At 37.8% G+C, this 72,089-nt stretch overlaps 1 protein-coding gene across 1 annotated transcript; it reads left to right on the forward strand.

Annotated features, from left to right (window-relative positions):
* Positions 1-10,083: 10,083 nt before the first annotated feature.
* Positions 10,084-51,904, forward strand: LOC133649168 (trafficking protein particle complex subunit 11-like). The gene is made up of 30 exons (XM_062046001.1): positions 10,084-10,216; positions 12,229-12,453; positions 14,705-14,874; positions 16,121-16,191; positions 16,702-16,816; positions 17,821-17,920; positions 18,022-18,095; positions 18,907-19,003; positions 19,363-19,496; positions 19,690-19,831; positions 20,912-21,005; positions 22,081-22,160; positions 23,267-23,345; positions 24,390-24,444; positions 24,595-24,740; positions 26,939-27,000; positions 27,601-27,733; positions 28,531-28,661; positions 31,832-31,957; positions 32,784-32,959; positions 33,051-33,199; positions 34,822-34,943; positions 35,585-35,704; positions 36,148-36,213; positions 40,541-40,688; positions 44,047-44,158; positions 44,271-44,362; positions 46,269-46,402; positions 48,004-48,168; positions 49,982-51,904. Exons 2-30 carry the CDS (start codon positions 12,247-12,249, stop codon positions 50,024-50,026), a joined length of 3,345 nt encoding a protein of 1,114 aa, XP_061901985.1. The 5' UTR covers positions 10,084-10,216; positions 12,229-12,246; the 3' UTR covers positions 50,027-51,904.
* Positions 51,905-72,089: the final 20,185 nt, after the last annotated feature.

Genomic DNA, 72,089 nt, shown 5'->3' on the forward strand with positions numbered 1-72,089 from the left:
TAGTTTTAATATTTTTCCCGTGGGTAAGAAGTTATAACTAATTTTAATTTGAAAATAACGATTTTACACATCGATAGTAGTTTAGTAGATCAAATTTAGAATATGGAGGAGGTGAGGGTAAACCATGTATAGTCTTTGATTTCACTGATATGATCAATACGGTACAAGAGAAGGGTACGTACTGACTTGTGTTGACAATCACAGTGGTTGGCCGGAATCAACAACAACCTCAAAAGAGGATGCGATATCAGTAATTAAATGACTTGTGAATGACCTAGTACCCCGACATGGTTTCCCCAAAAAGATTAGGTCAGACAACGGCAACCATTTAAAAAAAAAAAATACTCACTTAGCCTTGGTCGAGAAGGCTTTCGGACTAGAACACAGGTTTAGGGTACCATCCTCAGTCCCAAGGCAAGGTTGAAAGGATGGACCAGAACATCAAAAACTAATTGGCTAAAATTTGTGCACAGACCAAATTTAATTGGATTGACATGTTGCAATTAGCGTTAATGATCATTCGAAGGTCCGTGAATAAAACTGTTTTACCGCCCTTTGAGTTTTTCACCCTATGAGCTGCATACAGGTCAGCCATTCACAGGACCAGCAGCCCCCCATGGAAGGATGACTCAGCGTAAAACCAAAATGGTATTTTACACAAAAAATTGCAGAATTTGTGTGCCAGTTCTTCTGTACAGATTCCCTTCCGCCCGCTGAGAGGGTCAAGATCAAGGTCATCAAACGCAAGTGGACGGAGCTCAGGTGGACTGGTCCCTTCAAGGTCGTAGAACGGACGTCCCACGCCCTTCGACTGGCTGGTAAAGGGGACACCTGGTACCACCTCTCCCTCTGCACTACTGCTGAAGAACCTGACAGATTACCAGCGGATGTCATTGCTGACATCGCCACAACATCTGCCCCTCTTGACTCCCTCGCCACAACGTCTGCCCCTCAGCCCAGGAGACGAGAGAGATTTTCTACCTACATTACTCTTTTCAACTTCTATATTGTATATCCTTGTGTGAGACCAATCCAGTATGCTAAATGTTTCTTAGTTTTTCTTGCTTGTTTTCAGCATAACTATATGTGTCGTTACATTAAGTGAAAAGTTTGATGTTTATCCCCGTTTTGTTACCTAAATTACTCTGATATTGATAGACGAAAGGCAGAATGTTACACCCGACTAGTATTCCCTGACGGACTGGTGCTTGGGCGTGTTCTACTGTCTTTGTGTCTCAGTTCATCCTTCCTGACGACAGTGACTGACAAGTGTCTAAGAACATACAGCGGACTTTAAATAGACTGGGTCAAAGGGGATAGCAAGACTTATTTTTTGACCTGTGCAGTGTGATTAAGTACGGGGGACACAATTGCTATTACCGTGGTAATAACCTCTATATTTGTTACGACCCAACCCTGAACCATTGGTGTCGGATGCAGACAACATACTATGGTAAGTGGTGCCCATCGTCCCTTTTATGTTGTTTTGGGGGTTGACCTGACTGATACAGACTCTAAAGGAATTATTAAAATTAATGTCCTTGAGAGGGCGTTAACTACCTCTACACCCTCTGTAGCACCTAAAGTACCACCCCACCTCGGTGGTGTTTCAAAGGCTCTCACATCTGTGCGTGCTATTGACATCACCACCGAAGGCCTGGTAACTTTGACCTTAGGAGCGGGTGCAGACAACCTGTGGCTCAGGTGGATGCCAAAACCTGGGTGACTGTTGCGTCTTCCGCTGGACGTCCCTTTTCCCACACTTACCCCGCCCCTTTTAAGTTGACTGACATGTGTACCCTTCTGTTGACAATGCCACCCGACTTCTTCCCTTTGTGGCCCAAAAGCTGAATTACACGCGTTTTCAAATTACAGGACCCTCTTCGTCCCCCAACAAATTGGGTGACATTAACCGTTACTGGTGCACCACACTGATAGATGGCTCAAGGATAGGCCCTTGGGCACGAGCTGACATATTCTGGTGTTGTGGGGAGCACAGATTGTACATTAGAATCCCGACGTCAGCCGTTGGGCTTTGTGCTATGGTTAGACTGATGACCCCAGTCACCAAATTAACACCCCTTGGAACTCCTGTTTCAGCGGCCTCTCTAACTCCCCGCCGCCATTGAGACTAACCAACCTGACTCGTGACACAGTTGAGAGACTTGCTGAACAACCTCCCTCAAGACCATCCAGAACCGCACAGCCCCTTGTGCTAAGTGTCACTAAAGGGGGTCTAGCAAAGTGGTAACTTTAAGACTTTAATGTGGGGCGTGCTTTATAAGTTTTGTACAAGTAATAAAGATCTTATTAGAAGATCTTAAAGGGGGACTTGTGGGAAGCAGATCAGAATCATATCCATATTTAAGTGTTACTTCTTTCTAAACTCCTATAGTCATATAAAGAATAGCTAGTATTCTTCCTTCTTTTGAGTCTCATAGTAAGGTGTCGGCCTTCTAGATTGGAATGTGTCAGAGTAGAGATAACTCGGAGTAGTCTAAACAAAGGGAGTGGGGGCGAGGGACAGAGGGAAGATCACGGGACTTCCGGGGGTTTGAGGGGAGACCGAGCTAGAGCGGGCGAGGGAACGCTGGTGTGCTAGATTGGTCTTACGTTTGTCCTCTAAGCTTGGAGAATAAACCACAAAATACCAACTTCTGCCTGGTGATTGAATATAAACATCAGCTTATGTGCCATAAGAGAATCTGGGAGAGACTAGCAATTTAAATTCCCCATTGGAGGAATGCTGGTCGACGCAACAATACATATATATATATATACATATATGTGTATATGTATGTATATGTGTATATATACATTAATATATATATATATATATATTTATATATATATATATATATATATATACATATTAATAAGTACAGACCTAACTGCTTGGCATCTCTGCCTGTCGCACCTCCTCCAGTGCACTTCGAGGTCAGCTGCAGGGTCGTCAGCTGGTGCCACCGTTCACTGATGTTTCGCCCCCAAGCCAGGACACCTCGCGGTGGGGGGGCAGTGGCTAAGCGGGGACGTCTCCCCGCGCCACTCCCTGCAACTGACCTCAATGGGGTGTTGAGCCCCAAGTGTTGTCCCTCCTTCTTAGCCACATCCAGAAACTTGCCTTCTCTGCCTCCTCTGCCAACTCCTTAATGGCCCTCCTCAGGCTGTAACCGGTCATTCCCGCCGCACGCAGGAGCCGGGTCGCAGAACCTCCTACGAAGCCCCTGCATCCGATCTCCACGGGGTGAATGGACGCAGACCAGCCTCCCCCCTTACAGTCCTCTGCCAGGTCGCTGTACTTTGACCGTTTGAACTCATGTGCTACTGGTATTCCCTCCTCCCATGGCACGGTTAGTTCAATGATGAGGACTTTCTTAGCAGCTGAGGACCACATCACAACGTCTGGTCTTAGCGTTGTCTGTATTACCTCAGTTGGGAAGACTAGCAGCTTGTCCAGGTCAACGCGCATCTCCCAGCCCTTACCAGGGGTAAGCAGAAGTGATGATCTTCCCGCCTCTGTCTTCTGTCCTACCTCTCCTGGTTTGATGAAATTGATGTTTGGCCGATGGCGATCTGTGGCGTTGTTTGCCCCGACTCTGCATCTCTCCAACAGCTCTGCCAACTTCCTCAGCACCTGATTGTGTCGCCACCGGAAGCGTCCCTGCGTCAGCGCGACGTTGCAACCTGAAAGGATATGTTTGAGTCCTGCATTGTCTTTGCTGCACAGGGAGCACTTGCCCTCGCTTCCGAACCATTGGGCGAGGTTTCGAGGGCATGGCAGGGTGTCATACGCTGCCCTCACGAGGAAGCTAAGCCGAGATTGAGGAGTTCGCCAGATGTCGGCCCAGGTTATGACTCTTTTGATGGTATCCTCCCAGCGAGTCCATGCCCCCTGTTTTCCCTGGGATACGGCCTTGATCCAATACTGGTCTTGCGCCACTTGTGTGACCTCTTCCACCACCATGGCCTTCCTCTGCTGTCTCGTGGCTTTGGACCAGAACTGGACTGGTTGCCCCCATCCCAGTCCTGCCCGGCTGTCTTGGACTCTTCCCAGAATCTCCTTGTACTTCAGCCTTGAGACAGCTTGGTCCACTTCCACCTGAGCCTTCCACTTTCGTCCAGTGCGGACGGTCACCGCTGCACTCTTCACAGCTTCGTCTCTTGATTCCCTCAATTCCAGTACAAGGCGAGTCTTCTCCTGCTTGTAACCCAGATTGATTGACTTCAGAGGAAGTTGCAGAATGTTCTTGCCGAAAAGACCTGTGTCCGAGAAACAGCGGGGGAGGCCCAGCCACTTCCTGATATAACCGTTGGCGATGCTGTCCATCTTGCTGGCCTGAGAAGATGGAATTTCGGCTACTTTCAGCGGCCACATTACGCGGTGGAAAAGTGTGAAGTGGTAACACCAAACCTTCAGCTTCCCAGGAAGTTGGCTGCCGTCGATCCTTACGAGCCCCTCTTTTAGTTGTTTCTGGACCACCCTCCCCATCTGCCTGTCCGAAAGCTCTGCTGTATACTCCCTCCCGAGGCTTCGGATGGGCTGCTCTGCCAGGAGTGGAATCTTCTCACCTCCTGCTGTGAAGACTGTCCTGTCATCTCTCACACCCTTCCTGATGGACAGGCTCCTGGACTTAGCAGGCTTTATCTTCATCCTCGCCCAGACGGTCAGTTCGTCGAAACGCTTGAGGAGTCGTGCTGTGCATGGGGCGGTCTGTAGGATGCTTGTCACATCATCCATGAAACCTCTCAGAGCGGGAAGTGTTCCTCCTGACGGTGTTTTCAGGCCTCTGACCATTTGCCTTGCTCCAATGAGTAACACTTCAAATGCAGCCACAAAGAGGATTGGTGATATGGAGCAGCCCATGGCAATTCCCACTTCCAACCGCTGCCATCCTGTCATGTAGTCATCTACTGAGAAGCACATGTGTAGGTTGTTGAAATACTTGGCTATGATGTTACTGACACACACAGGAACGTGGAAGAAATTCAGGGCAAACTCAACCAGCTTGTGTGGTACTGAGCCATAGGCATTTGCCAGGTCGAGCCATACCACGTGGAGGTTGCTCCTCTCTCTTTTGGCACGCTGTATCTGATCCCAAATCACGGATGCATGCTCTATGCACCCCGGAAAGCCTGGCAGTCCGGCTTTTTGACAGCTTGTATCGATGTAGCAGTTGTTGCTGAGGAAGCTGGATATCCTTTTTGCCAGGACAGAGAAAAATACTTTTCCCTCCACGTTCAGTAAAGCGATTGACCTGAACTGGCTGATGTTGGTTGAATTTTGCTCCTTGGGGATGAATATTCCAACTGCCTCTTGCCACTCCGCTGGAATGGATTGCTTCTTCCACACAACACTCATGAGCTTCCACAAGATTGTGGTCACTTGCGGACAGTTTTTATACACCTTGTAAGGAAGCCCGTTTGGTCCTGGCTGATCTGGCTGATCTGGCTTTCTTAAGGACTTCTTTAATCTCGCTCAGCCTAGGTGGGGAAGTGTCGAATGGGGTCTCTGGGGGCTCTGGACGTGGCACATGGCCTGGTGAACCAAGTGGTGTATCTTTGGCTGCATCCGTATACTGGTCCTTGATGTGTTGTTCCAGATCCTCTTTCGCGATGGACAGCTTGCCACTTCGCTTTTCGTCCAGGAGCTGACGGGCAAACCGAAAAGGATCCTTGAAGAAGTCTTTTCTTTCCTTCTCCTTTCGTTTCCGGCGCCTTCTGAGTCTCTCTGCCCGACGCAGCTTGGCAAGACGCTGCTTGAGATCATCCCATAGCACTTTGAGCCCTTCTTTTTCCTCCGCGGCTGCTTTCCTCCACCTCTTACGCAACTGGCGCCTGTTGGTTATAAGCCCCTTGATTTCCCTCTCCCTCCGTCCTTTGTGCCTCTGGGCTGTGGCTCGCTTGGTCGCGCTCTCTCCGAACTTCTCTCTGCACTCCTCATAAATGATGTTACTCAGCGAGGTTAGTTTACGCTCAACCGTCCCTCGCAGGGAATGCTCCAGTACCCCTCTCAGGTGATCGTCAAGCTTGCGCCATTCTGCTTGGTTGCTTGCCTTCGGCCACTTGATCTTCTTGCGCCTTTCTGGATGTTTGCGTTGGCTCTCTGACTGTGCAACTCTCTGGGGGACTGCATGAGCTTCGCTCTCGGGTGCTGCATTCATCTCCCCTCCTGCTTCCACTGCCGTTTCCCCCTCAGCATTGCTGGGACCCTCTGCACTGTGGTTTGTCACCTGGCATTGGGTCTCTTCCGTCTGACCTGCCGAAGCAGCGCGGTTATGCTGGTCGGGAGTACTCCCACACTTCATTCTCCCTTGATGAATCCGCAGTCCTTTAAAAGAAGTCACCTTCTGCCACCCGCATTTACACTTCCGGAGAACCTTCTCATTGTCGTTTTCCGTTCCGTTTGTCACCGTTTGATCCGTCAGAATAGGCCCATCTTCCATCCCGCCTCTCGGAGGGCCTTCGGGTTGTTTTTTCTTATGCCTTTTCGTAGTCAGTTTGTAGGTGCTTCCTCATGAGGAAGCAAGTGGGTAAGGTGACTAACCGCCCACTCCTGGTACGGTCTCTCCCGTCGTCCACCGGTCTTTCCCGGTTGCCCACCAGACTTTCCTGGCTGCCAACTGCTCTTTCACAGTAGTCGCTGGTTCCCCAGAAGTGTCAATTAATAAGTACAGACCTAACTGCTTGGCATCTCTGCCTGTCGCACCTCCTCCAGTGCACTTCGAGGTCAGCTGCAGGGTCGTCAGCTGGTGCCACCGTTCACTGATGTTTCGCCCCCAAGCCAGGACACCTCGCGGTGGGGGGGCAGTGGCTAAGCGGGGACGTCTCCCCGCGCCACTCCCTGCAACTGACCTCAATGGGGTGTTGAGCCCCAAGTGTTGTCCCTCCTTCTTAGCCACATCCAGAAACTTGCCTTCTCTGCCTCCTCTGCCAACTCCTTAATGGCCCTCCTCAGGCTGTAACCGGTCATTCCCGCCGCACGCAGGAGCCGGGTCGCAGAACCTCCTACGAAGCCCCTGCATCCGATCTCCACGGGGTGAATGGACGCAGACCAGCCTCCCCCCTTACAGTCCTCTGCCAGGTCGCTGTACTTTGACCGTTTGAACTCATGTGCTACTGGTATTCCCTCCTCCCATGGCACGGTTAGTTCAATGATGAGGACTTTCTTAGCAGCTGAGGACCACATCACAACGTCTGGTCTTAGCGTTGTCTGTATTACCTCAGTTGGGAAGACTAGCAGCTTGTCCAGGTCAACGCGCATCTCCCAGCCCTTACCAGGGGTAAGCAGAAGTGATGATCTTCCCGCCTCTGTCTTCTGTCCTACCTCTCCTGGTTTGATGAAATTGATGTTTGGCCGATGGCGATCTGTGGCGTTGTTTGCCCCGACTCTGCATCTCTCCAACAGCTCTGCCAACTTCCTCAGCACCTGATTGTGTCGCCACCGTATATATGTATATATAAACATATATATATATACATATATATATATATATGTATATATATATACATATGTATATATATGTATATATAAATATATGTATATATATAATATGTATATATAAATATATTTATATGTATATATATATATATGTATATGTATATATATATATATGTATATATATATGTATATATAAATATATATATATGTATATATATATTTATATATATATATATATATATATATATAAAAAAAATATATATATATATATATATATGTATATATATATATATTTGTATATATATATATATATATATATGTATATATATATGTATATATCAGTGGCGTGCGGTGAGGTTCATGACTGGTGAGGCACACATATGAACCCTAAAGAGTATCTTATTCACCATTTGATTGGCAGCAGTTAACGGGTTATGTTTAAAAGCACATACCAGCATTCTTCCCTGCTTGGCACTCAGCATCAAGGGTTGGAATTGGGGGTAAATCACCAAAAATGATTCCCAGGCACGGCGCCGCTGCTGCCCACTGCTCCCCTCACCTCCCAGGGGGTGAACAAGGGGATGGGTCAAATGCAGAGGACAAATTTCACCACACCTAGTGTGTGTGTGACAATCATTGGTACTTTAACTTAACTTTAACTTTACACTTACAAACTGTAGCACACAAAAAAGCACATTTAATAAAAAAAATGTTATTATGGTCTTACCTTTACTTATAAGTGCGGGAACAGTGGTGTTCGTGTTGGAAGAGTTGTGAATGAATGAAATATGAAATCCGTGCTGCAGTCTGCAGGTGTACCTAATGTTGTGTCCCTGCGGTCGTTCGCGGCTCCTCCAGCGCGAGCATTGTTGTTTTTGCACTTTTTGGCTTCTTGTTAAGTGACTTTTTTTGGGTGGATTCGGTCTTGCACGTGGAGGGTTTGGGTGTGGGCTTTGGTTGGTGTGGCGCTCCCGTCGGGCGGTGCATTCTGCGGCGGAGATGCTTGGCACCAGGAGGCGGGGTTAGGAGACGAGCCTCTCACAGTGCGTCTTCGCAGCAGAGTTTTATGATCGCTCAGCACAAGAAATACGTTACACACATACAGTTGTTGACAAAATACACTGTACATTATATACCTCAGCTAACTAAACTATGGAAATGTAATATAATTCATATAGCAATACGGTCTTACTGCACAGCAGGCCAACAGTTAGCCGAGTCATTGCACACAATCCATGTTGAGGCACAACGCAGTGACGTGCCTCAACTGGCTGCTGATCACCGCACCGTCTCTTCTCAGTATTTGAACGGCAAATGTGAAGATACAAATAAAAATAATCTAAAACTGGTGAAGTTAAATGGAAAATAACTTTAGTATAATCACTGGATACATATAACAATTACATTTTTTTTTTTCTTTTTACTTTTTCTTTTCTTTCTATGATGGCAGGTGAGGCTGTGCCTCCCCTGCCATAGTGACTGCACGCCACTGGTATATATATATATATATATATATATATATATATATATATATATGTATATATATATATATATGTATATGTATATATGCAGCATCAAGGGTTGGAATTGGGGGTTAAATCACCAAAAATTATTCCCGGGCACGGCACCGCTGCTGCCCGCTGCTCCCCTCACTTCCCAGGGGGTGATCAAGGGGCTGGGACAAATTTCACCACACCTAGTGTGTGTGTGACAATCAGTGGTACTTTAACTTTAACTTTCCATCCATCCATCCATCCATTTTCTACCGCTTATTCCCTTCGGGGTCGCGGGGGGCGCTGGAGCCTATCTCAGCTGCAATCGGGCGGAAGGCGGGGTACACCCTGGACAAGTCGCCACCTCATCGCAGGGATATATATATATATATATATATATATATATATATATATATATATATATATATATATATATATATATATATATAATATAAAAAAATATATATATATATATACACACATATATATATATATATATATATATATATATATATATATATATATATATAATATAAAAATATATATATATATATATACACACATATATATATATATATATATATATATATATATATATATATATATATATATATATATATATATATATATATATATATATATATATATATATATATATATATATATATATACATATATATATATATATATATTTGCTCGTTTTCTACACATAACTATAGGTGCAGAATATAATTAAATACGTAAACAAAACGGAATTATTAGACTTCTGCTTAAGATTTAGTAAAATGACAGTGAGACTATTTATTATGTTGTGCATAACATTTACTCTTGGTCAAATGGTGACGTATTGACACCCATGAAGCTCAATAAATTCCATTGTAGTTTCCTCCAAAAATCAACACACAGGATAGCCAGCAGATGAGGCTCATTTTATACTCACACGCTTAGAAAGGAAACCAGCAAGATGCGATAGGAAATAGCCCAAATAAAAGCTCTAAGAAATAGAGACATGACACCAAAAGCAGAGTCGAAATAAGTTATGTACATACATGTTTAATACATTATCATTTGGACACAAATTAAATTCAAAAGTCAATCAAAAACGCTAAATGTTGACTTGGTGTGTTATCGTGTACGCATGCGTAGTATGGCTTGTTGGCAGATTTACTTCCGCATGCAGATTGGGTGGCAGCAGCAGACTCCCACAAGCTGCAGTTTTTGGTCTGATAGAACTCACTACCAATGCTACATGTGACCTTTCTACTTCATTTCTGAACTTAAGGTATGTTCTTGTTCACTAATAGAATATTTATGATTACGTTACACTCGTACAAATCTCAATTCAAGGTCCCGTGTGTTTCAATAATCGAGCTTGCATCTTTTTATTTTTAATGGCGGATTTGAGATATTACGTGGATGCCTAATTGTCCTTGATTGTTATCTCATGTCTGGTGTCAGTGCTACTTGGATTGCCTTAATCCATTTACTTGACGGCCGTGCGTTGCATGATGTTATTATGCGATGGCTGTTAGCATGTCGTTAGCTAGCGTCGCCCTACACTATTTGCGTGGTCGATTTGAACCAATAAGAAATTGTACAACACTTTAAATGTGTCATGTGACAGTCATGTGACTGTTGCAGCCGGATAAGACAGAGAGACAACAACAACATCAGCAAATACGATATGTACAAATATGATACGAAAAGTGATAGCAAAGAAGCAGTTAGTGAAGTAAACATTAATAACACAGAAATGACAATGAACGTTATTGCACTACAAATGAAGCAATACAAATACCAATAGAAATAGCAGTATTGATAATGAATAATAATAATTACCTCTATTATCAACAATTCAGTTGTTTCAAATGCAACAATACATATATCAATCATTCAATCAATGTTTATTTATATAGCCCTAAATCACAAGTGTCTCAAAGGGCTGTGCAAGCTACAACGACATCCTCGGTACAGAGCCCACATACGGGCAAGGAAAACTCACCCCAGTGGGACGTCAATGTGAATGACTATGAGAAACCTTGGAGAGGACCGCATATGTGGGTAACCCCCCCTATATGTAATGATAACTTGAATTACAAAAGAAAGCAGATAAATGGAGGGGAAGAAAGAGAAGCGAACTGTATTAACATTGTAGATTGTTATAGTAACAATAGGTTAAGCTTTGTCAGTGTGCCATGTTTTACCCAGTTTCCCCTAGGAGAACAGCGTTTCTATATGTTTGGTGTATGTATGCATATGTGCTTGTATATGTACAGCATATATATGTTTGTACAGTGAATGTGCATGTGGATGTATGTACTGTATTTGTGTATGTATGTGGTAGTGTATGTACCTGTGTATGTGAGTATGAATGTGTATTTGTATGTACAATATATTTGTCTCCCAGTGTGTGCGGGAGCCAAAGTACAGCCCCAGCCACCCAGAGAGCCCAACCCAAAACAGCAGGTGGGGTGCCCAGGTAACAAGGGACACTCGGCCCCACGCAGTCAGGCGGGCAAGCAATAGGATCACCAGAGCTGGGACCACCATGCCGCCCGGCAGGGCCAGCAGCAGGCCATAGACAGACGTGCCCAGCAGAGGACAAGGCACGGGAGAAGCAGGGCACAGCCAGCCCCCAAAGAAGCTGATTTAAAAAGCTGGCTACTTATGGGCTTGGGTTTCGGTTAGTAAAAGCTGCAAGTGTCATGTGTCAATGTGAGGTGCGATATGTGTTTTTTGAGGCAGATGTGGATAAACACTTTTTTCCTGGACATAGCGTGCATGTTGCATAAACATTCTTGACTTTAATTTCAATGAGCAAAAAGTAGTGCCGGTATTTTCAGTTTGAGAACACTGCCTTTGAATTTCCCTGGCTCCGACTCATCACAATTATCGGGCGCTTGTCGTGTGTCAGTGAAACAGCGTGAGTAGGTCATGATCCGCCCATCTAGCCAATCCTCATCAGCGCATTTACAATGGCGTCATCATCTCCCCAGCCCCTCTGCTTTTTCTCCAGGCAGCTGAAATGTGTCCGGAACCTGACACTTTGCGCGTCATTCAACCAAACTGTAGTAACGAGCCACTTCACATTCTCAATAACGGCAACAGCGTCGCAACGATGGGAACAGTAATTAATTAGATTACTCGTTACTGAAATAATAACGCTGTTAGTAAGACCATTATACTCTAACGCTGTTAACTACTACCAACACTTGTTAACCATAACAATGAAGAAGAGCAGTAACATTGTTCATCCAAATAAATTAACATAGGGTGTGTTTTCATGTCTTTCAGGTATTTGTAGAGAAGTAGATGATGGCAAGTTTGCAGTGTGAGCTTCCTCCAGAGCTGTGCTGTCGGCCGATGGCGTTTGTGGCTCTGACTGGTTTGGATGTGGTGTACAACGCTGTGCACCGCGCTATCTGGGATGTCTTTAGCACCAACAGACGGGCTGACAGAGTTCCAATCTCTTTCAAAATTCTCCCGGGTGACCATGAGTATCCCAAATGTCGTACTAAGGTGTGCCAATAGATAAAAGTTAAATTACTGAATGATAATAATACATGAGCATCCAATACATGAATGCTTTTAAGAAGAGTTGTAAATATTGCTGTCTCTGTGCTTGTACGGTATTTCAAAGTGAGTACACCCCCTAATGTTTCAGTGCAGTAGTCTATGTACAGCTTGAACTGTTCACTGATAATGAGTCAAAACACAGCATGATTGCCCAATTAGCTGGCAACACAAGTGAGTAACTAGATGGTTGTGTCCTGCTTACAGTCAATCATAGTTGTGGTAGTGTGCAGGAGTGCTGCTAGCAAAGGGGAGATGTGGTTCAGGGAACCATGAATGTACTATTATAGAGGCTACTATTCCCTCTCTTCGAAAGCTGGGCTGTATGTGACTTTTGCAACATGGAGCTAGGAAGACTGATAAGGCCATTAGGTACAGGCCCAAACTGATAATATATCAATTAATTGAATGACAAATGAAAATAAACTCAATAATTCTGCCGGCATCGAAAAATTGCCATATGCCGTTCGTGGTGCATGTTTCATGCAATGGCTGTCTAACAACTTTCTCATGTCATGAACTCTGGTGACCAATGAGCGTGTCAGCAGGATAAACGACATTCAAAAGGGTGAAACTAAAAAGACGATACAATCAATATATACATATGTGCAGCAAATATATACATGTAGACTGTACTGTAATGCTACTATAAACGACATAGAAACGATAAACAAATATGACTTTGTACTACTACGACTTGGATGACATTGCAAATCATGGCTGATTAGCATAATGAAGGGGCTCAATTTACGATCAAATTGTGAATTTAGCTGGCAATATCTCATACAAAAACAAAGATACAAACTTCTACCGTTTGGGGATATATGTATTTCATCATGAAGTATGTGCTGGCACCGTAACTTGCTCTGCTTGGCTTAGGTAACTTCTGTTCAATGAAGTGTGAGTCAAAATGCACACTCTTCAAAAATGCAGTAACTGCCGTGACCACCCGACAGCGACACATAGAACAGTATTAATTGTATGACAAACATTTCACACTTTACAACAATAGTTTGGTCAGAACAGAAAATGCCATGTATGTTTGTTTTCTTTGTCGCTTCCAAACAGGCTGCAAGTGGGTGCCATTTGTGCAACGCCCTCAGCATCTGAGCGTGTTTATTCAATAGCAGAACTGAATTAACGCAGTGAACCCCTTTGTCGGTCATCAACAATCTTTGTCTCAGCGTGCAGAGACGGGAGTGATACCTTACACACACGGTGCACGGACAGAGCCTCGATAGTGTCGCTGTTTGTTAGTAAGAATCATTGCAAAGTAACAAAACTTAGAAGGAAAATAAGATGATTGCAAAGCCAGACGTCCAGTGAGGGAATATTTCAGATTCAAACTGAGTGAGCAAGATGATCCCATCAAAACGGACCAACCAGCCATTATGCTAAATTTGTTGAAAAGTGATGGCCACAAATATTTATCAAAGATCTGTTTTTGCTAACAGAAAATGAGAGTTAGTTTTATGTTTGTTTAATCAAAGATTATTGTCCTTCCAATTACAATGCTAAAAAACCCACTAATGAGAATTAAAGTTTATAGCGTTTGAAAAGGTTACTTGCATTGTTATTATATATCATGATTACATTGGTGCTTAATTTGGTCTTAACATAATGCTGATAATAATATAATTTATCAACAATTTGTAGAACAATATCTCGTCCAGCAAAATTTGTTACCGGTCCAGGCCTAGTTAGATATAAGATTACTGCTTTGCATGTCCCAATATGATTAGGGCAGTGATATTCTCAACAAGGACATGTTCCTACTTGTGTTTCCAGATATTTACACAATAATGCTATGTATTGATGGTAAATGTATACTGCTGTACCAGTATCTTCAGTTCATATCAAAATAAAAACCCCAACACCAGGCATTGGAATGTTGTTATGCCATTTATTTCAAGAAGTTAATGCGACCTAGCAAAATTAACATGTACTGGATCTGGTGTGGACACCATGTTGGTTGATGCTAATATTATACTATTGTTGTGTCCTGACCTTTTGTTTAAATAGTTTCTGGCATATTTATTAGTGTTTGATAAATCTGAACTTGAATTTTTGGGACAATCCTTCTGTACACGGTCTTCTTTTAAGCTATATTTTGTCCTTTTAGGAAACACTGTATTCTACAATGGATGCCTAAATGATAGACATTGAATGTTTTCTGGATGTTTTTCTCTCTGTGTAGCGTACATCCTACGAGTGGTACATTCCTAAAGGAATCTTGAAAACATTGTGGATGAACAAGCACTTGAACCTAGTCCCAGCATTGGTTGTTGTCTTCTACGAACTGGACTGGGATGACCCACAGTGGAAAGAGAAGCAATCAGAATGTGCTACTAAGGTGGAGATTGTCAGGTATGTACAAATATTGATTTGATTGCAGTATTATTAAAAGTAAAATGAATGACACCATACCTCCGAGTTCAGTCCAAAACTTGGGAGACAAACATTTGTGCAGCAAATTCCTGAAACACAATAGTGTTCCTGTTGCATAGAATAACTTGGACCATTGTAAACACATTGGCAGATCCTTGCATTGACATTTTAACCTTGCAAGCAAACATAGAACCCTGGGAATCTCAAGGCACCCCTTTAAGAACTCTCTTTTATAGCAGTTACACATTTTTGTAGTGTGATTCATGTAACTAAGTTGCTGCTGTAGCTTGTTTATTTCAGATGCAGTTATAGTAATTTCTTCCACTTCTTTAGTTCTACTAGTAGTGTTCCTCAAGGTTCCATTTTAGGTTCTGTCCTTTTCACTATTTGGGCTATTCAACTAGTGGCCCGTGAGTTTAGTTAAAAAAAACTGTGAGAGACTAACATTTTTGCAACAGATCTTTAAAAACACCAGAGTGCTGCCATATAAATGATCTTTGACTAGCTTTTTTGCAGAAGGTCACTAAAAAAAGCAGAGCTGTCCTGTAATCCTGAAAATGTGGCCCCTAAAACAATTTGGTTGAATATCCCTGATGTACACCATTTATCAAATGTTTTAGTAGCCTTCATTAGTATACACATTGTTACATAACCACAATGGATTTGAAATAAATCTATAAACAAATCAGCCTGTGAATAAAGTGTTTTTTCAACTTCAATTAAGTTCGACAAAATTATGGCATTTACCATTTACATTGTGTAGATAACATCCAGTGATTCAACTGCAATAATTGTAATTATATTCATCTTCATATTCGTTTTTAATGATGTCCGTAGGCATAAAATGTCCATGGGCTTAAAATGTTGCTCATCAGTGTGTGTTTGGGTACACTTACTGTAGCTTTAATCCCTAAATTACTTTGTTTAGCACAACTCTAAAATTAAAGTTTGAAGTGTACATGCTGATTTATTTATTTCGAATCCATTGTGAATGGCGTTTAATGTAAAGACAAAAAGCATTAAAACAATTAACTCTCCAAATATTTGTAGCTCTCACAGTAGCTGAGTTACTAAACAAGATTGACAGGAAAGGATCTTCAGTAATAAAGTTGTTGTTATAATTTGAAGTACCAGTGAAATGTTTGGACAAACTTACTTATTGCTATATATGAGGCAATGTTAAACTTATGACTATGTATTTAGTTTGTAAATGATTTGTATTTAGGTCAAGCCTTCAAAGCAGGAATACCAAAGTGGCCGTGGTTTTAATTCAGAAGAAAACTCCTCTGCCTCCAGGTGAGGAGTAAATATGCTAGTAATAACGTCACATTTATTATATCTATAGCTGTCTTTTCAGCAGGATTGCATACCATTTAAGTATTTCATACAATGTATTGTAAGGACAAATAGTTGAAATGTTGATGCTAATATCACACAACTGGCATGCATGTATATATTTTTTAAAATAATTTTTTACAATCCTTTCTACATCCTTTGATTGTTTATGTGTATATATGATTTAACCTTCAGAGAAAACGTTTTGTATATATTATGTCTTATGTGATTGCAGGATGTACAGAAATGTTTTTTTTTTTGGATTAAGTGAAGTTGTGAAAAGTATTCACAAAGTTTTGGTTTAGGATAAACATTATATTTCAATATATTAATGCTTCTTCTTCCACATTCTTAACTTGACTTGTATCACTTTTTCATTTGTAACTTCTACTAAAAATGCAGTTATTTCTTCTTTATTTACGGTGTATATGCTGTATATTACATTAATTACTTTGTCTTGTGTTTGTGTAGGAGAAGACTTGGTGGCATCTGAACGAGCTGCAGCTCTTTGCCACGCCTGTGATTTGTCAGGAAAAAGTTTGTTTGTTCTTCCACACACTGACCACCTTGTTGGTTACATGATACGGTACTTTAATACTCCCTACAGCTGTATTAATATACTTAATTTACTGTGTTCACTTTTGTATGAACACTCCTCTAGCATTATTTTAACACAATGCACCCGAGCATGAAATAAAATAGCAATACGTTTGTATTATATGCTTTGAAATAAATATTCCATCCCAATACAATACAGAGATCACATGTTTATTATACTTGTAGTTGTAGTACTTGTAATATTGCACTTGTAGTTGTCGTGTATTATAGTTTCTTGTAATGGTTGTAGAGTGCATTGTAGTTGTACTTTAGTAGTTTCTTGTAGTTGTAATACTTGTATTAGTGTTCTTGTAGTTGTAGTACTTGTACTAGTATATTTGTAGTTTATTGTAGTTGTAGCACTTGTACTGGTGGACTTGCACTGGTGGACTTGCACTGATGTTTGTCGCAGTAGTAGTAGTAGTAGTAGTAGTACCTGTAGGTCATCTGACCACATCTCATTCTCTTGGGGGTCTTGTTGTGACTCATTCAGGTGTTTTTAAACTTGTAGTCCATTCCATTCTTGAGCAGGTCTACAATCTTTGACAGTTTGTTGGTCTTGTTCATGGTGGTGTAGAAGTTTGAATGACTGGTGTATTTTATACACATAATGAGATTATTTCAAGATTCACATTCTTTCTCTTCAAATAAAGCAAAAATAAAAATGTGTTCATATTTTTGTTCGAGTAAATGTACTAAATAAGTAGAGGATCAAATACTTGTTTTATGTACTAGTACTATGTTACATGTGCATGTGAATAGCTTACAGCAAATTAAAAAAAATCAGTATTAAATACTGTAAGTATTTTTCTTAATTTAATTCACAAAATCAAATAAGTTTCTGTCATATTTCAGTTTAATAAGCTGCACCTGTTTATGTAGTAAACGTATAAAAAGTATTATTTCAAGGTGAACCGTTAGGTTCCCTTCACAACTGTGATTAGTGCACTATAATGTATTGTGTGTAAAATAGTCTTATTTAAATCTTTGCAGGTTGGAGAATGCTTTTTACGAGCATGCTCAGACATACTATTACAATGAAATCCGCAGGGTTAAATCCCATAAGGAGTTTCTCAACAAGACCACACATCAGGTAACTATGGAAATAATATTTGCACGTTAATGTGAAGCATAAGCTTTTCTTGATGACATTTACATGATTAGTACAATATACTTTTATCTTTTTTCTTGTAGCTGCTGTTTGTTCGACACCAGTTTAAAATTGCTTTCTTCAGTGAGCTAAAGCAAGACACCCAGAACGCTTTAAAGTAAGTCATTAGTGAGTTAGTTTATCACTGCATGTTTTAAAAATCAAATACATCTGACCCATTAGAACACAGATCTGGTCTACCACATTGTTTATGTGGCCCATGAATGCCTAGAATTCTCATCATTCTTCCTAATTAATTTTTTATTTTGACCGAAAATGCATATACAGCAAACAATTACATATCTTTTATACTTGAATATTATTTAATTATGCAAAAAAAAACATTTTGTTAAAATATAAATATTGAAATATCTGTTTTTCACCCTGACTTGTGATTTCAAAGCAAGTGATCCATCAATTTGTACTTAAAACAAAAAAATGCATAGGCAATCATGTAAAAATATCATGAGTCACTTCTACATTACAATTATTGTATATTGACTGTTAAAAGCCCTCTGAGGGCAGCCATAACTGCAACATGCCCTCAATGAAAAATAGTTTGCATTATAACATTACACAGAAAAAAAATAATCTTGTATTTGAAAAATAGTCTTATTCTCTACTCTTTTGATTGTTATTAGGGATGTTCGGTAATATTGATTGACCAATATTGAGATTAAAAAAAAAGAGACGATCATATCTGTATCCTTTTTTTGGTGATATTGATTTCAGATAAGGTAATGCCTGGTTTTCTTTGCGTGAGTGATGACCTCGCCAGCAAGTGTGCCAAGTTTAACATTTACCCATATGGGATTGATTTTAGTGTAAAAGTGAAGAACATCAAAGTGAACCCTACATCTTATACAGTATCTTCAATTATGCTTGTGTAAAAAGATTGTACAAGCTGCTTGAAATGTTTTATTTTACAGGCACTACAGGACTGCTTATAGTCTTGTCCAAGAGCTCAGAGCCTACGAGTCAAACATGCTGGAGATCAAAACATTGGCAGGATTTATTAACTACAAGGTCTGTATCTGTTTGATACCCTATTCTGTAATAATCAACATCTAGCAATACCTGTATGTGTCAATACACTGGAACGGTACACATATTTGTCACACAGAGATGTAATGATTTGATTGTTAGTTGGGATGAAACGTTAAATAACAAGCAGTATCAGCTGAGCCATTAGTGAAATTAGAGCAGGAAAAGATTCACAGTTCTCGTTACTTGTAGACAGAAGGCAAGTTCAATGTTACTTACTAAAGCCACCAAAGAGAAAACATGGACATTGTAAAGAAATGTAAATGTTAAATATCCAGTGACAACACAATAGAGAAAAGAATTACAAGCTGCTGATTGTGTTTTTCTTCCTTTATTTTTAGGTGTGCCGTCTTTGTTTCCAGCACAATACTCCTCTTGATGCTATTTCTCAGTTCAGAAAGCACATTGACCTTTTTAAGAAAAAGATTGGTTGTGCTGAGCTGGCCTTTGAGCATGCAGCATGGATGTCAAAACAGTGAGTATAATATACATTAGACTGCTAAAATTTGTTGTGTGTATATTTATATTAGGGCTGTCGGTAATAACAAGTTAACTCACGTGACTAATCGCAAAATATTATCGCAATAATCATGCAATGTATTAACTGACCGTGGATGGTTTACTGAAAAGTGGGTGATGAACATTGTGTAAAAAATATTTCTTCTCAGGTTCCAGTCTTTTGGTGAGCTTTTTGATGAAGCTATCAAGTTAGGCCTGCCAGCTATCCAGACACAAAACCCTGGTTTCTACTACCAGCAGGCTGCCTGCTACAGCCAGGACAGGAAGCGACAAGCATTGCAGCTCAGTCAGGTGATTTTTTTTTCATTGCACGCTTCAATAAGCTCTTAAAATAGGAATCATCTTTTATTTTTAGTTTTAGACAAAATGTAATCATAACGTGGACAATTTGGAGTGAAACCCCAGGAATGTTTATTCCCAAAACCTTTTTGCCTGCATGGGTGAAATAATTATTGGTTGGTAGTTTGTGTGGTTTGCTTTTAATAGTGCCTTAAATCAGACTGATGTCACATGTGAGTGCTATCATTTCATACATTGATGCTATGGTCAGACTTTTTAACTAAAGTGAAAGTAAATATAAAATAGCTGCAAAACAAGATGAAATCTAAGCAGCATTGAATGGGTGCTCACCCACACAAATGTTGGTGGTGCAGAAGTTGATGCAAGTAGAAATACGGGTGTTGATTAAGCCAGCAGGGGGGGAAGGCTAAACTAAACGAATAGAAATTGAGGCGTTGACATATTAATCTCTTCACAGTGTCATCTTCATTGTACACACCAATCATGACCTCAAGAAGTGAAGTCATTCAACTTGTGTTTCCCTTTAATATGATGTTGATCAGAAAATGCCCTTAGAGGAGTACGGTAGGCTCTGTGCAAACAATTTCCTGTCGCCACTGGGCGGCGCTGTTGAGGAAGTGACCTATGTATGTCATGTTGTTCACTCCCACCAAATGACTATAAAGATCTGTGCAATACATGTCAGTGTTGAGATCATGATATCAACATGAACACATCTAGTAGCTTTAGCTTTAGCATCAGCCTGTTTTGCCAGTGACTTTAGCATTAGTTCAACTCTGCTTTGAGCAAACTAAAACAAAAGTCTTGTGACTGACTTTTGGTACAACATGTAACAAAGTACTGTAAATAATGAATATTTTATTTGATTTATATTCGTTCCTCTTGTTTATTGCCTCTATTATGGTACATATCCTCAAACAAGGAGCTTGTAAAGTTCAGTTCTGAGTTGGTCATATGGATTGTTGGTATGATGACCCACTGTGACTTTTTTCAATCTTGCTAAATTTCTTCAGCTTGATCAATTTATTTGGGGGGGTATTTACATTTGTTGTGATATGAATATTGTGTTAGGCTGGAGCGGTGTATCCTTCATCTGACCCATTGGACACCCAGAATGCAGGACTGGACTACTATGGTCAGAGACCATGGAGACAAGGACATCAGAGTAAGTCTTTAATGCATATTGACGTTTATGGCTATGTTCACACTAGCAGCACTCAATCAGATGTATTCATCTTATTCTTCTTGTGTCCACATTGATTTGATGAAAAAAAGTTTTGGCTGTTAGGATCCAAACCACTTCACATCTCTCAAAATTCATATCATCATCATATCAAATTCATGCACACGCACACGCACACGCACACACACAACCAACATTTTTGTATGTATTTGAAGTAACCGTATGCCTTTATCATGATTTTATGTCCCATCAGTTTCAACCAATATTGGATTCATTTTATCTACAGTTAAGAAACAAAGTGCAAAACATAAAACTGATTAACTTTTGTGTAAGCAGTTTTGATTATGAAAAGGAAACAAAAAACACTGTAAACAGCTGACAGGTCATTCTATGATAAATAAATATAATTCTCAAATAAGTAAAACAGTTCTCAAGTATTAGTTTTTTCGTAAAGTACAAGAATACAGACAAGTACAACAGGCATAGTTTTGAGTGTGAATGATTATTTGGTTTGTAGTTAAGTTTATTATTGGTAAAGTTAATTATTATTATTTGAAGTACAGTTTGTGGTTAAGTGTATTATTATTTGAAGGACAGTATTAATAGTTAGTTTGTAGTCATGTTCTCCATTTCTACTGAACAACTTCATCTTCAGCTTCATCTTATCCAATTGTCTTTGTTTAAGTATCGCACCTGGAAGTGTTCCCAAACAGGATACTTTTACAATGAAAGAGGCTCTTTGAGCTCTAGATTCTCCATGGCACCATCGGTAGCCATGACTACTGCTAGCCAAAAGCTGCACTAGATTTGATAGATTAGATTTGTTTACCAACTAGATGCCATAAAAACGTTCTGTTTAACAATACACGTTTGTTTTAATTGAATACAAAAAAGTCTGATTACAAATACATGTACTGTTTGCATATGTACTAAATTGTAATATTTGTGTACATAAAAAATGTCCTATATCAAAACTTATAAATGACTGTTTGAAGCCTTTGATGTGATCATAGCCTTAAATACTGGAATATTTAAAATGTTATAATTTTTCTTGTAGGTATTGATCCTCCTGACCAAGACAAAGAAAAGAGAGGAATCCTAGCGTTACAGATTAAAGAAAGAGATGTACCACATTCAGTAAGTGCATGCAATGGTACACAACACCCTTATCTTTTCAAGGGAGAAAACTGTAGGAAGTAAACTTGGATAGACTTTAGAGTAGTCAGTGTACTTCTGGTAGAGCAGTAAAGATTTACTATGCACTAAAAATGAACATTTTCGTGTAAATATCTGGAAACAAAACTGAATACATCGATAAGAGAATTGTGTCTACAGTCAAGCATGGTCGTGGTTATGTCATGCTCTTTGGCTACATGAGTGCTGCTGGCACTAGAGAACTATGGTTCATTGAGGTGAAAGATGAATTCCAACTGCAGATAGTCTCTATCCCTCTCCCTTTTTTCTTCTTGAGTTTAATTTCAGCATATTGTTGTCCTGATAAGGCCATCAATGAATTGTTTTCATGAGTAGAATGCATCTTATTATGCATTGGCGTCCTGATAAGGACATCAATGTATCTGCTTAAGTTATTTGCAGCATAGCATGTTTTGTTGTCCTAAGTCTTGTTTAGGACATTGTGTCTTTTTTCTTTAGTTGAATGCAGCATAAGCATATCAATGTATCTTTCTTTGGAAGTGACATTCAGCATACAATGCATTGTCGTCCCAATTAGGACATTAAAGTATCCTTTTTATTGAGTAGAATGCAGCATATGTTGCATTGTCATCCTATTAACGACATTAACATATTTCTCTTAAGTTATTGTCTTCCTGATAAAGACATCAAAGTATATGTCGTCTTAATTTGAATGCTGCATATTATGCATTGTCTTCCTGATCATTTGAAATCAGAGTATCCTTCCTTAATTGAGAGCAGCTAATCCCAAAGTGTCGTCCTTACATGTCATCCGACATCAAAGTTTCTTCCTTCTTTAGTAGAATGTACGATGCAGTATTGTTATATGTACCGGTAGTATAAAAAAAGGTATTGATAAAAAATATGAAATAAGTATTTAAATTTTAAGGATCTTATATAGTTATTATTGTGAAAACATGTGCAGTGTAGACTGAATGCATTAGCTCCTTCTTTCTCTGTACATACAGTACATTGAGTACTTTGACGTGTGCTGTGTGTTCAGCATTTTAGTATATACTGTATTAAAACAAAAGATTGTGTCTGCACAGGAGGTGATCATCACTCTTCTCAGTAATGCTGTTGCCCAGTTTAAGAAGTACAAGTGTCCACGAATGAAAAGTCACCTCAGTAAGTAACACTTTACTATCACAGCTCTTATTTAATTAATGTTCAGCTACACAACCACCATAAAACACACACTCTTATGACTACTAGCAACACCACAATACACGCACATTATTAAACAAACTTCACATTTGTGTTAGTGGATGTCTTCCCACACTGGAAAAAATGCCCCTCTTAAAAAGAGTAATAAAATAAAATAAAATAATACAAGTTAATTTTGCTTGACAGTAATGAGCAGACAAATCTCCCAATAGAACAAGTCAACATTGTCTTGGTGAGATTTCATGATATAGTACATTATATTTAAGCTTTAAAAACATAAATGAGCTTGAAATTAGCAATTCAAGTATTATTAGCTATACTTACTAGTATTGTGAAGTAGTTTGTCTTATAACAAACGTGTGATGCTCAAAAGTAGTATTTCTTTCCTCAGAAGATCTATAGCTTAAAAAAAAGTTTTTATGTGACATGTTTAGATATTTTGAGTAGCAATTAGAAATATACATTCTTGGTGAGATTGGGTGTTTCCATTGCATTCATCCCAATACAGCTATAATTCATCCCAATGTATCCAGCACAATGTAAATATATATACTTGCTAAGATAATTTTCACTGAGCAGGCTATAAGTCTTTTCTTTATACGGAGATGTTTTTCCCTCTCCGAAGTACATTGTTCTTCTGTACTAAGATAGTTTTTCCAAGCACTATAAGATGCATATAGAACGTGTGCTGCACTTATACTTAAATCAGGGCCCTTTGTTTTTTAACACAATTAATGTCCTTCCTAGGTGTGGTTGGTTTGTCCATCCATCCATTTTCTACCGCTTGTCCCTTTCGCTGCATTCGAGCGGTAGGCGGGGTACACCCTGTGCAAAACATAAACAGCAGAGTGTCAACTAAATTTTAATGGGGACTGAAATGAGTACAATCAATGAGAAATCTACATTTCTAAGCATTGTTAGTGTCGTTTTCGATTTGTAATTGGCTGATCAGTGCAAGTTTATTTTATAATGTATCCATGGTAACTGTTTTGCATTTTTTGCCAGTGGTGCAAATGGGAGAGGAGTACTATCATGCTCAAGATTATGCCAAAGCCCTCAAGTAAGTCATTAGTTTTTCTCGACTTTTCACTTTTACACGCTGATATTTATGTTCCTAGATGAACACATCACATTTAATTTGCTATTTTTACTTTTATGGTTTCAAAGATTGTCTTGTCAGTGAGTTGTTCTGTGCTTGTTTTGTTATCAGGCTGTTGGACTATGTGATGTGTGACTATCGCACAGAACATTGGTGTGGAATCCAGTCAGCCATTTTAACCACAGCGCTTCATTGTGCCTACCTGATGGCCAGTGTCAAGGACTACATCATATATTGTATGGAGCTTCTGGGCAGAGGTAAGTACGTAGTATTCAGACACTAAACCTCTAAGCCAGAGTGTTAATGCACAATTAAGTGTAATGTGTAGTGGTTCAGACTAGTGGTGTCTCCATGGGAGTAGGGCTGGGCGATATGGCCTTTTATTAATATCTCGATATTTTTAGGCCATGTCACGATACACGATATATATCTCGATATTTTGCCTTCTCTTTGAATTAACACTTGATGCATATAATCACACCAGTATGTTGATTCTATGTGTCTACATTAAAACATTCTTGTTCATACTGCATTAATATATGCTCATTTTAAACTTCCATGCAGAGGGGGAAATCACAACTAAGTCAATTTACCAAAACTGTATTTATTAAACAGTTATTAAGCAGTGGCACAAACGTTCATGTCATTTCCAAAACAAAAAGTGCAAATTGTCAAGAGACATTTTAAAACAAGCTATAAGTGCACTTTTATGAATGATGTCACTAAGATGACATATCAAAACAACACTAAATTAAAGTGCACTTTTTGTACAGTAAGTGCACTTTTGTGCATGATGTCACAAAAGATATTTCAATAACTGTCAAATAAAAATGAACTGCATAATAGGAAATCAAATAGTGTATGTCCTTCGCTATGTGGTAGGTTACTGCGAACGTTATCTCCTGTTGTTGACTATTTTTTCATACGGTGTTGATCTGGAAATGGTTGCTTGGGCATTTTGTTGGTGTGGTACCGGCCGAGATGTTGACATGCGGAGTTTCAAGCACTCTTCATTCTCTAGCGGGTGACTTTTCAAATCATGCTACATTGGCAGTGGTGCTACTTTTTGTAGCAACGCTTTTGCCGCATAAATGTTCAACATATTCCCGCTTGAAGCCAAACCACCGCCAGACGATGGACCCCGTGCTGTTTTTCTTGTGAATTAATTATTCCTCTATTTGTTACCAGACTCGCACCTTCTCTCTCTCGTATTACCACCCGCACCGCACCGTTAGCTTCACTGCTAATGTTACCATGTCGCTACCTCTCTGCTCCGCGGGAGCGTGTGACGTTGCACACGTGACGTATGTAAGAAGGTGCGCTTGTTTTACGTCTCTGTGAGAAGGAGAGACAAGAAAGAGTGAGAAACGCATGCAGTGTAATGCCCGCAACTATAAGCAACTGCGTGAGAACGTAAACTCGAATATCACGATATAGTCATTTTCTATATCGCACAGAGACAAACCCGCAATATATCGAGTATATCGATATATAGCCCAGCCCTACATGGGAGGTTGACCAGGTGAGTAACTGAGTTCTCTCATGTACAGCAGGTGGGTTGCAGGATGTTTTGAGATGATGTATGCAGGGCTCATCAACACAATGTTCAAAAGTCCTTATAAATGAAGTTGTTGTAATGCATCACCATCAACATTTGCTGTTAAACAAGCACTTTGGTGATTTTCTTTTATTTTTTTTTATAATTCCACACACCGTGTTCATATATTGTGAGGGATGTTACAATATGTATTCATGCATTTTAAAGGAGTATGTTACAGGATATATTATAGGGCTACAACGATTAATTTGCTTGATAAAATTGTTGCGTCGGTTAATTGTTTGAGTTTAACTTATAAAAATTGTTCACTTCGCACCGCGTGGAGTGCTCTGAATTTTAAATATGTGGACATAGTTTCCGCACGGCCACTGCAATACGGCACACATAAGAGCGGTGGTGTGTGGGTGCCGTGATCTGTGTGGCGGCACACAGCTGACTTTTTGTTTATCTTTATAAATGTACACATTATAAAAGTGCATCTCAATTTTGTTGATGTGCGTTTGGAAAAAAAAAAGGCAAGCAGAAAAAAGTTATTTATTTAGACTATTTTACTTAAAATACGCATTGAGGCTACAAAGTGTGTTTTAACGGATTACTTGATTAATCGAACACATTTACGGACGGATTACTCAATGACTAAAATAATAGCTACAGCACTAATATATTCATATATTGTGAGGGATGTTACAATATACAGTGTATGTTACAGTATATATTCATATTTTTGAAGAGTATGTTACATTATATATTTCTATATTCTGTAGAACAACATACAGTATATAGTCATATCCTTAAAGGAAACTATACCTGTATATATTCATATCTTTGAAGGGGTCTGTTAAAGTATACATTTGTATATTTTTTTGAAGATCCTGATATTTGGATGTTCTATTTCAGCTTCAACACTGACCAAGGAGCAAAAGTCCCGGATTGAGCAGAACCTCATAAAAGTTCTCAAGGTGCGTCCACAGCATGTCTATCTCTAATTTATTGTTACCCACATATAAAGAAAACCGAGTACTGTAAAAAGGTATATGTTTTGCAAATGGGAAGTAAAGACAGTAGAATTATAAGAAACATAAACCTGCAAATATCACTTATATAGTGATGTTTCTCGTATCATAATTTTAGGTGGTGAGCCCCCCTATGAAACTATCCTTCATTGCTCAAGATCCTTTATTTTTTATTGATTCATGAAATTAATTTTTACAGACAATCCACTGCTGTAATGTTTTTATGTTATTGCAGTGGAGGAAAATATGGATTCATAATTATTTGCTTCTGTTGTTGTATAAGTTGTAGATAATATAATAATAAACATGTCAATCCTTTGTATGGCTCGTATTCAAATATATGTGTTATGGCACTGAGACTGAAAGTATAAATCCATTAGACGAGCACTTAACATTTGAGGTTGTCAATCTTTTGTTTTAATTACAAAAAAAACATAAATCCATGCGCTAGAAAACTTTTATGGCATATTAATTGCAAATGATAGTGTAAATGACCGTATGCTGTATGTTCATAGTGATCATCTCTCCATGTGTTGTTTCTAACAGAATAAGATTCCTGATGCCGAGCCTCAGTGTGATCAATCTTCTGCTGCTGCTGCACGTGCAATGTGGAATGAAAGCATTACTTCATGTGGCTCAAACCAATGTATTATTGATGTGCAGGACTATATACCCTTCAGTGAGTAACACCCATTATACTGTACTCAACAGTGCATTTGACATGACATAGAATCATGGCCAATGGCTTTATTACACATGTCTAACAATGAGTCTCTATGCTTTCAAAAACCAATAGGTAGTAGGTAAGGTGCAACACTACCCATTGCTACTGGGTACATACAGTACCTTGGATAATGTTCAAATCCAACACAATAAACTGCAAACTACTGGCAGCTAATTCTCCAATTAAGATAATTGTGAAAAAATATACAAGATTATTATAGGTTGAGGTACTGTAATAATAGTTTTAGTTTGTGGTATTGTTCTCCATCTCGACTGAACAATAGCGACACATTGCTTTCTACTTATTTACTTGTCTTTGTTTACATATTTCACAGAGAAGGCTAAGCGTTGCTAAATAGTCAACTTTAACCATAGAATAAGTTTTTCAACTTCTGGCTCCTCCTTGGCACCATCACTAGCCATGACTCCTGCTAGCCAAACACTATATTTGTCTTCTGAGTAGTTGCCATAAACACTTCTTGTCTATCACTTTTATTGTGTCCCGTGTGGTAAATCCATACTCCTCTATACTAAACGTAATGTTCCGTAAATTAAGTACAGGTATTACTGAAAAAGTTTAAAACTTTGTTGTAGTTAGTACTTTAAATACACACATGTCTGTGAACAACCAGGTAATGATTTTAAGTTCAAAACAACTGTAGAATGTGTGGCAGAATACTTTATATCATTTCATAAGGCAGTTTGTGTGGTGTAATTTTTAGAGACATTTTTTACCTCCTTCTGTGCCCCTAGTTCAATGCAAAGCCAAGTTCCAGTCTCCCAGTTTTCATGTGGACCAAGCTATCCAACTGCAGGTGTTCCTGAGAGTTGACTGTCCTCATCCTATATCCTTCACCAAACTGGCTGTCAGCTTGAGTAATCAGGTACAAAATATTGAAATAACTGCATTACTATACTTCACTTACCGTATTTTTCGGAGTATAAGTCGTAAGGCCCTGTGAAGAGGTGGCGACTTGTCCAGGGTGTACCCCGCCTTCCGCCCGAATGCAGCTGAGATAGGCTCCAGCACCCCCCGCGACTCCAAAAGGGACAAGCGGTAGAAAATGGATGGAAAATGAATGGATGGAAGTCCATCCGGAGTATGAGTCGCACCGGCTGAAAATGCATAATAAAGAAGGAAAAAAACATAAGTCGCACTGGAGTATAAGTCGCATTTTTTGGGGAAATTTATTTCATAAAACCCAACACCAAGAATAGACATTTGAAAGGCAATTTAAAATAAATAAAGAATAGTGAACAACAGGCTGAATAAGTGTACGTTATATGACGCATAAATAACCAATTGAGAATGTGCCTGGTAAGTTAACGTAACATATTATGGTAAGAGTCATTCAAATAACTATAACATATAGAACATGCTATATGTTTACCAAACAATCTGTCATTCCTAATCGCTAAATCCGATGAAATCTTATACGTCTAGTCTCTTACGTGAATGAGCTAAATAATATTATTTGATATTTTACGGTAATGTGTTAATAATTTCACACATTAGTCGCTCCTGAGTATAAGTCGCACCCCCGGCTAAACTATGAAAAAAACTGCGACTTATAGTCCGAAAAATACGGTTCTCTTATTTATACTTCATCTGTTTACATTTCTCAAATTCTTTTTTTATGCATTCTAATTTTTTAAATACGGCAAGTACTAGGTGGCTAACAAAGAAGCTCATGGTAGTAATCTATTGCGTCAAATAAAAACCTCTAAAAAACATCCAAAAACCGCCAACAATACTACTTTTAGTGGCGCCGTGATCACAGAGCGGTAACTAGTTTATCACCTCTGACTTGGTAAAAGTTAATTTTAGATTATGAATCATGCATCACACTTGTATAGTAGAAAATTGTGGCCATAAACCAAGGAATTGGTCAACTTTGATAAATAACTTAGACCCGGAGATCGAGAGAAAAACATAAAAAGAAGCTTGTTTGCGCCCAACTTTTTTTTGTTGTTTTAAGGATTATGATTAATTCTTAATCCAAACCGGAATATATAAACATCTCATCAGTCGGCATACCAGTGAGAGCAGACATTGTACCGTAAGTTATTGTGTTTTTTTATGTTCATAGTTTGCATTTCTTGTTTAGCATTAAGTAATAGTGCTACTTGCTGGATCTGCCTATTACTCAGCTTCTAAAACTTGTAGCTCATCCTTCGTATATGCAGGCTCAAAAATATAAGATTCTGGATCATCGTCTGTATCAAAGTAGTTGTCGTTGACTCTCATGAAGTCTGCCATGATTAGTGGTAGCTATTTTTGTTGCAGGAATTAAAAACGTTGTGATGCGTCTGTGAAATGAATGCGCCGTCATATGCTTAAAATGCCCAAAATATGTAAATATTACATTTTATTATAAATGTGCTTGTTACTACATTACATATAAGTATAATTACAGTGTGTATTTAAAAAGTTGATGGAGGTTTTTGATATTTTTTAGAGCGAAAATAGAGCATTATTCGTTCTTATCTGTGCTGTAAAGTTCAAATTTGAATGACAATAAAAAGGAAGTCTAAGTCTTAAGTCTCTACTCCCAAATTTTCCAGACTCTTGCTAGCGTTCATTTTCGAGTTAGAATGCATTAAAAAAACAACAATATATGCGTGCTTGTCTCACATAAGGATTGTCTACGATGGGCACGGTTCCACAAAAAGAGCAGTTCCCCTTTAATCACGGGTCAAAAAGGATTTTCACATTTGTTTGTTTGTGTTTACCTTTTATGATACTACTTTAAAAACTGTTTGTCTTGTTTTGTTAGTAGTTTTAAGTACAATCTCAGATGTATTATTGCACATTTATTTTTTCATTTAGACATCATGTATTAACATGTAGTGTGGGTCTGAAAATCCCACTTAAACTTCAAATCTAAGTATGTAAAACATTGTAATTTTTTTTTATTTCTAACATGTAATAAACTTACAATGTATCGAATTGAAAAAACCTGTTTAGATATGTATCAAACAACAAGTTTCATGCAGTAAAATACACTTATTAACATTCAAACACTTTAACCATAAAACATACACAGAGGATCCTGTATCTGCAACTCGTAGACGACAGAGTATACATGAGGATACACGAAGTCTTTGGTGGTGTCTGTTACCGTACAGTAATTTAACAATGATGCCCTTTTACTGCCAAATGAATATTAAGTTTGTGTGGTATAAAACAAGTGAAACAACAATAAAACCTTGTGTGTAGGGTTTAAAGTTACAAACAACACTTGTGCACAACATTGATAACAACTTCCTGAAAACCCAAGTTGATTCGATGCAATTGAATAAAAAGCCTCAAAACATTGCAACGTTTGCTATAAGTTTTTGTAATAGCTGCCACAAATTCAGGTATTTTAGGCCAACAAAGAACAATCACCAAAAAAAAAGCAAAATCTTGGAGGGACTGTAATAGGATATTTCATTCTCCTATTTAACTGTGGTCATTTCAGTACTTCTCCACATCAGTTGTTCACATGGTAGCCGTGTTTACTCACCCTTCCGAGAGTATGGCCAACTCTATTTCAAAGTTGGTTGCAAACATGGCGCCCTGTAGTCCTGTGAGGAGCTTTTGACCAATCATTTACGAGATCATCTGGCCATATCACCGATTGGTCAAAAGTCGCTCATGTGACTATAGGGCGCCATGTTTGCTACCAACTTTGAAACAGAGTTTGCCATACTTTCAATGCACGGCTCTGGCCCTTCTCCGTCTTCCTCATCAACCAAATGGCCTGTAATGCTTTGATTGGTTAATGGCGAGCTTTTCCAGCAGGAGGAAAGTAGTGTCATATTTATTGTCTGCATTTACTTTTGGATGAAAAGCAGATCCTGCTCCTTTTATGCCGCACTACAGCACACCCAAATGCACAGCAAACATGACCACACAAATATGACATTTTGAAATATGAAACATTTTTGATTATTTTACTTGACTGATTGACACAATTTAAAGACTTATTTGCGATTTGAAGTCTACCAGCTAAGGGTTCCCTTTCTACTGTTAGATGTGTGAAATGATTGTTTTCTGCTTTCTTTCAAGGAGTACAATCAATGGTGTTTTGTGGAGGCAACAAGTCAGGAGTGCAAACTTCTAATGCCTGGAAAAACCAAATGTTACAACTTCAGCTTTGTGGCAAAAACCAAAGATATCGGGAAAAAAATTGAGGTGAGCTAAACTGGTGTGTTGACTCAGGGTCTTCACACTTTTGTGGACCCTAACCCTGACAAGTATGGTTGGAACGGGCTAATTTTCATTACCATTAAAGTGAATTAAATACCATTAAAGTTAATTTGAAATCCATGTAACAATTGTAGTTTTTATTACAGTGTCAAATATATCTCTTAAACTGTTTTTATTGTATTCTCTGAATTCATTGAAGAAAAGCTAGCAAAATATCACAAATTTTAGCATTAAAATTGTAAAATGAAAACTTTTTGTAACATGAGCAAAACTGCTAATGATAGTCAATAAATGTCAGTTTCATTGATTTTACTTCAATATAGGCTTCAGTATCCCCCGCGACCCCGAAAGGGATAAGCGGTAGAAAATGAATGGATGGATGGATGGATATGTTCTTCAAGTCAAAGTACATTTATACTACACCAAAAAGTCTGTTCAAGCCATGAAAATACATTTAGCATTAACAATGTAACTTATTTAAAAGTGTCCATCCATTTTCTATAGTGTTTGTCCTCCAGTTGGTTCACGGGTAAGGTAGAGCCCACGACACAAACTTGCAAACCATATTCATACCTGCTGTATGGACAGTATACATGTATGTATTTGAGGTGTGGTAGGAAGTGGAAAAATGGAAGTAAGCTTGGAAAGAACATGCAAACTCCACGCCGAGAATTCCAAACAGAGATTTAAACCCGCTGTCTCCTGACTGCAGCAAACATGTTAACCAACAGTCCACTGGGCAGTTCTTCAGTTGTTTAAAATGTATCCATTTAAATATTTTTTGGCAAGTCAATGTTTGTTTCTATGTCAGGTGACTGGTATCGAGGTCATGCTTGGCAGTGGTCACTGTGTGTTTTTGAGATGGAGAGGTGCCGGCGGAGATGCGGCCTTAACCCAAGAGGTCCTGCAGAGTAACCGGTCATCAGGCGGGAGTGACGCTGAAGAGGAGCTAGATTGGGACCGCTTAAACATCCTGCAAAGTACCATGTGAGGCGTGCTGATTACTGCTTATGTTATCCTGCACAATATTCCAAGTTTGGCTACAGTGTGCTTGCTCTCAACTGCTTGTCATGTTTAGGATCATATCAAGAGTACCAAAGGTCCATGTGGAGCTCCACCATCAACCTCCTGCTCTCAGCAATGAAATGTACTGCATTCACTTCACTGTTCAATCCCTAGAGGAAGCTCTATCCAAGGACCTGAAATTGACTGCAGGACTCAAACCTGGTACTTCTGCACAATCTTACATCTCTCTCTTTCTGAGCTTTTTTTGATTGTACATCCCACCTCAAATAATACTTTCACACATGTAATATGAAGCTTTTTACTTTAAAATTATTGAATTTGAATTCAATGAATTAATATTGATTCATTTGAATGTGAAATCTAATTTATTCACACTAAAACACTATGTAATAAACTGTCAGAGCGATCGTGATGATGATTTAGTTTATTATGGTTATGGTTTTAAGTTTATTTCGAATATTTATACAGTTACATATGATACATCACATATTTTACATATTTTAATTTCTCCTTACAACATGTCTAGAAAGGAGTAGTAAGAAGCAAATCTTATTTAATCCTATGCCTTTTCCAATTTATATTAATTATTAACACATATGGTCACTTCCTGTTATCATTCTGTAACAATTACAAACAATTTTAACAAAATTACATAAGTAACATCTCAAATATATATACATTACTGATGTAAAACAATACATTTTTAAAAATCAAAATAATCACACTTTGGATTTTTGATTAATTGCAGTTAATCATAAGTTGCTTGCATGGTTTTAATTAACTTTAAAACATGACCCCAATATTCACAAATGCATTTTTATTGTCAGAATGTCATTCAGAAACATTTTTAAACATTTTACCTGAATGCACATCATTTATTCACTCAAAACTTGCTAATTGTTTTATTTAAAGTACCGTTTGGGTATATTTTGAAAGGAAATTTGTCAATGAGCACAATTCTTCACTCATCTTTGCACTAACGTATGCATTGACTTGATCACTGACCATATAAAAACAGCCCCGCCTGTAAGGTAACCAACCATCCACAGTTACGGTAAAGTAGCATGTATGTGTCAAAGTAAATTGTGTGTAATTGATGAATTTGTGTTTATACATGATTAATGCCATAACTTTTTGTGATTAATCACATTAGTTAATGCATTACATTTGACGGCCCCAATATAAATATACACATAGTCAACAAATATACACATAGTCAAAAAGAAGCAGGAAGAATGAATCCGATCTTAATTAATTCTACCTGGTTCGTCAGGACAACAATGTGATTTATAAAACTAATATCTGGACTTTGGTGACTTTCAATCCAATGTCACCCATTAGACCCTTGACCCCTCATCCTGATACATCATGTGAAACTTTTATACAAGTTTCACAATGAATATAGTTGTTTGATTGGTTAGACTGCAGTGTAAGCCAGATTCAGTCCATCCATAATAGTTGAAGTCATTTATTAACATGTGTCTGGAAATATTGAAAAATGCTGCAAGAAGCAGGTCATTAGTTTTGAGGATCCAGAATAAGAACCAGTTGTTTACAAGTTACTGACATCCTGGTAACATTTGTGTCCCCGTCATAGATGTGAATGTGTTTTGGATGTTTCCTCACTTTTACAATGTGGAAAATAGGTATTTGACCCCCTATTGATTGACATTTAATTCCTACAGAGATACAATCACTTTTATGCTCGCTTTACTTGAACAAAATACACAATGTGAAGAAAATCTACCAACATAAATATAAGGTTATAAATGATGTTGTATTTAGCAGCAATAATTGTGTATTTATTTGGATTGTTGTTTTAGGCCAAGATGCTAATCTAAGCCAGACTACACGTGTGACTCTGGATAACTCCAAGGTTTGTGATGACACGGCACTTCCTCTGCTCCCTGACATACCTCTGGGAAATCTGGAAGCAGGTGAAAAGGTACAAACTCACTTTTATTTTGACACTTTTTCTAGATAACATTTCCAAGACACAAAAGTGTAAAAAAAAAAAAAGACTGAACACAGAAAAAGAACAAACTAGATGTAGCACGGAAGTTAGTAACAAGCATACAAGGAAGTATTGACACAGAATAGAGAACTCAGGTCAATGTGGGGAAACAATGAGGAATGATTTGATGTCTTCTTGGTGTGAACGCAGGAGTTATCAATCAGACTAATTGATGACTGCCTCATTACTCCACCACCAGACAAAGCTGTCTGCAAAACAAAACAAACAGAAAAGACACATTTTTCCATATACTTTGGGAGACTCCCATAAATTATTTTTGTCTACCAACATCCTAACTGAAGTTAAAAATGTCCTGGATTTTGATATGCTCTAGCTGTTCCCTGGAATATTAATGAATGACAAAGAGGTGGTGCATCGATAATCTACTTATTGAAACAAACACAACCACACCAAAAACAGCTTCTCAACATACAGAACTCTATCAAACTAGACAAACTGGTGCTAAATAAACTGATTCTAGATGACACAATTGAGTTGGTGACCTTCCTGTAGATTTATATAATTTTTTTGAAAGGAAAAACAATCGCATTTGACACAGCTTTTGTCTGCAGCTGGAGAGGTGTGTCTATGTGACGTGTTCTACAACTGGACCCAGGCTGTTCCTGTTTCACGTAGCTTACAGTGTTGACGTGATGGTGGATGGACGACAGATAGTGTGCAAATGTCAGAAGGTAACCACACAACTATTTCAATAATCACACACACCTTTTTTGTTTGTTTGTCTCTTAAAGGGTCTGCTTACAGCTTTTACTTGGATGTTTTGAAGGCGCTAACTTTACGTATTGTGAGCGATATGTCCAGCCTTCTTCTGACTACTACTTGTAACTTCACATCATGTATCACACATGTTAGCTTTGTGTGTTGTTTTATCATAACAACATGACTGCTTTTGTGAACGCCAGACTAATTCCTTGGATCGACGAGCAATTTTTCTTCAATATAATTAGTAATTGTAAAAAATATAGACATTTACAAATCTATATGTTCTGTTACACCACTAATGGTAACATTAACCAGCTGATGGTGTTCTTGTCATATATTTTCTGGTTTAAAATTAACTTTGAGGAAGTTGCAACCATCCAATTTAATTGTTTACTTTCACCCTGTTTTACAGGATGAAACGATTACCATAGAGACAGTTGTTCCATTTGAGGTTTCTGCCAACTTTATGTCCACAAAGGTACGTTCTTGTTTCTTTAGATCAACTTAAACTCAAGTAGGTCCAGATACAAATAATTTCCTCATTGCCTTTCTTTGTTTTCATTAAAATTATACTTTTTGTCAGCACTTTGTCTGCCCTTGCTTTAAAATTTACAAAAGTTTGGCTGTGGTTATTTTTGTGACAGTCTAATGAGCAGTTAGAGCTTAAATATATTTCCTAAATGAATTTGTCATCTTTACTGTTAGTTAGGAGTAGGGATGCAAGGATTATGGATTTTGACTGTACGACTATAGTCTGAGTAATCACAGACCATAGGTGAGGATAGGAACGTAGATCGACCGGTAAATTGGATAAATGGTAATAAACGTACAAAATGATAAATATAAACAAAGTATTATTAGTAATAAATATATTATTTAATAATTGTATTATTAATATAAGACTAAGATTAACTTTATTGATCCACCATAAGGAAATGTTAATCATGTAGGTATTAAACTCAACTGTTGTGATCCATGCCTATTTATTCATTTTTAATAATCTATTTTTTACACAGTTAGATCCCACGATATAGTGTTGTTGTTCTACAAGCTCCTGATGTTATGTTAATGTTTTACACTTGCTATAAGGTGGGGAAAAATTATCGATTCTCCAATGCATCACCATTAAAACATAGACGATTCATGAATAGATGGACAAATGTCCACACATCGATTATTTACGTATCCATCCATGCATCCATCCATTTTGTACCGCTTGTCCGTCTCGGGGTTGCGGGGCATGCTGCAGCCTATCCCAGCTATGTTAAACAATATTCCTTCTAATTTTTCATGTGTCTGAACAAACGCACAAACTCTCTGAGCATTCAGTTCAGTGGAGCACATGTGAGCAACATCAGACGTGCACACAGTGGCCATACCAGCATCACACCTGCCCCAAGTTAAATGTTTTAATATAAATCAAATGACAGCAGTCATGTTCATAAGATTATTTTCTAATATAGGTGATTTGGCCCACTTACAATGAAAATAACAAACAAAATCTTCTTTTTCATGAGTGTACAAGTACTGTATGTCTAGGTGGGGGTCCTACTTTAGAAATAACGTGTTACCCTTTCACATCACATTTACTTCACCTTAAAACATTCTCATGTTGCACTATGAGATGTAGTAAGCATGGGATAAAATGTACATTCTTGTAACTTTCTGTCTGTAAAATATATCTTTTTTATTAGCATTCCTGTAATGTAGTAACATCATTTCATTATTAATATCCATAAATTACATTCTTAATAAATGACAGTCAAACAAGCACACATCTGATTGAGGAGTCGTAGTGTAACAACCTGGCATTTCTACTTTGTGTGGTGTTGGAGTTGTCCGACTTTTTGTGTGGCAATAAACGCATCACAGGCTAAGTGCCTTGAGTGCGTGTGTTGGCGCAAGAGAGAGAGAGAGCGGCTGCTGTTGATATGACAGATGACAAAGAGTTGGTTTAAGCCTGCTTTGTACGGCAGAAATTAACCAGTCGTTCGGCATATTAATTTTTTACTAATGTGTTTGATGTGGTTATGGCCGATTATAAACAGGTTAGCTCAATAAAGTGATCACTGGAATTCCTGTCCTCCTTAAAGCGTCTCGACAGACGTTACAGTAATTGAACAGTGTTGACATTGTTTTATCTGTTATGGCCGCTTGTTGTCACGTTTCATTCAGAGTTGCATTGCAAAATCCTACAGAACAAATAGTTATGTGTTTTTTTGATTAGAGGTCGGATTGGATTTTAATTTGCAAGCAGCATAGATTTGTTGTGGGCATTGGACGCATTAGCAGTGTGCAATTGCGCAGCCGCGCACCTTAGAGGCTAGTCATTTTAGAACCATCTGATAGACTTTATTTAACAATGTTAAATAAAGTATACCAGACAGTTCTAAAATGCCACATTCATGTTAATGTTTTATAAACTTTAGTTTCAGGTTTGGTTCAAACTAACCAAGGGATAACCATTAGCTAACATTATTTTTATTTGTGTTAGCTGGGTTAGCGCAGACACGTAGAAGACGTACCTAGTCTTCCACATACATACTGTAGCTATGCTGGGTGCACTAATTTCCAATACTACATACATTAGTAGCCAAATGAAGAGCCTTTTAGACATATTATTATTATTAATATTGATAAATAAATGTAGTACATTTAGAATATGTAATAATATACAATATATTAACATTACACATTATAATAATTAAAGATATGTAAATAATCAATTCATAACCGAATCGTAGACCCTGAATCGTAACCGAGTCGTAATTTACAAAAGATTTCCACCTCCACTTGCTATATTGAAGGGGACCTACTATGAAAAAACAACTTTTCTTACCAATTAGTACCTGTTTTTGTATATTTGGGATCTGCCTAAATCCTATAAATTTGAAATGAAACCATGGAGGCATGGCAAAGATATGTATAAAATAATGTTCTTCCTCCAAATGAGCCCTTTAAAATTTGCACAACTTTTGATGTTTTTCCTACATGTGAAGTCAGCGGATATCTCCATATATGGTAGAGATGAACTCGTAGAGCTATGCACGAGTCCGCCGTTGTACCGTAGTCTGACATTGTAGAGGATAAGATATTTTTTTTCTCAATCTTCTTGTTGTGGCGCAGACTGGCTCACACATGCATTTTTCACTGTTGCCATTTCAACTACAAAGTAGTGTATAGTTGAATTTACTGTATATCTAGAAATTACAACACGGCTGACGGAGAGAAGATGAAGTCGAAGTGGAGGCACGTATATAAGACCGCTCAAAAAACTGTGCATTCTAAAGAAAAGGTCAGAAAGCGGCTTGAAGATTGTCTATAAAACATAATTTGTGTATGCTTCATAATCCAAAAAGTTATGGTCAATGACTAATAGACCATCAAAATAACTGTTAGGAGCAAGCATATAATTCAACACAACTACTGGCTGACTTTAGTGTGTACAGTAGGGGGAAAAAGTATTTGGTCCCCTGCTGATTTAATAGTTTTACCTTTGCAAATATATGAACAGTACTTTATTTTTATGCTATATTTATTTTAACAGAGCGACAGAATGAAAAATTGAACTTACAAAAAAAAACGTAAGACTTAGCGTGAAAGCTAGCAACAAGCAAATAAGGGAACTAAGAAATATTGGTAGAGAATAGAGAAGTTAGGCATATGTGCAGGTGAGGAATAATCTGGTGTGCATCAGGATATATTAATGATTTTACCACACAAAGCTGTCTGCAAACATCATAATACATGAAACAGGAAGTAAATCAATTAAAGGTTAATTGGGATGCAGACCATCACAACAAATGGTGAGATTTGACTGAAGTGTAATAAAGCTTTACAAACATAACATTTATCGTTAGAAACCACAGGTCTGTTACTTCAACTAGATACAAATTTAGACATTATATCACAAATGAAGTTGGTATTTTGCAGCTGTTTGACTTTAGTTATGTGCACACTAACACTGCTATTTACATTTTTTAAAATGTCCATTCACATAAGCCTCCTTTGTGTCCATTTAGAAATCTATAAAATCAAGTGTATGATAGATTTAAATTATATCAATATTTTTATTACTGCTTTTCTGAGGATGAAATATTACCAATTTCTTATGACAAAAGACAAAATAAGATCTGTTTTACTTAGTAATACACAAATGCTAAAGCAGCACTTTTTAAAATCTTCACCCGAGTCTCCCATTTCCAAAAAATCAGTTTTTAAACACAAGCTGTGTTTGAGTGTGGGTATAGAAATGTATAAAGCAAGTGAAACACGCCATCAGTAGCTGATGCGTGTGCGTGCATGGGAGACCAAATCATGCAATGGAATGATCATTTAAAACAGTGGTCCCCAACCACCGGGCCGCGGCCCGGTACCGGTCCGTGGATCGATTGGTACCGGGCCGCACAAGAAATAAAAAATAAAAAAAAGATTTTTTTTTTTAATTTTAATTAAATCAACATAAAAAACACAACATACACTTACAATTAGTGCACCAACCCAAAAAACCTCCCTCCCCCATTTACACTCATTCACACTCATTTGCACAAAGGGGTTGTTTCTTTCTGTTATTAATATTTCTGGTTCCTACATTATATATCAATAGTCTGCAGGGATACAGTCCGTAAGCACACATGATTGTATTTCTTTATGACAAAAAAAATTAAATAAAATACCATAACCCCCCCACCCCCCTGGTCCGTGGGACACATTTTCAAGCGTTGACCGGTCCGCAGCTACAAAAAGGTTGGGGACCACTGATTTAAAATATAAGATGGATGAGAAGTTTGTGTTGTTTTCCTCAGTTGGAGCCTTTGGAGCAGGTAGCAGTGGATATTCCCTTCCTGATGCTAACAGAGATCCAATCTTTGTCTCCTTGGCCACTGCTATTAGCTTCCTCCTCTCTGCAGAATTTCACTATGAAGACCAACACACCACAGCAACTACATCAAGGTATACTTTCATTTAATCACACATCACGTGACTTTTGACACACTCAGTTTTGAAATGTAAATGTATTTGGTGGTCTGCAGGACAATATATTATTTATGAATGAGTTATTTCAAAATACTAAACAATGTATGTTTTTGTTTTTTTGCAAAATATAAATATATACATGTGTGTGTGTGTGTATATCCAACAAATACATATTTTAATGTGCTGTCCAAAATGGTCCCTGATAACAAATTACAATTCTGCAAATGTTTCAAAACTTATGGTTGTTTAAACATAACTCGTATGTCATGTTGCTGTCTGTTAAAGGCCTACTGAAACCCACTACTACCGACCACGCAGTCTGATAGTTTATATATCAATGATGAAATCTTAACATTGCAACACATGCCAATACGGCCGGGTTAACTTATAAAGTGCAATTTTAAATTTCCCGCTAAACTTCCGGTTGAAAACGTCTATGTATGATGACATATGCGGGTGACGTCAATCGTTGAAATGGAAGTATTCGGACGCCATTAAATCCAATACAAAAAGCTCTGTTTTCATCTAAAAATTCCACAGTATTCTGGACATCTGTGTTGGTGAATCTTTTGCAATTTGTTTAATGAACAATGAAGACTGCAAAGAAGAAAGTTGTAGGTGGGATCGGTGTATTAGCGGCTGGGCGCATCAACACAAACAGGAGGACTTTGAGGTGGATAGCAGACGCGCTATCCGACGCTAGCCGCCGACCGCATCGGTGATCGGGTGAAGTCCTTCGTCGCACCGTCGATCGCTGGAAAGCAGGTGAGCACGGGTGTTGATGAGCAGATGAGGGCTGGCTGGCGTAGGTGGAGAGCTAATGTTTTTAGCTTAGCTCTGTGAGGTCCCGTTGCTAAGTTAGCTTCAATGGCGTCGTTAGCAACAGCATTGTTAACCTTCGCCAGCCTGGAAAGCATTAACCGTGTATTTACAGGTCCATGGTTTAATAGTATTGTTGATTTTCTGTCTATCCTTCCAGTCAGGGGCTTATTTATTTTGTTTCTATCTGCAGTTAAGCCCGATGCTATCACGTTAGCTCCGTAGCTAAAGTGTTTCGCCGATGTATTGTCGTGGAGATAAAAGTCACTGTGAATGTCCATTTCGCGTTCTCGACTCTCATTTTCAAGAGGATATAGTATCCGAGGTGGTTTAAAATACAAATCCGTGATCCACAATAGAAAAAGGAGAGAGTGTGGAATCCAATGAGCCAGCTTGTACCTAAGTTACGGTCAGAGCGAAAAAAGATGCGTCCTGCACTGCACTCTAGTCCTTCACTCTCACGTTCCTCATCCACGAATCTTTCATCCTCGCTCAAATTAATGGGGTAATCGTCGCTTTCTCGGTCCGAATCGCTCTCGCTGCATTGAAAACAATGGGGAAATGTGAGGAGCCTTTCAACCTTTGACGTCACGCTACTTCCGGTACAGGTAAGGCTTTTTTTATCAGCGACCAAAAGTTGCGAACTTTATCGTCGATGTTCTCTACTAAATCCTTTCAGCAAAAATATGGCACTATCGCGAAATGATCAAATATGACACATAGAATGGATCTGCTATCCCCGTTTGAATAAAAACATTTCATTTCAGTAGGACTTTAAAGCAGGGGTGGGCAATTAATTTTTACCGGGGGCCGCATGAGCTACCCGAGCACTGCTGGAGGGCCACATCGACAATATTTCAATTAAATTCAATATTATTTTTGATATATACCGTAAGATAAATAATAATAATAATAATAATAATAATAGTAATACTTCAACATAGTGTGTGTAACAGCATTCCATGACTAATATATATAAATTAACATTAATAATAAATGACAGTAAAATAAGCACACGTATGACTGAGGAGTCATAGTGTAACTTTGTGTGGTGTTTGAGTTGTCCGACTTTTTGTGTGGCCTTAAACGCACCAGTGGTTTAGTGCTATGCGTGTTGGTGACAGATGACAAGTTGGTTTTGGCCTGGTTTGTACGGCAGAAAATGACTAGTTTTTCGAGATAGAATTGTTTTACTCATGTTTTTGGTGTGGTTATGTCCGAATATAAACAGTTTTGTTCAATAAAGTGATCGATATAATTCCTGTCCTCGAAGCATCTCGATAGACGTTACAATAATTGAACGGTGTTCAATTGAACGGTGTTGACGAACACCGTTAGGGCCGCTTGTTGTCACTGTCACTCAAAGTTGCATTGCAAAATTCCATAGAATAAATATGTTTATTTTGTTTAGAATTCAGATGGGATTTGATTTGGTGCGCGGCATATATACTTGCTGCGCGCAGCGGACGCTTGAGCAGTGCGCAATTGCGCAGGCACGCACCTTAGGTGAGGGGACGTTGCTTTGCAGTTCATGTGTTGTTGAAAACACGGCATTCCTCATCAACTTTTCTCTTTTTGGCGTCTCGGGTGTAAACCGTGCATCACTTGTCGCTGCATGTGCACATTCACTCGCAGGTTACACACGGACACACGCCCATAAATAATACTTTTCAAAATAAAAGCAGCACAGTTGTATTGCGCGCAGGACATAGATGTTTTTTCAACTTTATTTTGTAATTGCAGTTGTTCACATTCACTTACAATCACGCATGCGTCCACACGGAAGTAATACAAATAACGATTTTCAAAACAAAAGCAGCACCGTTGTATTGCACACTCGACATAGATACTTTTTTAAATTTATTTTGTAATTTATAATTGGCCTCACGCGGGCCGGACAGGGACGCACAAAGGGCCGGATGCGGCCCGCGGGCCGCAGAATGCCCAGGTCTGCTTTAAAGGGTTGTTGTTTAAATTTACAGTTGCACCTCAAATACGGATTGGTAATTGGTTGTGGGACACAGCTTATACATTGAAAAACTTGTTTTGCAAAACAACATAGCTCATTTAGATGGATTGAAATTAATTTTTAATTGGTGCTTGAGGCAGCTCATATCCCCAAACGATTATAAGATGATGCACTTGTATCCTAAATATCACTGTACTTTGGTAAAGTTGGACTGTTTTTTCTTTCTTGTTGTGTTTATCTCTTTTAAACAAACATATCTGTTAGCCAACCCCTAAATGCTGTAGCACTTTGAGATTTCTCTGTTATGTAAAATGCACTACCGGTACATTTAAAATTTATATTATTATTATTAGGTGTGATTAAAAAGTACAATACTTGTGTGCATGGTATAGATAAGTCCTACTAAAAACTGAGGTTCTCATGAAAACCACACATGTTGTAGCTCAACAACTTCACTGCTTGCTACACAACAAACAAGTCATTAATAAAACATCCTCATATAAAATTGTTTGTATGTAATGTGTTTGCCTTTTTTCTTGTCTTCAGTCATTCTGCAGAAAGATGAGTGTGCAAGTGAGTGCTTCAGTCTTCTTTGTCCACCACTAAATAATAACAACAACACTGTGGCAACAGGACAATACCTGATTTCATGGAGGAGGTACAACACACATACAAACACACGCACACAAGTCGGTTTTTAAATGAAGATTACAAAGAAAATTCCTCTTGCTGAATATTAAAGACTGAACAGTTTTTATTGTGTTTTAAAGACAGTCCTCAAGTCCAGACAGTCCTTTAATTGAAACAACAGTGTCTCTGCCCCACGTCCTTCTGGAGTCTGTCCCACTTCACATCCATGCTGGTCAGTGTCCTCACTTTCTACCTTATGTTATGTTATTTTCATTTATTATCCGCCCCCCCCAACCAACTGTTAGATCAGCCCGGACCTTCTCATGCTGACATCACTGCTCTAGTTAGTGCCGCCTCTACGTCTACTTTGATGTCACAGCCGTGTATACAGAGAGTATGGCCAACTCGTTTTTTAAATCTGGTAGCAAACATGGCGGCCTGTTGTCACGTGAGAGGCTTTTGACCAATCAGACAGAGTATGGCCAGAGGATCCCTAAATGATAGGTAACTACAGGGCGCCTTGTTTGCGGCCAACTTTGAAACCAAATTGGCCATACTTGATGTGACACAGTAGCGCCACCCAGTGGTAAAAGTCAGCTAAACTCCATAATCTGATGATGAAAATATATTGTTATTACTTCTCTGTTGGACAATAAAACAAATGGGTTGTGGGTTGCAGGGTAGAGTTTTGACAGCCTTGTTGTAATGAATATACTTTGGTGTTGGAAGAACATCAGCGCTCTTCAGAACCAGGCAGTACGCTCTGATATTTAAAGTATGCACCTATCCTAAGTATATGACATATAACACAAGTCCAGGCTATGTCAGAACCAGGAAAGAAGAACAGGACGTAAGTTTAGAATAATTGTGTTTCGCATTACATTTAGAAGTACTTTTACCAATGCTTCCAGCAGTACTTTTAGCATTACTTCTAGCAGTACTTCTGGCATTATATTTAGCAGTACTTTTACCATTACATTCAGCAGTACTTTACCATTACTTCGAGCAGTACTTCTAGGAGTACTTTTTAACTTCCAGCATTACATTTACTGGTACTTTTACCATTACTTCCAGCAGTACTTCTAGGAGTACTTTTAGCAATACTTCTATTATTATTTCCAGCATTACATTTAGCAGTACTTTTACTTTTACTTCTAGTAGTTCTTGTAGGAGTACTTTTAGCAATACTTCCAGCATAACATTTAGCATTACTTATAGCATTATTTATAGCAATACTTTTACCATTACTTCTAGAAGGACTTTTAGCGTTACTTTTAGCAGTATTTTTACCATTACGTCTGGTAGGACTTCTAGCATTACGTCTAACAGTACTTCCAGCAGGACTTCTAGCAGGACTTCTAGCATACTGACATAGCTTGGACTTAATTTGTCCTCAAAATGATTTGTACTTTTCTTACTCTTTGACATTTTTAGTTTGTTTAATAAAAAGAATGCATTTGGTCAAGTTATGTATTTGTGAACAACACGTTCAATTATAACAATAACACACTTTTAATTTCAGTTGCATTTTATGGATGGGTTTTAATAAATACAATTATTCATAATCTCTGTTCACTAATTTTCTTTTTAAATCCATAAATAAAATACAACTGAAATTAAGCATTTCTTGATTTGTGTTATTTCACTTGTTACTCACAAATTAACATAACTTGAATTCATTTTGTCAAGCAAACTAAAAAGTATCCTCATCTTTAAAAAAAAAAAAGAATGAATGGATGAATTAATACAAAAAATTATGAAAGAATGAATAAATTCATTGATGAAAGAATGAAAAATACATTGGTAGAATAATAAATTCAAGTAATGAAATAATGGCTGTTTGCATGGATGAATAAATACATGAATTAATGATTAAATTAATTGATATATGAATGAATAAATATGAATAAATAAATTAATGAATGAAACAATGGATGGATGAATACATTGTTGAAATAAATTGATCAACAAATGAATCGATGATTGAATTAATACATGTAAGGATAAATACATTAATGGATGAATGAGGCGCTACTATAATATATAGCAAGATGTTTATTTACTTTGAGGATGTTATCCAAGTGTATGTAATTATGTATTTCCACACTTTGACTGTCATGTGTTTGTTGTTTATGAAGATATCCCTTCCTTTGGGAGAGTCCGAGAGTCTCTTCCAGTTTGTTTCCACATTGAGAACAGAACATCTCTGGTACAGGAAGTGCAGATCGCTGTGGAACCTTCTGATTCTTTCATGTTCTCTGGACTCAAACAGGTACCATCATCATCATAATCATCACCATGTTGATGTTAATAACATTTACAACGTGCAACATAACATGAATATAATCTGCTGTTACTTGATCATTTAAACATAGTTAAACATTCATATTTAAAGGATGTTTAAAAGTGAAAATATGATTGATTGCATTATTGTCTTGAACGTGCTGACCCGTCACTGTAGTTGACTTGGAAACAGGAAGTGAAACACAGCCTCACCCTGTTTGGTCCTGACTCTGGGCACCAGCTGAGACCACACCATGTCAGAGATGTAATTTGGCACAGTACCATGAAAAGATTTGTACACGAGCAGAGCCGTTTTAAAGTCTATTTTCTGAGCAACAGAAAGCCAGTGCAGTGACCTAAGCACTGGACTAATGTGGTCCCATTTCCTGGTTCTAGTCAGGACTCGAGCAGCAACAATCTGTACTGCTGATGCTTAACAGCTCTTTTACTTTTCAATTTTTCTTGTAATCAGACAACTTTCGGTATATTAGATGGAATTTTTACCTGACTGTCATCTGCAGTCTTCTTCAGAAGGGTCACCTGACCACTGTGACTGTTGCCTATCAGCTGTTCTTATAGGCGTGGCAAACCAGGTAGACTTGACAGGTCTGCCAGGTGGGTCATGCCTATAAGAACAGCTGTTAGGTAACAGTCACAGTGGTCAGGTGACCTTTCTGAAGAAGACAGTCGAAACGTGTCAGGTAAAAATACCATCTAATATACGGAAAATATTGTCTGATTACAAGAACATTTTAAAAGTATATGTATAAGAAGACATAATTAACCTGTTTGAGCTTCTTAACAGCAGTAGTTTAACCTGCTGGAGACAACCAAAATTGATTAGGCTTTCTAAGTCTGCTTTGCACACTATTCCTTTAATTTTGGCAATGTTTTTTAGGACGTAAAAACTGCTGATGTTATTGACTCAATGTGTCTGTTAAAGTTCAAGTCTGAGTCCATTACCACCTCCAGATTTCTAACCTGACTACTCTGTTTCAGAGATTAGCTCAATATGTCAATATAGCAGCACAACTTAGTTAGTTTTCTGCGCACTAAAAATAGTTTGTCTGCGTTTATAATGCGCTGATAACAATATTGCTAATACTTGATTAATATTCATGTCGCAAGGTATAAATGGAGTATTATTGTTGTTTTTGGATGTTTCTCTAGAGGGCTTTATGGCCGCAATAGTGTACTCCCACTAGCTGCATTGTTAGCCACTGCGTACTTGCCATATTTTATGACTTAAAATGCATTGAGGAAAACCCAATGTGTTCTTGTCTTACGTAGGAATTGTGTATGATAAGCAGATTAAAAAAAAGTGCACTTACCCTCTAACAGAAGCAAGTAAATTTATAAATGGATATCATATTTTCATGCAGTGAACTTCCAAAATGTCATGTATAAAATATCACACAATCAAGTTTGCAGCTGATGTGTTGAAAGTGCAGCAAGTGTTTTTAATCAAATTGTCCAAAAAGTTTTTACATTAAAAAACAAAAAACTTATTTGATACAAAAGCAAGTAAATTATGAAAACAGTTATTTGTCCTTTTTTTGATAGATGATAATTACGTTTTGTTTTTTGCAGGTGCATCTACGTATACTTCCTGGTTCCGAGCAGCAAATGTTGTATAATTATTATCCGCTGATGGCTGGTTATCAAACGCTGCCTCAACTCAGCATCAATGTCTCTCGTTGGTCCAATAATGCTTACAACCTCAAGCGCTTTCTTCCTCATCGAGTCTTCGTCAAGGTAAACTTAATCAAACCAAAAAAAAACGTACTCGTATATGCACAATGTTCAGAAATAGTCCTTATGGACATCATGTTTTTATTCAAAGCAATACTGAGTGTTAACTTAATTACTGCTGAATGTGATGAAATGTAACATTCTATTATGTGTGTATTTCTTCTTCACAACACTTAATTTTTACTTACTTACTGCTGAATGTGATAAAATGTAACAATAGAAAATGTAATTTTAGGAGAAATTGCATGTGTGAATTCTGAAAAGCCCAACGGAAACGCTTATAGTTGGCACACTAGCCAGATAGCGACAAGTAACAAAATCTAAGATTCATAGGTGGGTGCCCCGCAAAATGAGTTTACACGAGTTTACAGTCAACATTCGTCAAGTACCTAAATATATGAGGCTGTATACCTCCAAAATTTTCTAAAAAAGCTAGTATGTTAATGTTAGCATGATAACACTTAGCATGCCTCAAGTACCGAAATCTATGACTCTAAGGTACTGTATATACCTACAAAAAATATGTTTAGGAAAAGCTGGCATGCTAGTGTTTACATGCTAATGTTAGCATACTATCAATTGACTAACATTAGCAAGGAGCATTTTGACATTGGAACGATTTGAATCGGTCGAGAAATGCGGGAGTACCGTATTTTTCGGACAATAGAGCGCACCGGGATATAAGCTGCACTCACAACATTTTAGAAGAAAATAAATATTTTTTCCACATATTAGCTGCACCGGACTATAAACTGTAGATATAGAGGTATATGTTGCGACATGAGTTATTTACAAGGAAAGATTCTGTAAATGTTTTTTTATTTACTTTTAACTGTTTCCAAACGGCGCCTGTAACACGGCAGTAAATTGGCTCAGCAAACAAAACAGAAGTCATCGTCATGGACCCAATTGCTGCGTAAGCTAGCTCTTTAATCGGCTAAACAGACTCAATAACTCCACAGTGACGTTTTGGTGAATTTACTGGGGAATTTGTGAAACTAAAACAATACAAAAATAATGCAGTTGTAACTTAATAATACTAACACAGACACCCGTAAACCTGTTGGCATATTAGCTAATGCATGTACAAATATGTATGAAAACACTCCTACAGACATCACACATGGGACAGTTTAATAAGTACAAACAGTTTTAGTTATATTGTAAAATTTACAAATGTTGCCTGGAGTGATGAATGAAGTATCCATACGAGTAGAACACTATGGACGGCTATAAGACTGAACCGCATTCCGGTTGAAAAAAATAAAAAGAACGACCGATAAATGGAAGAACACTGCAGCACCTGCACTGGGCGAATTTGTCCAAAAGATGGAGCCATAACACAAACAATAAAACACCTGGTCAGTGTTTTTTTAATTTTTTTAAATTTTTTTTTAATAAAATATTTTTTTATTATTGCCGTCAGCAAAGAAAAATCCATAAATTTGCCACTCTGTCTTATAAGCCACAGAGTTCAAAGTGTAGGGGGAAAAAGTAGTGGCTTATAGTTCGGAATTTATGGTAGTAACAATTCTTAATAGTTTTTAAGTGTTATGGAAAAAGCAGGGAATCTTTTGTACATAAAAAATAGAAGGAATAGGTTGAATGTTTTGATGGCAAAATGTTTAAATCGTGTGAAATGTGGGAAAAAAGGGGGTTATAATAATTAAGAATATACTTGTGTGATTACTTTATGGCATTCACCCAATTATACTGTTATGTTGGTATTTTTGCTACACAATAAATAACTTATTTACTGCTGAATGGGATGAAATACACCAATATTAATATTATTCTAATATGTTTTTTTTTGCAGCCGCAGGGCAAAGACTTGGACAATGACTCCATCGCTGCAGCGTGACTTTGAAGTGCAAGTAGAAATACTGCAGTATTGTAAACATTGTACTGTGTAATTCTTCTCAGACAACATATGCTAACATTTAATTTACTGTCATTTATATAATTATTATTACAACATTCATCAAGAATAACAGTGTAATTAAAAGATGACATTTTGGTGACACAATGGTCTCTTTAAATACTTTCTATGTTTTATAGATAATTATTCACATTTCACCTTGAATAACATGACATCATGTTTTTTAAAATATACTTTTGTTACGTTTTATGATTCAACGACAACATTCTTGTCAAATGTACAACAACAAAGAATTTATAAAAAACATGTAATATAAATGTTGTAATTTTCATAGCTTAAACATGAACATTGTGATTGTTATGATACAAATAAATGATTACTTCATCATTGAAGAAATGTAATTGTGAAAAAAAACAAATGTCTGTAGCATAAATTTGATGATCAATGAAATCAAACTAAACTAAATAATGAAAATGATAGAGTTGTGTTCATTTGTGTTATCATTTTAAGTGTGAATATGTTGTTTTCACCATGAACATATACTCAATTTATAACCATTAAGAAGTTTTTTAAAACAAGAGTAAATATGAAATCATAATAGAATAATAGTGTTGCTTTTATTTGAAATTATATTCAAAATGTGTTTTTATTGAGGCTGTCAAAATATTTAAAATGTTTATTTGTGATTAATCGCATTGTTCATAGTTAACTCAAAATGAATTGCGTTTAATCGCAGATATGTATAATTTTTCATCATTAATAAGTGTACACTAGACAAATAATTTTCAAGTTGTAACCCCATGAACGGACAATTAATTTGCTTTAAATAAATGTGTTTTAAACATTATGCTTTTTTAAACAGCTCAACACAAAAAGGAAAAATATGATGTAATGACAATTAAAACAAATGCCTACTGTGTGTTGGTGTCTTGCCAGATTGTTTATTTTGTAAAAATACAGAATTTCTATTCCTGCTTTAAGAGCACTTGCATTCAGAGGAGGAGCTACGCTTTCATGTTTAGATAACAGTGTCGCGCATAAATAACACAAAATGTTGATTGTTATGATAATGCTTTCATTTTTAAAGATGTTTTTGTAATATCCACCCATCCAATTTCTACCGCTTGTCCCTTTTGGGGCCATGGGGGGCTAGAGCCTATCCCAGCTGTAATCTGTGATATTTCTACCTGAATGAATGCTTCTGATATTCTGTACATTACATGTTACATGCTGCATGGCAATGTTTTAACCTTCTCTATAAATTAATCAAATGTAATATTCAGCCTGCTAATCATTTTGTAATTGAGGACTCAACCAGAACATGTTATAATAGAATTTACACAATATTTCAACCAGCCAGATTTTTTTTTTCAAAAGTATTAAACTACAAATGAAAGTGAAGCAACAACTTCACATTAACATTACAAAGTACAGTACAAGGAACCGAGATGATTATGATAACGATTGATAGTTAAAATACAAAGCTAAGGTATTCTGATATAGTAGGTGCCAAATGCAGGAGTTGCAGCTGTACATCCAACTTGGCTGCACTCTTCAGCCATGAGAAAAATCCTGTGTTTAAGCAGGTGCTTCCTTAGATTGGAAGTATTCCCGCCACTGGTCTTGATAGCGAGCATAATCTGCATCGGTATCACAATTGGAAAAGTCGGTGCCAAAAAAATACCGGATCTGGTGCCCACCCCTAATGACAAAGCAGGATCATAATGTAATGTTTATTTTGTAAATGTAGTTAAACCGGATGTTTAGCGTATAACTTTTATTTTGAAGCAGAAAAAGTGTGCGATTGGTTTGAGAATTGTATTGACATGTTTTAATATTGGATCGACTGTTTGCAATAAAAAAAAGTCTAATTTTGACATCCTGCCGACCGTCTTTCATTTCTGTTGAGCTTTTGTCCCATCTTACTTACTAAATCAGTCACAGTAACAGTCTAAATGTTATTTTATCATTGCACCTTAACAGTAATCTCAACACGGAAGTGAAGCACCACCCACCTCTGAACTACGTACGCAGCAGGTGTTTGCTGCAGTGATGTTGCCTCTTCTCACTGCGAATAAGAGTCCTTTCTTGTTGGGAGAATACCTTGAACCTGATATTTCCATGAGGTAGACTGTCCATTTCTACTCGCTTGTGGCTCATGAGTAACAAGTGAACAACAGCCAAGTGGCGACCCTCCAGAAGACTTTGATTGTGTTGAAGTTAAAGTTCCAATTATTGTCACACACACACTAGGTGCGGTAAAATTATCCTCTGCATTTGACCCATCCCCTTGTTCACCCCCTGCGAGGTGAGGGGAGCAGTGAACAGCAGTGTTGGCCGGGAATCATTTTGGTGATTTAACCCCCAATTCCAGCCCTTGATGCTGAGTGCCAAGCAGGGAGGTAATGAGTCCCATTTTTATAGTCTTTGGTATGACTCAGCAGGGGTTTGAACTCACGACCTACCGATATCAGGGCGGACACTCAAGCCATAAGTCCTGTCTGCTGAGTGGCTCAGCAACCTTTGGGTGGGTATCCTCCATGAATGTCGGCAGCCGTTAGAAGAATGAATCTTCTTGGCAACATATAGAATATAAAACTACTCTCCATAACTTTGTAGCTCACTTTTTAACATTTTCACCTATAAAATATTTTACCATTTAATCTACAAACTATTTTTTTGTTTAACATTTTCATCTATAAAATATTTTTTACATTTTCATCTATAAATTATTTACATTTTAAAACGTTTTCATCAATAAAATTACATCTTTTTATCCATAAAATCTGAAACATTTTTGAACATTTTCGTCTACAAAAAATTTGCGATACAGCTAACAAGTTCAACTATGAAATATTTGTTAAATAACTTGAATCTATCAAATTATAAAATATTTGCAACATTTTAATCTCTAAAATATTGTTTTGCATTTGTAGTACTTAAAACGGAAAAATCTTTAAATTGTTCATCCATAAAATATTTTGAATCCATCAAAATCTAACATATTTGTAACTTTGTCATTTAAAAATTTTTGAGTGTATAGGTTGTTTATTTGGTGAGGTTGTCAATTTTGATCCGGCTAAAACAAACTTTAGTGCGTTTGCTCTGCTTTGTTTGGTCGGATGTGAATGAACTCAGTCCAGGACCAAAAGGACTGGACTAAACAACAAGTGGACCGAGACCGTCTGAGAGATGGTGTGATTCTTTGTGTAAGTGGACTTGACTAAAGTAAAAATGTGATTGTTAAAATCTGTTGAAAATGTATCCATCCATCCATTTTCTACTGCTTGTCACTTTAGATTTTTAATTTTCAAAAGTTTTTTGTTGGTGATGACTTTTTAGTGAATTGTGTCAATTAAGATTTTTTTTTAATTTTAGTGTATTTATAATAATACTAAGATGTTTCTAAAACGTGTAATAAATAAAATAATTGTTTTAATTATATTTTATTTTAATACAATATTTTCACATTATTTTTTTTGTTTGTCGTCTTTTCAGGCTTCCTGTAAAATAAACTATCACATCTATTGATTTATTTATTAATCCATGTTTTTGATAAAGGTCTTCACCATGAATTGATTAACGTGGACCCCGGCTTAAACAAGTTGAAAAACTTATTCGGGTGTTACCATTTAGTGGTCAATTGTACGGAATATGTACTGTACTGTGCAATCTACTAATACAAGTTTCAATTAATCAATTTAATCAAGTGGTGCTCGACAAAGTTGTGCAGTGCGGTCTAATGTTGACCAGCAGGGGGCAGTGTAGCTCCACAGAAGAATGTCAAATATTTTCAATAATATTTTATAAAATCAGTTAAAGACAGAAATGTTATTCATTTTTGAATATGTATTTGTTATATTTTTATAAATGTTTTTACATAATGGAATTTTTTACTTTGTGGTCACAAAAAAGATTGAAAACTAAAGTGCTTGTTGTTACTAGCACTTTGAGATTTGTTCAAATGTAAAGTGCAATACAAATATTATTTGTCCAAGAAACTTTTTGCACGCTTGCTTGGCTGTCTTCATGATGACCTCTAACCTTTCTGCGCTTTTACTAACGCCACCAAAGAGCTGCTCGTAGTAGTATTAGGAGTAGAAACAATCTCAATCCAAATATTCTGTTTTATACACGAAACACTTTTATTAAAGGAGAGTGACACATTCAAATTCAGTAAAACAAAACCAAATAACTATAAATATTAATGAAAAGGACAAAAGATAAATTATAAAAATTAATGAAAGCATTTAACATAATTTGTATCTTTGAGCTGACAGGAGTGAAGTAGAGAGCAGCGCAGAGTTTAACCTCCTCAGCAGAGTGGGGGAGGGGCATTCAGATGGGTGTGCCCTTATAAGTACATATATATATATATATATATATATATATATATATATATATATATATATATATATATATATATATATATATATATATATATATATATATATATATATATATATACATATATATATATATATATATATATATATATATATATATATATATATATATATATATATATATATACATATATATATATATATATATATATATATATATATATATATACATATATTAGGGGTGTGGGAAAAAATCGATTAGAATTCGAATCGCATATATATACATATATTAGGGGTGTGGGAAAAAATCGATTAGAATTCGAATCGCGATTCTCACGTGCGATTCGGAATCGATTCTCATTTTTTTTAAAATCGATTTTTTTGTTTTTAAATTACTATTATTATTATTATTTTTTAATTAATCAATCCAACAAAACAATACACAGCAATACCATAACAATACAATACATTTCCAAAACCAAACCTGACCCAGCAACACTCAGAACTGCAATAAACAGAGCAATTGAGAGGAGACACAAACACGACACAGAACAAACCAAAAGTAGTGAAACAAAAATGAATATTATCAACAACAGTATCAATATTAGTTACAATTTCAACATAGCAGTGATTAAAAATCCCTCATTGACATTATCATTAGACATTTATAAAAAATAAAATAAAAAAGAACAATAGTGTCACAGTGGCTTACACTTGCATCGCATCTCATAAGCTTGACAACACACTGTGTCCAATATTTTCACAAAGATAAGATAAGTCATATTTTTGGTTCATTTAATAGTTAAAACAAATTTACATTATTGCAATCAGTTGATAAAACATTTTCCTTTACAATTATAAAAGCTTTTTACAAAAATGTACTACTCTGCTTGCATGTCAGCAGACATAAATAAAGATTATTTATGTAGATGGAAAATAAAATGGGCTCCAACACTGAGCCTTGCGGAACTCCTTTGGTAATGTCCAGTAATGAAGAGGTGGTCCCAGCCACCTGTACATGTTGTGTTCTGCTGCAAACATCGTCTGTGAACCAAGCAGCTGCATTTTTAGATAATCCAATGTAATGACGGGCTTGAATTAACAGACTGTGGTCTACTGTGTCGTATGCTTTTGACAAATCAATAAAACGAGCGACACAATATCTTTTGCCGTCTACAGCCTCGATTAAATAATTCAAGCCCGTAAGTGCAGCTGTAATAGTACTGTGCTGTTTTCTAAAACCAGATTTAAAAGGAGATAAAATATTGTTTGATTGATTCCCACATTTTGTTATGTTGAAGCCTTATTCCAAAATGGAATAAATTCATTTTTGCTCTCAAAATTTTACAGGCAATACTCCACAATGACAATGTGAATAATTTTTTAAAATGTATTTTGCAAATGTATTTAAAATATAAAACTGTAAAACAAAGCACATGTACATACGTATTCATAGCCGTTGTTCAGTACTTTGTTGATGCACCTTTGGCAGCAATTACAGTCTCATGTCTTTTTGCTTGGCACTCAGCATCAAGGGTTGGAATTGGGGGTTAAATCAACAAAATGATTCCCGAGCGCGGCCACCGCTGCTGCTCACTGCTGCTGCTCACTGCTCCCCTCACCTCCCAGTAGGTGGAACAAGTGAATGGGTCAAATGCAGATGTTAATTTCACCACACCTTTCTCTCTCTCTCTATGTCCACTACTTGATGTCCATATCCCCCCCCCCACACCCCCCCCCCCTCCACACCCCTGATTGTAAATAATGTAAATAATTCAATGTGATTATCTTGTGTGATGACTGTATTATGATGATAGTATATATGATAGTATATATCTGTATCATGAATCAATTTAAGTGGACCCCGAAAACGTATTCGGGTGTTACCATTTAGTGGTCAATTGTACGGAATATGTACTTCACTGTGCAACCTACTAATAAAAGTCTCAATCAATCAATCAATCAATCAATCAATGTGTGTGACAATCATTGGTACTTTAACTTGAATAAGATGCCACAAGCTTGACACAACTATCTTTGGGCAGTTTCTCCCATTCCTCTTTGCAGCACCTCTCAACCTTCATCAGGTTGGATGAGATACGTTGCTTTTCATCCAGGACATCTCTGTACATTGGCTGTAGTGTTGTGTAGTTATATATAATATACCTTACAGCTTTTACACATTTTCATTTATTTATTATTTATGCACACATCAGTGTGTAAAGGATTTCACCACATGGGTTCAGGAACACTTCAGAAAAACACTGTCAGTAACTACAGTTCGTAAGTGCAAGTTAAAACTCCACTATGCAAAGAGAAAGCCATTTATCAACAACACCCAGAAACCCCGCCGGTTTCGCTGGGCCTGAGCTCATCTAAGATGGACTGATGCAAAGTCGAAAAGTGTTCTGTGGTCTGAAGAGTCCACATTTCAAATTGTTTTTGGAAACTATGGACGTTGTGTCCTCCGGACCAACGAGGAAAAGAAACATCCGGATTGTTATAGGCGCAAAGTTCAAAAGCCAGCATCTGTGATTGTATGGGGGTGTTTTAGTGCCCAAGACATGGGTAACTTACACATCTGTGAAGGCACCATTAATGCTGAAAGGTACATACAGGTTTTGGAGCAACATATGTTGCCATCCAAGCAATGTCTTTTTTATGGACGCCCCTGATTATTTCAGCAAGACAATGCCAAGTCACATTCTGCACGTGTTACAACAGCGTGGCTTCGTAGTAAAAGAGTGCGGGTACTAGACTGGCCTGCCTGTAGTCCAGACCTGTCTCCCATTGAAAATGTGTGGCGCATTATGAAGCCTAAAATACCACAACTGAGACCCCGGACTGTTGAACAAATTAAGCTGTACATCGAGCAAGAAGGGGAAATAATTCCACCTGAGAAGCTTCAAAAATTGGTGTCCTCAGTTCTCGAACGTTTACTGAGTGTTGTTAAAAGGAAAGGCCAAGTAACACAGTGGTAAAAATGCTCCTGTGCCAACTTTTTTGCAATGTGTTGCTGCCATTAAATTCTAAGTTAATGATTATTTGCACACAAAAAAAAGAAGTTTCTCAGTTCGAACATTAAATATCTTGTCTTTGCAGTGAATTCAATTGAATGTAAGTTAAAAAGGATATGCAAATCATTGTATTCTGTTAACGAATTACACAACGTGCCAACTTCACTGGTTTTGGGTTTTGTTATTTAAGTTTTTTTATCATGGGTTAGTATGAGATGAAATAATTTTTTTCTCTGACTTTCATATTATATTATGCTTCTTGTTCCAGGCTAATAGCTTGTGTGTGTGAGTGTGTGTGTGTGTGTGTGTGTGTGTGTGTGCGTGCGTGTGTGCAATCACAATTCGTGTATGCAAACGCAAAAGTATTGTTTTACATAATCATCTGTCTTTGAATTTTTAATCATTGGCTCCTGACACAAAAGTCATAAGTTAAATGTTACATATCTATTTTATAAAGCATTCATTGACGAGTATGAAAAAAGAGCAAGCAAGGAGAAATAATGGGTAATATTTCAGAGCCAATTCATGCTGCAGGTGAGAGCTGCAGAAAGAAAATACCACAAGTACAAGTTATTGTACATTTACCACCTCACAAATGCAACCTGCTTCTTTCACGCTGCCTGGGAATCGCTCTTTATTGTTAACAATCTGGAACAAACTTATGTTTTCTTTAAAGGGGCTGTTTGCAACATTCACATAGATGCCCAGAGGGTGCTAAATTTCCAAAGTATTGTAAGCGTTATATCATCCCTCTAACTACGTACTTACGTACGTAACACATGCACGTGCATTAGCTTTGGGTGCTGTTAGCTAATGATAGCAATTTGGATAATTAGCGTTAGCTATCATTGAATGCATTTTTTAGTATCACAACAACATGACTGCAAATTCTTAGTTGCCTCTCTTGGACTGTTTTTGTATGTGTGCACGCGCTCCCTGCGCGTACGTGTTGACGAGACAGAGTTAGTAACTGTGAGCAAGTTGCCAACATCCTTTTAAAGTTGAATTGCAGTGGTAATAGTTTTTTTGCCCACACCTGGTGGTTACAATAATTCATGAACTTACGCTCATGACACAGTAAGTTGAATGATGCGGACACGTTTGTTACTACATACTTTTTAGTATGCTTCTGCCTTGGAGACTTTGTAGATATAAAGTCGTGGTCAAAAGTTTACATTTAGAGATGTTGATGTGTGATAATAATCTCTCATTGTCTCTCATTTACCAACATAAATTAGCGCCATAGATCTTCTCAACAGTTCACAAATGCTCTTAATGTACGGGTAAAAATGTGTTGGAACATAAATTAATGTTTAAGATGGACAAAAACCTTTGAAGCGTAAAATATACTGCAACAAACAAAAATTGAGCTGTTTGACCACAATACCCAGCAATATGTTTGGAGGAGAAAAGGTGAGGCCTTTAATCCCAGGAACACCATACCCACCGTCGAGCATGTTGGTGGTAGTAATATGCTCTGGGCCTGTTTTGCTGCCAATGGAACTGGTGTTTTAAATGGGGATTACCTCCAAATTCTTCAGGACAACCTAAAATCATCAGCCCGGAGGTTGGGTCTTGGGCGCAGCTGGGTATTCCAACAGGACAATGACCCCAAACACACGTCAAAAGTGGTAAAGGAATGGCTAAATCAGGCTAGAATTAAGGTTTTAGAATGACCTTCCCAATGTCCTGACTTAAACGTGTGGACAATGCTGAAGAAACAAGTCCATGTCAGAAAACCAACAAATTTAGCTGAACTGCACCAATTTTGTCGAGAGGAGTGGTCAAAAATTCAACCACAAGCTTGCCAGAAGCTTGTGGATGGCTACCAAAAGCGCCTTATTGCAGTGAAACTTGCCAAGGGACATGTAACCAAATATTAACATTGCTGTATGTATACTTTTGACCCAGCAGATTTGGTCACATTTTCAGTAGACCCATAATAAATGCATAAAAGAACCAACTTTCATGAATGTTTTTTGTGACCAACAAATATGTGCTCCAATCACTCTATCACAAAAAAACAAGAGTTGTAGAAAGTACTGGAAACTCAAGACAGCCATGACATTATGTTCTTTACAAGTGTATGTAAACTTTTGATCGTGACTGTATATATATATATATATATGTTTATATATATATATATACCTTGGTAGAGCGCAATATATGTACTGTATGTGTGGGGGAAAAAAAATCACAAGACTACTTTATCTCTACAGGACTGTTTCATGAGGGGTTCCCTCAATCATCAGGAGGTTTTAATAGAAGCATTCACACACCATGGTTTGTATAGGGCACAGAACGGGTAGGTACAGGCAGGCGTAGGGGAGTGGTGATTGGCTCATGTGTTACCTAGGAGGTGTTTCCGTCTGTGACGGCATCCTGATACAATTTTGCTGCGCTTGTTGAGGGATGACAGGTCTGGGCGGTATATAATAAACAGTTTCTCTTTTAAGCATAGGTTGCATCTTTTATTATCACCGTTGTAAGGTGTGCTGAATGCAAGAATTTGCCATGTTATTGAATATTCAACATTATTGTCTTTGAGGTCCCAAATGTGCTTGCTGAGTTCTGTAGTATTCCGCAGGCTTTGGTTCCTGAAAGAAGCCTTGTGATTGTTCCATCTGGCTTTGAACTCTCCCTCGGTTAATCCTGCATACGTGTCAGATGTGTTAATGTCCTTGCGTGTTACCTTTGATTGGTAAACGACTGATGTTTGTAAGCACCCCCCGTTGAGAGGAAAATCAGGTTTCTTGCGACAGTTGCAGCCTTTGTTGGTTTTGGAGTTGCTCTGTCTAGGGCAGTGGTTCTCAAACCTTTTTTGTCATCCCCCACTTTGGACAAGGGGGAGTTTTCAAGCCCCACCTGCCCCCATCGCCCCAACAGAACGCTAATGCCAAGCTTAACATTTTCAAATGTATCGAACATCAAGTAACATCAAGTTTTATACATTCAAACTCAATAACATAAAATAAAATCAAGTTCAATAATAAATAAAATAACTGTGCAGCTGTGGTATAACTTGCATCAAGTTCAATATCAAATAAAATAACTTGCATCAATTCAATAATAAATAAAACAAAAGTGTTATAACTTGCATCAAGTTCAATAATAAATCAAAAAAAGTGTTATAACTTGCATCAAGTTCAATAATAAATCAAATAAAAGTGTTATAACTTGCATCAAGTTCAATAATAAATCAAATAAAAGTGTTATAACTTGCATCAAGTTCAATAATAAATCAAATAACTTGCATCAAGTTCAATAATAAATAAAACAAAAGTGTTATAACTTGCATCAAGTTATAAATATAAATGATAAATGGGTTATACTTGTATAGCGCTTTTCTACCTTCAAGGTACTCAAAACGCTTTGACAGTATTTCCACATTTACCCATTCACACACACATTCACACACTGATGGCGGGAACTGCGATGCAAGGCGCTAACCAGCAGCCATCAGAGGCAAAGGGTGAAGTGTCTTGCCTAAGGACACAACGGACGTGACTAGGAAGGTAGAAGGTGGGAATTGAACCCCAGTAACCAGCAACACTCCGATTGCTGGCACAGCCACTCTATCAACTTCGCCACGCCGTCCAAGTTCAATAATAAATAAAACAAAAGTGTTATAACTTGCATCAAGTTCAATAATAAATCAAAAAAAGTGTTATAACTTGCATCAAGTTCAATAATAAATCAAATAAAAGTGTTATAACTTGCATCAAGTTCAATAATAAATAAAACAAAAGTGTTATAACTTGCATCAAGTTCAATAATAAATCAAAAAAAGTGTTATAACTTGCATCAAGTTTAATAATAAATCAAATAAAAGTGTTATAACTTGCATCAAGTTCAATAATAAATCAAATAACTTGCATCAAGTTCAATAATAAATGAAAATAAAAGTGCCACTTTGCAATCTTTGCCAAAAAAAGGAGGACAGGGCAAGTGAACATGAGTTTTACAGTACTCCAGCATTAGTGGCTGCAATGAGCCTGTTTTGCACTGCACAGCTTTTGAAATCGGGGTTGCAGGCTTGACACTGCCACTGTTAAGACCTCATTGAATTCGGGGCTGAGCTGCCTTGACGCGAGTGTTTCCCGGTGAATGACACATTGTGTCCAATGCGCATTTGGCGCAACCCTCTTCATTAGAGCCTGCAGCCCGTTTCTTGACTTTGCCATGCGCGCCATCAGAGCAAAAGCCCACACACTTTTTCCCATTTAAGGTCGTGTTCTTTGAGGAAACTGTCCATTATCTTGAACAGCTCATTAGCAGTGGCTCTATTTTTTATGTATTTGCAAAACAGCAAATCCTCGCACAGTGACTCGCAATTCACAAAGCTTCCGCTTAGCCCCGCCCCCATTAGTTACTGTTGCTGTCTGTCAAACTTTCGCTCCTACCTAGAAATGTAAAGCATACAGGAAAAATAAGTAATTTACATTTATCTATATAGCGGATTTCACAGACAGAATCACAAAGTGATTTCCAGTGTGTATAGAAAATGAAAGCATAATAAAAATAAAAAAAATCAAAGAATATAATAATAAAAAAATAAAAAAAATAAAAGTGAAATTTCCTCCCGTTCCTCGTGCCCCACCTGTCATGTCTCTATTCCCCACCAGTGGGGCGCGCCCCACACTTTGAGAAACACTGGTCTAGGGGCAGACCGCCCCTTTGCAATTGCTTTGTTGTGATTTGAAATAATTTGTCGTATATTGTTCATACAGCTGTAGCTCAATTTAATGCTGTTCTTGTTGAATACTTTTCTTAGGGTGCTGCCTTTGGGGAAGTGTTTGTCGATCAGGGTGAGGAATTTGTGGCCAATATTAGTTGAGACGTTTTTGCTGTATGGGGGGGTTGTACCAGATAATGTTGTTTCGTTTTCTGCTCTTTTTTGTTTGGTTTCCTGGTGTGGGTTCATAGGTGAGGGTGAAGTTGTATCCGCTTTCATTGAGTGCTTTTTGGTACGAGGGGTTGCTTGGTCGAATTCAGCTTTGCTAGATGACAGCATCGATAGCCTTTTATTAATTCCGGTAGGTATTCTTTTTGTGGTGGTGGGTGGGTGGTTGCTGTCATGGTGCACGTATTGGAGTGTTGTGTTGGATTTTGTGAATGGTTGGTAGCTGTTATTTCTCAGGTTGAAAGTGACGTCGATGAAGTCAACGGTTTGCTTGTTGGCTTCAATCGTGATCCGTAGGCCGTTCTCTTTGAAGATTTGGCATATGCGCTTCTTGGTATTCTCGCTGCTCCTTGGCGAGGCGCGACACACTGCCAGTCCGTCGTCACGGTAAATACCAAGGTTAGGGTTGAGGCTAGCGAGCTGGGAGAGGAGGAAACTCCCAACGAGTTCACACGTTTCTGCTCCGTCAAAACTCCCCATAGTAATGTCAAATGTTGAATTGTTCTTTTTTTGCCACGGTGTACTGTTGCGGATGAGTATGGAGTTCTTTGCGTGGATGATGATGTTTTTTTCGTTGCCTGTGATTGAGTCGTAGTCCGAGGCGAAGTCTAGTGCTTGAGTCAGTAGGTCTTGCGTGATGGAAGGGTAAAATTCTTCGATATCGAAGGAGATAAAGTTGTGCTGTTGTTTGTCTTGGATGTTGTTAAACCATTTGATTACTGCTGCTGTATTTTTCCATTGGTTGATTGGTGTTTTGTCCGTGATTTTTGTGTTGACTCTGTCCAGGATTATTTTGCTGATTTTTCCTATTTCGGATTTAGTTGGGTTTATTAGTCGGCATGATGGGTTATTTGCGAAGTTGGGTTTGTGGTCCTTCAATGTGATGAAGGCTTCCTTGCTGGCTGTGGCGTCCACCCTGTTCTCAATATCCAGTTCAGCCGCGATCCGTTTATTTTCCAGGTGGATGTTCTGTAAAGTGTTGGGTTGTGCTTTTTTGTATGATTTGGTGATGCTTCTGTCCAGTAAAGTGTTATGTTCTGGTATGTCCATTCTGTAGAAGTTTGTGGTTTTATCGGCGGCTATGAAAAAAAAAAAAAAAAAAAATCCATCCATCCATCCATCCATTTTCTACCGCTTATTCCCTTCGTATATATATATATATATATATATATATATATATATATATATATATATATATATATATATATATATATATATATATATATATATATATATATATATATATATACTGTTTTTACATATATATATTTATACTAATCATGTCTGCTTTAATGTTGCTTCCACACTTTGTCCCTCAGATATTTTTGTTAAATGTTAATCTTTGGCTGCGGATTAATTTTTGAGCGGAATAAGTTTCTATCAAACCAGACAACCCTCACTGTGTGTGCGTGTGTGTGTGTGTTAATGCTTGTGCATATGTGTGTTAGCAGTAAGATCACGTTAACAACAGCTGACAGCGTGCATGAAAATGAGCAGTTTAATTTAGTAGAATTCACAGATCAAATTGTGCAACCTTGCTTGCCGTCAGAGCTTGCCCCTCTCAGCCGGCCGTGCACTTTCCTCCCTCCGTCACCACGGCAACGTTAAAAGCATGTGATGGGTGCAGTCAGCCTGATGGCCTTTGAGTTTGAATTACTGTGAAAAGGGTAGAGGAAGTGTGCAATGCAGGGTGAACACAAGGAAGTGTTGTGTTTCTGATTCCTTCTGGGCCAGCAAATAAGTGCATGAACAAATTCAATCATTTCTGTTAAAATGTAAACATGTGACCAATGAGATCACCAATCTGCCTCCAGGGCACCATCAAAGTTTTACCCTTCAACTGTTTTGACTGTTTCAGCTACACAACATATGCACCAAATAAAAGTTCAATTACTAAGAAGGCAGATATGTACCCAATATTGTTTATGGACATTGGATTGTTTTATTTGGGTCCTCTTATGTGACAGTTTCATATATTTCAGCTTCTCAGTCACACTATTGTACTTTATTTCACAGCAGTGGATTTATCAGTCTCTCCAGGATTTCACTGGAATTAGTTTTTTGATCGTTGTGGCCTAAATTACCGGAATTTGCGGCAGCTTCTGAGGAAAGATGTGTCAAAAGTTGCAATGTTTTGTTTTGAGGCTAACATTAAAATCAACTTATGATTTTATGGATTTGTTATAAATGTTTAAGTATTCATTGTAACCTTCACTTTAAAAAGAACAGGATTGCAGAAAAAAATTGGAAAACAAAATACTCTATTGATGTTTTACTCATTTTATACTACACAGACTTAAGTAGACGTAGATGGCGGTAAAAGCACATATTCAGAACTATGTGTCAAATTACTGTACTTAATTATAATTAATAAAAGTAATAGTTACCATAAATTCTGGACTATAATCTGCTACTTTTTTCCTAAGCTTTGAACCCTGCGACTTCTAAAACGGTGCGGCTAATTTATAGATGATTCTTCACTATCGGCCATAATGTTTTGCAGTCAAGTAGATTTCATAAAACATTCACAGAGACTCTGAAAAGATGTGTTATTGTTTCAGCTACGACACCATCTTTTAGATGAGTTTGCTCACTGCAAATGCTGCAGTTGAACGGCAACAGTATTTGCTTCTGTTTAGCAGAGGTGGGACCAAGTCATTGCTTTGCAAGTCACAAGTAAGTCTCAAGTCTTTGCCCTCAAGTCTCGAGTCAAGTCCCGAGTCAAGACAGGCAAGTCCCGAGTCAAGTCCAAAGTCGAGACTGGAAAGTCTCAAGTCGAGTCCCAAGTCCTGCATTTTGAGTTTCGAGTCCTTTCAAGTCCTTTTAACCACAGACTAATATTTTTACACAGATTGTGTATGCTTTTAAAATGCTGTATTTATTTATTAAAACAAGTGCATTTGAAATTGCAAGAAAAAAAATAGTGCTGACATTGCAATTCATAATAGCACTATTAACAGTAATTTTAATAGTTTAAACAATTTTAAACATTTAACTCATTCCTTTACAGAATAAACACATTTGCAAAAACAAACATTAACATACTATTGGTTGTATTTTATGAAAATAACATTACCACAGAGTTGAGAAGGAGCAAAGATCTTCAATATTTGTATGTGAAAATCACAAATAAATCTTCTGTTGGAGGATGACGCCCCTACAGGGGTTTGGTTTACAAACTTTCAGCCCCACCTAAAACAAAATTCACCAGCCGCCACTGATTATGATGCATTCTCATTTTAGGCAAAATATAAGACAATACTTTCTTAACAGTATAATTGTAACCAGGAATAAGTCTTTAAGTAACAATATTCAAATACTAACATTGTTGGGTAAAACAGCATTTGGTTTTGTTCTGAATGTAGTGAAACAAATTGGTGGTTTTAGCTGATATAAAGACTTTCAGGTGTTTATATATGTTTAAGTATTTGGCAGACGCTTTTATCCAAAGCGACATACATAAAAAATACATACATAACAATCACTGTAAACATGATCATTTAAGGGAAGAATGTAATACAACATATCAATACAAAGTGTCAAGACAGAATAAACTCTCTGCTGCTGCAGCAACAGAGTTACAGTCTATAGGTCCCTAAGATATATAGATATCTAATGTATTCATACATTGTTTATGTAGGATATACGCATGTATATATAACCTAATCATATTGTTTCTTCAATTTAAAAATAGTTTACCGTTTTTTTCCCCCTTCTCTGGGATTATATTCCCAGTTTTGATCTCGGACGTCTGGTCACTTATAGCGTATAAGAATATTATATTACTGTTAAGCAAACTATGAATAATAAAACTTGCCAAAACATGTGTCCGTTATCATAGCTACACGTATGACAAAAAACCGCGTGAAAATCAGTGGTATTCAGTGAGGTAAAATGAATTAAATGCGCTGACAGTTCATTGCTCCTGACAAATGAATTGCACTGAGTGGAGCGGATCACCACTCCAAGATGGCGGCCCCGCGTCTCGTCTGCGCCAGTAGGCAGTAGCGCTCGATGCTGCGTACCCTTAAAACATGTCTATGGTTATGACGTTAGCAGTGAGTTTACAGCCTCACTGATTTAACTACACAGCAAATAAAAGTCATGTTACTTAGCCAATAAACGTTAGCTTACATTCAAAACTTACCCTTCTTTGTGCAACTTCAAATGTCGAACGAAGTTGGAAGTTGGAAGTTGTTGCGTCTCCGTCTGTAATATTCGAACTGCGTGATTTGCATACGCAATTCGTTTTTTGTTGACCAAGTCGTAGTTTTTATACCCGAACGAAACCAACTTTGGCGTAATTGTTTCTCTCTGCCGCATTGTTTGACAACTCTTGTTCGGTGGTTGTCCTGCAATTTGATTGGATGAATGCTGTGTGATGAAAACAACGTATAACTAATTTGATTGGCTGTTGTACTGACAGCACACACGCTGACACGCAGCACACACGCTGATAGACAGACAGACACGTACAAAATGAAAGATACGGAGCGCTCCCAAATAACTTTTTAAGATTTGGGTTTTGGGGAAAGTAGCAAGTCATGTCAAGTCAAAAGGCTCAAGTCCAAGTGAAGTCACAAGTCATTGATGTTAAAGTCTAAGTCGAGTTGCAAGTCTCTTTACATTTTGTCAAGTCGAGTCTAAAGTCATCAAATTCATGACTCGAGTCTGACTCGAGTCCAAGTCATGTGACTCGAGTCCACACCTCTGCTGTTTAGTGCCTTTAACCGGAAGTACACAGGCCATTCCGTCAACTAGTCGTCGATAGCATTTCTATTCGTATGGTTCTTCACTCATCAATCCAAGCAATGTTTGTAAGTTTTACAATATAACGCCGTTAGTTTCGGCGGTAACTAATAATCTAACGCGTTATTTTTTATATTCAGTAACTCAGGTACCGTTACTACATGATGCGTTACTGCGTTATTTTACGTAATTTTTTATGTAGTATCGGCTAGAAACAGAAGATCTGAGTGTGTTTTATTGGAGCGCTGCAGTGTCGTCCTTCTGAATCTCTTGTGTCACAAGCCGGAGGCGCGCTCTGTGTGTGCCTGGGTGTGGGTGTGGGTGTGGGGAGGGGAAGGGAGGGGGGGTTGCGCAATACAACGTAAACCGTTGGCCAATCAATAAGTAACCACAGAACACTATACGGCAGGGCTGGGCAATTCATTTTTACCGGGGGCCGCATGAGCAACCCGAGCACTGCTGGAGGGCCACACCGACAATATTTCAATTAAATTTTGCTTAAATTATTTTTGATATACCGTAAGATAAAAAATAATAATATTTTCATTTAGCTTAACTTATCTTTATACAAAAGCAGATGGCTTTTGATGGTTTTATTTTTAACACTTTCTTACACAACACTTCCTGATGTGTAATACCATGCAAAAATGTCAATTTCTGTCACTTTATCCTGCATCCTCTTTGTTGTGAACGTAGCACACATGTAAGGTGATTGGCGACTTAGGAGGAAGCGTTGCTGTTTCGGAAATGAGGAGTGAGGATAGCTGTGCGTGTGGAAAGAACGAGATAAGTTGAGCTGTGTTAGTATAGCTTGCTCAACAAAAGTTTAAAAAGAGCGTCAGACTTGGTGTGCACTTCTTCTGGACTCTACAATTGATGTCAGAAGTGGGATGAAATGCCTCCCAGTTTGCCTTGCCATCAAACCTGGGAGTCTTCATTGAGGGCGGAATTCCCCCATGGCAAGCAGCGTGAGCTGCACCTGTAGACACTGCCTCTCTCCTTCCCCTCTCTCTCTCTCTCTCTCTCTCTCTCTCTCTCTCTGCGGCGAGCTCCTCACGTGGCACGTACCTCTCGATGACGTAGCAGGCTGCGCACACAATTAAGCAGCGCTGTATGTGCAAAGTTTTACATCTGCCACCAATTGTAGCGTCCAGAAGAAGTGCACACCAAGTCTGACGCTCTTTTTAAACTTTTATTGAGCAAGCTATACTAACACAGCTCAACTTATCTCGTTCCTTCCACACGCACATATCCTCACTCCTCATTTACGCAACTCAAGAAGACAACATCAACTTCAGCAGGTCGTTACACTATATTCTTTAAACACAGCAACATGTGTACTACAAATTAAGCACACGGCTTTACCTTTACTTGGCAGTCCATGTCTTGTTGAAAACACGCCATTCGTCATCACCTTTTCTTATTTTAGCGTCTCGGGGATAACCGGGCGGACCGCCCATAAATAACACTTTTCAAAATAAAAGCAGCACAGTTGTATTGCACGCACGACATAGATGTTTTTTTAAAATGTATTTTGTAATTTGTGATTGCCGCTGCTCGCACGAGCATACGTCCACACGGAAGTCATACAAATAACGCTTTTCAAAACAAAAGCAGCACCGTTGTATTGCACACTCGAGATAAATACTTTTTTAAATTTATTTTGTAATTTATCATTGGCCTCACGCGGGCCGGACAGGGACGTACAAAGGGCCGGATGCGGCCCGTGGGCCGCAGAATGCCCAGGTCTGCTTTACGGTATAGTTTTCTGTGGTTAGTTTTTGGTTGGCCAAGCGGACGTGACGATAGGCTGTCCTCACTCAGGTCCGCACGGACCTGGAGGGGGCGTGCCTTAAGTCCGGCTGGAAATCGGGAGAAATTCGGGAGAATGGTTGTCCCGGGGAGAGGCACTGAAATTTGGGAGGGTTGGCAAGTATGAGATATTCTCACTTCTTTTCTTTTGTCGAGCACAAAGAAAAGAACATTATAGTTAAATGTAAGTTGTGTCTTGGATCAAAGATCCCGTCTACTGCCCAAAACAACAATTCAAATCTACCTGGTTAGGCTTTGTGTATGTCACGTGTGCCTTCCTTAGGTGAAGCCAGGTTTACAGCTATGTTGTTACTATGCTGTTTGTTACTTATGTATGTTATGTTGCAGCTATTTAAAATAGTTTTGTCAATTTGTTCTGGCCTGAAATAAATTGACCCTTTGAAACATATCTTTGTCTTTGTGTATTGTATGTAGACCACATTGCTTAGCAGAGTTCTGTGATGCAAATTAATGTTGAGTTGATCAACAGATTGTATTATTCTCCAGTGCAATAACAGTACTGAAATGAAGGCTAAAAGGGCATTAATGGGAGCTTTAAAAAAAAAGAAGTAACTAAATAGTTACTTTTCACAGTAACGCATTACTTTTTGGTGTAAGTAACTGAGTTACTTTTGAAATAATGTAACTAGTAACTGTAACTAGTTACTGGTTTTCAGCAACTAACCCAAAACGGATAACTAACACAATGTTTACTTACTAAACCAGGGGTCGGCAACCCGCGGCTCCGGAGCCGCATGCGGCTCCTTGACCACTCTGATGCGGCTCAGCCACATACATCTCCTGAGGTTATTCTAGTAATGTATGCACAGATCAGATGTGTCAAGATCAAAATATTACTTTCAATCCCTTTTTGGCAACCAATAATACGGTGATGTAATGAATACATCCAAACACTTTATTCATGTTTATTGTATTTATTAACAAAGAACAGTTAACATTGTACATACTTCTAAACAAGAAAGAGGTTTTAGCACATCAACACCGGATTAACAACAGTCCTTTACAATCTCATTAAAACCATAAAAATGGCCAACTCTTTCATGACAATCATTGGTACTTTAATCTTAATCTTAATTTATCGGACACGATAAAAGCTTGAATAATTTCAAACACATATCCTTACGACAACTATAAAGTGTTTGCCGTACACGTAGTAATCAGTTGTGGACAGACAACGACCCAGCAGTGCAGCCTTGACAAGTACATGCGCTCCCGAGGCGGGAAACTGTTTTTGGCAGGGGCCCCCCTAAGAAAATGTATGCCCCCCCCCTTGAAATGTTTTTCTGCAGCTGGGTCTGAGTACGGCCAATAAATGGAAAAATATTTTTTCCTTCTGAATTTAAGTGGGTGCAGCTTATATACTGGTGCGCTCGATAGTCCGAAAAATACGCAAAGAAATACCATCAAAGGCTTCCCTATTTGTCCGTTACATACATTCTCCGTGTATGTTTTACGCTTGAAAAGTGTTTGTCCATCTTACGCATTCATTTATGTTTGAACATATTTGCATGTTAAAAACATTTGTAAAAAACGGTTTAGAGCGATCACACAAATATCAGTGCTTTTGAACTACTTATTTTGTGTAAAAGGTTGCTGTTTGAAGTAGATCAAGCTGAGACATGTTATCACTGTGGCTCGCCACAGAAATGTCGATTTTACTCATGAAAATAAATAATCAAAAAGTCATATTTGAGAAGTTCGGTGGTTAAGAAGCAAATTTAAATCAGGAAAGACGGTGAATTTGTTAAAAAATTCAATGTCCCTTGGGTCAAGAGAAGTTTGTGGGGATTGGGGGGTGTAACTAATAAGGTGGATTGGTAAATACGTTAAGATTGACAGGCAAAGTAGGAGAATCTAATGAATTGAGCTTAAAGGCTCAGCGCTTCTCAGTGAACAATTTGCAGAGTGCACTGATGTAAAACACACTTCAACCTCTCTTGTGTATCTACTTACTCTCTCTAGCGTGTGTGTGTGTGTGTATGTGTGTGTGCACATGTGCGTGCCTGTTCTCTCATTGAAGAGTGTGAGGTTCCTTAACTGTGATATATTTTGTATTAGATTTTGAATTTATTTGTAAAGCACATACTCTACTTCCGTTTACTGTAAAGAGCAAAATAAGCTTGTTACCCTGGTGAGCAACTTCAATAAACATTACATTAAGTACTAAACCACCTTTTGTGTAAGCATCAAATGCTTGGATACTTAATACTTATAACAAATATTTAGCTTTTTCTCCTGAATTTTCCAATCATATTCTTTCCTAATTCTGGACTGTACATATCATTCGGATTTGTGATTTTTCATATTTAACGTACACAACAATTAAACGTCATAATAAAGTATTTGTTGTAGCAGTAAGACTAATAGGTGGAGCTTGAGAACAGTGTTTAGAAAATAACTTTTTTAAAAGTAATTAATTATAGTTACTCCTTACTTTGCCAAAGAAAGTAATTGCATTTCTAACGGAATTACTCCTTAATAAATGTAATTAATTACTAGGAGAAGTGGTTATTGTGTTACTTAAAAAAAGAACAAAAAAACCCCTTCAAATATCTGGCATATGCAGTTGGGATGTTTCATGAGACCAGAGTGTGTGTATGTGCCTTTAAGGGCCTACTGAAACCCACTACTACCGACCACGCAGTCTGATAGTTTATATATCAATGATGAAATCTTAACATTGCAACACATGCCAATACGGCCGGGTTAACTTATAAAGTGACATTTAAAATTTCCCGGGAAATATCCGGCTGAAACGTCGCGGTATGATGACGTATGCTCGTGACAAAGTCAGAGTAACGGAAGTTATGGTACCCCGTAGAATCCTATACAAAAAGCTCTGTTTTCATTTCATAATTCCACAGTATTCTGGACATCTTTTGCAATTTGTTTAGTGAACAATGAAGGCTGCAAAGAAGACAGTTGTAGGTGGGATCGGTGTATTAGCAGCAGACTACAGCAACACAACCAGGAGGACTTTGTTGGAGAGCAGACGTGCTAGCCGCCGACCTCACCTTGACTTCCTACGTCTCCGGGCCGCCAAACGCATCGGGTGAAGTCCTTCGTTTCTGCATTCTTTCGTATCTCAAGTTATCATTACGTATATGTATTGTTGCATTTGAACAATTGTATTGTTGATAATAAAGGTAAAGTATTGGTATTGTTTATTATCAATAGCTCTATTTCTATTGGTATTC

Source organism: Entelurus aequoreus, linkage group LG04, assembly GCF_033978785.1.
Source record: "Entelurus aequoreus isolate RoL-2023_Sb linkage group LG04, RoL_Eaeq_v1.1, whole genome shotgun sequence".
Taxonomy (NCBI): domain Eukaryota; kingdom Metazoa; phylum Chordata; class Actinopteri; order Syngnathiformes; family Syngnathidae; genus Entelurus; species Entelurus aequoreus.

Coding starts and splice junctions, on each gene's coding strand:
- LOC133649168 (XM_062046001.1), top strand. CDS start 12,247: ATGATGGCAAGTTTGCAGTGTGAGCTTCCTCCAGAGCTGTGCTGTCGG. Junction 19,004..19,362: donor CAGGATTTATTAACTACAAG/GTCTGTATCTGT, acceptor CTTTATTTTTAG/GTGTGCCGTCTTTGTTTCCA. Junction 44,159..44,270: donor TACCTGATTTCATGGAGGAG/GTACAACACACA, acceptor TGTGTTTTAAAG/ACAGTCCTCAAGTCCAGACA.